This window comes from Hakea prostrata, chromosome 1 (genome assembly GCF_041222555.1).
Source record: "Hakea prostrata isolate BN-2017 chromosome 1, UWA_Hpros_2, whole genome shotgun sequence".
NCBI lineage: Eukaryota > Viridiplantae > Streptophyta > Magnoliopsida > Proteales > Proteaceae > Hakea > Hakea prostrata.
The window spans coordinates 42,344,732-42,416,820 of NC_142600.1; the positions used below are offsets into that span (position 1 = coordinate 42,344,732).

General features: G+C 39.8%; 1 protein-coding gene, 1 non-coding gene and 1 pseudogene across 2 annotated transcripts; 2 read left to right on the forward strand and 1 right to left on the reverse strand.

The window, feature by feature from the left end:
• The first annotated feature begins 3,689 nt into the window (after window positions 1–3,689).
• LOC149028988 (Tetratricopeptide repeat (TPR)-like superfamily protein) lies at window positions 3,690–5,491 on the forward strand. The gene has a single exon (XM_089149621.1). The coding sequence runs from the start codon at window positions 3,696–3,698 to the stop codon at window positions 4,980–4,982; it is 1,287 nt and encodes a 428-aa protein (XP_089005747.1). The 5' UTR covers window positions 3,690–3,695; the 3' UTR covers window positions 4,983–5,491.
• A 23,784-nt stretch (window positions 5,492–29,275) lies between these two features.
• On the reverse strand, window positions 29,276–47,559 carry LOC149028989 (uncharacterized; annotated as a pseudogene).
• Window positions 47,560–66,258: 18,699 nt separating this feature from the next.
• On the forward strand, window positions 66,259–66,365 carry LOC149028990 (small nucleolar RNA R71). The gene has a single exon (XR_016171341.1). It is a non-coding gene; the product is annotated as a small nucleolar RNA R71 (small nucleolar RNA).
• The last annotated feature ends 5,724 nt before the right edge of the window (window positions 66,366–72,089 follow it).

A 72,089-nucleotide genomic window follows, 5' to 3' on the forward strand; every position in this document is an offset into this window, starting at 1 on the left:
TCGCATCACCATTGGTCTAAGTACTGGTGCATGTCAGGGTCAAAGCCTAGCCAAATGCAAGTCTCCTACTTAGTTACATCAAATCAGATCCAGATACGTCCATTCCTCGCCCCTAGCGATCCTTTCCGGTATCCTTCACACTAGAGTCCTCATAGTCCCTGACTACGGACTCATCAACCCTATAGGTCATCCACATATGGTAAACAGGAAGCTCTGATGTCCCCTCACGGGTTGGTTACCGGTCTTGAGCGCCCGTGAGCCCAAGTCTATCCATATGCAACCCTACCAATAAATGGCCCCCACAATGTGATTCTTGTCCTCTCACGGGTTGGTTACCGATCTTGAGCGCCCATGAATCCCCATTGCTACCACGGGTCATTCGGTCTCAATACCCCTCCGATTAGGGTCTGACATAACAGAACATCCTAGCCAAACACTACTAGACAGCCCTAAATATGTCATCCAACAGTTTAGGAAGGTGTCTAAAGGGCATCTCCGGAAACATCCCATAATATTCCCGTAGTTGTCCAAGGACAGAAGTGTCAAAAGGACACCTCTCCTTTCCAAACTATACTTAATCATTCACAAACATAAATCAATCATATCACATATATGGTAACTTCTTATATGGAAAGAAATCAATAACAACATCCAACTTGTATATAATTGGTAAGTAAATCATACATGAATCAATTAATATGATCAAGTAATGCTACTGTAATTCAAAGTAATTGCATCAGTAGTATATCAGTGTAAGAATCTAATTAAGGAAATAAATCAAAGATTTAAATATAGAAACTAGAACATGCAATCTATGTAGTTAAGGAAATAACCATCCTTACCTTATATAATCGCAAAAGAATCTTAGAGAATCAAGTAAGACCTTGACTAAACTTGGGAAGAAAGTCCTAAACAAGTGTATTTAACATATTAGGAAAGATACTAAAAAGGAAAGATATCAAAACATCCAAAACAGACCAAATATGAAGTTGCTGTCTTCATTGGTCGATTGATTGGTCTACTGCTTCAGTCGACCAATGGAGATAGTGCCTTCAAAATCAGAAATTTTAGAATATGAAACCGAATTTGGTGGTTCAAAAGGGTAATAAACAAGGGGGAAACTACTATGCCAGTATACTAGTATATAGAGGACTTCAAAACTCTAATCATATCAAGTCTTCAAGTCACAGATTAGGAAACAAAAAGTTACCAAAATTAGATCAATCATGGTTCTTGAAGAATTCATAGTAAAAATCATGGACAAGAACAATAGGATAATGATTCACTAATTGTGATAAAGAAATCATGAATAGCATGCATAGATCTTCGAGAAAAATAGATCTAAGACTGATGAACATCAATCTAAATAAGGAAAGTGAATAGATGCATGTTTTCCTTCAAAAGCGAGTGATGATCTTGATGAAGATCATTCATCAAGCTTTAGATCCTTAAGAAAAGAGAGGGAAAGAGTATAGTGATAGTTGCAACAGAGATGCAACAGAGATACAACATCACTTCTACTGTCCTCAATTAGAAAAGGAAAGAAAAGTAATGAAGAATCAAAGATGAAACATAGAAAATGATGATCACATACCTTTTTGTGAAAATGCACGAGATTTGACGAAGATCCGTCAAGAAAATCACCAAGGATGCAAGGGAGATGACTTGCAGAGGGCTTTGGTAAGTTCCAAATAGTTTGAGGGCAGAAAATACGATGTAGACTCGAGATTGGACTTAAATAGAGCAAGCAAAGACCTAATCAGCAAAATCAGATCTCATTGGTCAATTGATTGGTTGATTGGCCCAGTCGACCAATGAGTTGACCAATCAGGACAGCAAGTCCAAAATAGGGAAATGAAGGCTCAGATCAAATCTAAACATAAAGGGGTTTTGCACACACATTAAGTGACTTACCAAGTAGGTAGAAATGCCTTCGAACCAAGCCAGAGAGTATTCTAAGTCTATCAACTAATTCCATCTTCATCAGGGTGCAGTTTCCATAAATGGAACACTGACATCAACTCTCATGGATTTTAAGCCAGCCACCAAGTCTTCCACTGGAATAGCCCATAGTTGACTTATTGCTTTACTTCGGGTTGTCGGACCTACAAACAACAGGGTTTCTAGGTCAAGATTAGAGCTGGGTTTCACAGGACTCCTCCGTTGTGTAGCTAAGGTAATCTTTTAGGCTTATAAATACTTAGACCTTGGGGAGAAGAAAGTAAGTATTCTTGAGTTATCCTCTCTAGCATTAAGGACTGCATTGGCTTCTTGATCTCAAGACTTTGCTTCTTGTTGACTTGCTTGTTGGAGGTGTTACTCAACTAACCTGGTCGAGCATGTTTTTGCAGGTATACTTGTCGTTTGGTCGAGCAGGATTTAGCAGCATAGGCCCAATTCAGGAGGATTTTTATTTGCAGCAGCCGTTGCTGGCTGCTGCTAAGGGTCTCGATTGTGCCACGTTAACACAATAGAATCCAATGGTTTAAAATCAAAAGATATTTTTTACTTTTTACATTCAAGATTTAATATTTTATAAATTTACAAAATAAATCCCTGGATCTTCCCGATTCCAAAACCCCCATTTCTCAATGATCATAAGCATGAAGGTTGTCAACAACGACAATACCACCGTGTCCAGAAGAAATCGAAGAGGAACAGGAAGAAAAGGAAGACAAGTCGAGGGTTCGCTCTAGTTAAGTAAGGTGACTGACAAAGGAGAGAGAAGAGCGAGCAAAGAGAGGGCTGGATTCAAGGAAAGGGTCTTCGTCATCATCGTTTGTGTCGCCAACGACAGCGAGAGATGGGAGAGAAGCGAGGTTAGAAGTGACAAGGCAGAGAGGAGAATCGTGGGCTTACAGAAGGAAGAGATTGTGGGATTCGTGGGGCTGTGTCTGTCGCTCCCCTACCACTCGGCCACAAGAGCAGTACTCCGTCACCTACCGCCTTGATGCAAAGGTCGTGCAAGTCCTCAAGATTTTGATCTGAAAATTGTGAATGAAGAAAGAAAAAGTAGTCCTGAGTCTTTGAGTGGAGAGGAAGCTCTTTTGGTATGCTAAAAAACTATTTTAAAAGTGCCCCTTTTGAGATTTGATGCCTGAAGCTGATTGTGAAGTTTAGAGATTTGTGGTGCCCATTTTCCTGTTACTTCTAGTCATAGATTTTCTGCTATTTGTTTTGATGCTTACAGTTGTTAGGCACTTGGTGAGCAATGGAATTGGACTTCGTAGAACTTCCAAAGCATTTAAACAGAAACAACCTTCCAACATCAGACTCTTCTTGGTACATTAAGGAAATCACAAGCAGACATTTGTTACCCAGGGGTTTCCAGTTTCACTAACAAAACACCATTTCAAACACCATTTATAAAAGGAAATGGGGGCTTTTGGGATCGGGTAGATCTAGGGACTTATCTTGTAAATTTATAAAATATTAAATCTTGAATGTAAAAAGTAAAAAATATTTTTTGATTTTGAACCATTGGATTCTATTGTGTTGATGTGGCACAATCGAGACCCTTAGCAGCAGCCAGCAACGGCTGCTGCAAATAAAAATCCTTCAGGATCATCCAAATCTGTATTAGTCAAATCAACAATATCCTGATCCGATTCCAGACCCGTATACCAACCCGATCGAAGAAACTATAAGATGCTTCAGAACAAAGGACAAAAAGGACCGTAGGAGACCAATTGAATATGGCTTCCCACGGCGCCAACCATCAACGCCTGCTCTATTACACCAAGCTCCTGACGTCTCATGTAAACCAAGGCCGCCACGGGCAAGCTCTCATATTGTTCCGTCAAATGAATGGTTCACCTGCGCTTTCGCTCGACCCTTTCGTCTTCCCACTTGCTCTCAAGTCCTGTGCAGCCCTCAACTATCCTCATCTCGGCACAACCATCCACGCCCACACAACTAAATCTTCTCTCCTCTCCAACCCTTTTGTAGCTTGTGCTCTCGTTGATATGTATGGGAAATGCGTCTCCGTTTCCTCAGCCCGCCGATTGTTCGATGAAATCCCTCAACGAAATGTTATTGTGTGGAATGCGATGATTTCTTTGTTCTCTCACTCCAAAGATGTCTCAAATGCACTGCACTTGTTTGAAATCATGGACGTTTCGCCCGACGCATCTTCTTTCAATTCTATCATTGCCGCTCTGTCTGAATCGGATGATGGGTCTTCTGAAGCCCTTGCCTTCTATAGACGAATGCAAACGTTACATCTGAAACCAACTTTATTTACTGTTCTGGCTCTGTTGCCTGCTTGTGTAGGCTTAGGGGCTTTGAACCTGATAAAAGAAATTCACAGCTATTCTGTCAGGAATGGTATTGACCCACATGCTCATTTAAGCAGTGGCCTCGTAGAAGCTTATGGACGATGTGGGTGTCTTATATATGCACGCCACGTATTCGAACGAATGTCTACAAGAGATGTTGTCGCCTGGAGTGCCATGATATCAGCCTACGCATTGCACGGCAAGGCTGAAACTGCACTTGCTATCTTCAGACAAATGGAATTAGCAAAAGTAAGGCCGGACGGGATCACATTTCTTGGGGTGTTCAAGGCTTGTAGTCATGCTGGGTTAACCAGGGAGGCTCTGGAGTATTTCGAGCGAATGCGTACGATTTATGGTGTAGAAGCGAGCAGTGACCACTACTCCTGCTTAGTTGACGTTCTCAGTAGGGCGGGGAGATTACATGAAGCATATGAGATCATAAAGGAGATGCCAATGAAAGCAACTGCCAAAGCTTGGGGAGCTATTCTTGGGGCATGCAGGACATATGGAGAAGTGGAGCTTGCAAAGATTGCTGGAAGAAACTTGTTTGAAATAGAGCCTGACAATCCTGCAAATTATGTACTATTGGCAACCATTTATTGTAATGCAGGGAGATTAGACGAAGCAGAGAGATTAAGGAGGGAGATGCAAGAGAGGGGAGTGAAGAAGACACCTGGCAGTAGCTGGGTTCTGTGCCATGTCTGATTCGAATATGTGATGCTCCATGGTGCAAATCTTGTTATGTTCTGATCATGGCTCGGCAGTAACGTTTCACCCAACGCATCCGTTGCAGCTAGGGAATGGAAGAGACTGGGTTATCTTAACAGCTGAGGCTATTGCAACGATTGGCAGGAATGGCTTCTTGAACTACACGCCACAAGGTTTTACATTGACGGTAATGAGAGCTTCACTTCAGTGCTGCAGCACTATGCTGAGAACGGCCGAGATCAAGATCTTAACTGGGATTTTGATTTTGACCGTCCGTTTCTCAAAAAGTGTAAAAATCACTTTTTGGAAATATACGGTCGAGATCAAAATCTCGTCGTTGCAGCACAACACCTAAGCAATTTTACGTTAATGATTAGTGAAATGTTGGCAAAAAGCTAAGGGGTTATTATGTAAGGGTATTTTTTTCGGATTTTCTAATTAATATTTATGGATTGAGGGCCATAAAACAAACAAAATACGAGTTTTTTCATGTTGCCCCACTTAAGTTGGACCAAAATTATTGACTGGTTTTGATTGCCCAGTAAAGTGGTAAAAATTACATGCTGCCCACAATAGTCCTAAAAATTAGAAATTATTCATTGTTATTTTATCGTTAACTTTAAATTTGAAATGATTTCCCCTCACTCTGGTTGATGGACAAAAATACCAAATGTCTGAAATTTTCAGCAATATATCGCTATGTTTCAGCTAGATTTTGACCCCCCCCCCCCATTTCGTAGGGTATTTTAATGGAATAATTATTATTTCCCTCCCGATACTATTGCTTAATTAGTACTTTATCCTCTACACTTTTTTAAATTATTGATCCAACCATAGACTTTTCCTATAATTATTGATGCCCCCCTTTCTGTTAAGTCCCGTTAGTTAAGTGATGATGCCCCCTTTCCGTTAAGTTTCGTTAGTTAAGTGATGATGCCCCCATTTCCATTAGGTTTCGTTAGTTAAGTGATGATGCTCCCATTTCCGTCAGGTTCTGTTAGTTAAGTGATGATGCCCCCCTTTCCGTCAGGTTCTGTTAGTTAAGTGATGATGCCCCCCTTTCCATTAGGTTCCGTTAGTTCTTTGATTTATCTAAAAATTCGAAAGTAACCTTAAGATTTTACTTACACTTTATATTAAATTATATTACTACTCTCAGTAATTAGGAAAAAATTACCATAATTAAACAATCTTATTCTCTAATCAAAATAACGAGAGCAAAGGGGAAGAAAATAAATCTCATTTTCAAAATATAAGGAAATAAAAAAATGGCAATTCCTTATATTTACTTTTTAATTTGAGGTTATAGAATCTTAGAAAGTTCTTACTTCCAATAGTTTTTATTTATTTACTTTCTAATTTGACATTATTAAATTTAGGAAGTTCTTATTATTGATAGAACTTTTTTTTTTTTTGGTGTGTGTGTGAATCCAAAATGATAAGAATACAAGTGTAAAATTGGTATTTCATATAGTTTTTTTTTTTAGATGAGAAAAATGATTCCTTTTGGTTTCTTAATTCTAGAAGGGAAAAATATATATTAAGCATTCAACTATAGCTGTTCCTTAAAACTGTTAGAACTGAGGGGGGCAATATTAATTTCATAAAAAAATAGGGTTCTTTTAATTATTAAGTAGTAGTATGGGAGCAATAGTAATTATCCCTATTTTAAACAATTAAACAAAAAAAAAATGCACAAGGACAATAAACATCATTATAAAATACTAAGGGTGTCAAAACCTAACCCGAACCGTTAAAACCGGACCTAACCGGCCCGTTATAGCCCGGACCGACCCGAACCGAAGCTTAATGGGCTTTGTTTGGGCTGAACAACTTCAGCCCGCAATTGTTCGAGCTGGGCCGGGCTAGCTCGTGTGTGGCCCGCTAGCCCGAACCGTTTGGCCCGAAACTAGCCTGAACCCAAACCAACTCGTAAAACCCGTTATAAATAAATTAAATAAATTAAATTTAAATGTAAAAGACAAGAAAACCCCCAAGTGTTCATTTGTTTTCCTTAATTGTTTTGCTTTGGAACATGCAAACAAGAAGTCAGTCAAAGCCTTTGCCATTTGAAAAATGGGTTTAATGAATATTTAGCAATTGTAGTATCATTTGAAAATCTTTAAATGCTTTATTTTGATCAATTTTTACAAGTATTGAGAAGAGGGAGTAGAATAAGCAGAGACAATCCACTAAAATTCATCAAGATGCCAACTTTCATTTGTATATATTAGTTCTATAATTTTTACTTCTTTGTAGAAAAAAGTTTTTGGTTTGAACACCGAACACAAGAGACTTGGAGAGAACTTAATGTTTATATGTGTTTATATGCTCTTGATAAATTCCACACATCAACAAAGTACTCAAAACATACCGCTAGTAAGCCCGAACCCAAACCGTTAGTAAACCCAATTTTAAACCGTTAGCCCAAACCGTTAGTCAATCCGAACCCAAACCGCACCAGCCCGAAACCGGCCCGAAACCGGCCCGAAACCGTTATTTTCTTAATGGGCCGTGTTTGGGCTGAGTGTTTTTCAGCCTGAAACTGTTAGGCCCGGCCCGAAACCGGCCCAACCCGAACCATTGACACCCCTATTAAATACTACTATACAAATACAACTAAGTATTTACATGTGCTGGACACCACCGTATCATGTCAATACCAAATACTATGCCTCGGTGTATCCATTCGCTATAAGTCCTATGATCTCATGCTACAAGGCCCAAAGGCTATAGTTATGAGCTTCTTCTCCATTATTTTTTTAAAGTCATTCCATGACATTTCATATTGATGGTTATTGAGGTACAGAGAAACTAGAGCTCTATAATTAACATAATCTATGAATGCAAAACTACTCCCATCATGAGGGTAATGTGAATAGAGATATGGAAGAGAGTCAAGAGACCCTATTGGGTGTGGTGTTGCTGTTGCTGGTTCATATGATGGTGGGTTTGGTTTCACACCATATTGGTATACTGCCTCCAACATACGAGTTGCCCCTAAGCCACTGGGAGGGATAATTGGGACACTCTAATGATGATGCCCCAACCATCATAACTCTCATAAGTAGATGTGGTCCATGTGGAGCCTCTAGAGTCATCCAAGCTCATGTTTGATCCATCATTGTATCCATAATAGTGTGAACTCTTAAAAAATGAGTACGTGTCACATCCTCCCAGCCGGTACCCTAACTAGCATACCCGAGAGTGTGATCCACAGCCCCGAAGATCAAGTATCGAGGAAATCATCCTCCCACATATTCAATAACATAATCATAAACAGGAAATAATCAAGGTTTAATATTATAAACAAGGTTCAAAACAAGAAATGAATAAACAATATAGTCAGAGTGCGGAAAATTATACCAGATATCTGTAGATATCAAAAGAAGTAAAGTGAGGCGGAAACACACTCCACAAATATAGCGGAACGTAGTATGTAAGTCTAAAAGGAATTACAAATAAAACAAATGAAATAAGAAAAACAACTAAACTAAGAGTCTTCTATCCTATAGATGACATCTTCAGAATAGTGGACTTCATCAATCTAGCTGAGATGTTCCAGCTCCACGTTGCCTTTAATCGTATTACAAAACTTGATCAACTGAGGGATCATCAGAGTAATCTTGATTGTTGCCAAAACCTTGTGTGTAGTACGCTTCATCGGCTTGCGCTTCATCGTAATGCCCTTCATAGTAATTAGTACCTGTAGAATATTCTAACAAGAGATTGTACAAAAAGGAATGAGTTTCGAAGAAACTCAGTAAGGTAGTTAATCCATAACAACATAAATAACATGTGGCAAAACATAGCAAGATGCAATGCAGTATGAAACAGATAATGTATGTATGCATCTGAACTCTATGTATGCTGGTCTCTATTGGCAGACATGCTTTAAGTCATAACACCGTACTTTTTTAGGTAGGTCTCCCATACGGCTCCTGTTGGTAGTGGGTCCGGCATCCCTCGGGACAAACCATGGCTGGGGGTTAAGTCAACACTTTCTCACATAACCATTTGGTATAAGTACCAGTGCATGTCAAGGTAAAGCCTAGCCCAATGCAAGTCATCTACTCAATTAAATCAACTTAGGTCCAGATACTTCCATTCCTCCCCTCTCGGGATCCTTTCCGGTATCCTTTCCACTAGAGTCCTAATAGTCCCGAACTACGGACTCATCAACCCTATTGGTTATCCACATATGGTAAACGGGAAGCTCTCATGTCCTCTCACGGATATAACTCATCGGTCTCGAGCGCCCATGAGCCCAAGTCTAGCCATATGCAACCCTCCAATAAATGGCCCCCACAATATGATTCCCGTCCTCTCACGGGTTGGTTACCAGTCTTAAGCGCCTGTGAATCACATTGCTACCACGAGTCGTTCGGTCTCAATACCCTTCCGATTTGGGTCTGATATAATGGGGACATCCTAGCCAAACACTGCTAGACAATCCTAGGTATGACAATCAATAATTCGGGAAAGTGTCGATGGGCAACCTTGGAAACATCTCATACTATTTCCGATAATGTCCAAGGACAGAAGTGTCAAAAGGACACCTCTCAATCCCAAATCATACCTTATCAGACACAATCTCAGATCAGACATGACATACACAATCAATAGTTCATCATATACAAGAGAGTATAAAGTCATGATCTAATCGTTAAACAATATAGTAATAAGCAATTCACATAAGCTTAAATACTAAAAAGAAAACATAAGCAAGTGCTACTGTTCTCACAGTAGTAAATCAGAAATATAAAGTATAACAACAGTAGGTAAACTCATAGTTTCATAAGGTTGAAACCAGAGAGTATGCGATCTATGTAATTAAAGAATAACTGTCCTTACCTTCTAACTCGTAAAGGAACTTAGGGAATCAAGTAAGATCTTGACTAAACCTGAGAAGAAAGTCTTAAACAAGTGTATACAACATGTTAGGAAAGATACATAGAAGGAAAGATATCAAATCAATCAAAACAGACATAGAATGAGGTTGCTATACTCATTAGTCGATTGATTGGTCTACTGCCCTAGTCGACCAATGAGTCGACCAACAGAGACAGTGGCCTTCAAAAATCCAAATTTTTAGAATAAGAAACCGAATTTGGTGGTTCAAAAGGGTACAAAATAAGGGGGAAACTACAATGGTAGCATCCTAGTATATAGAGGACATCAAACCACCACCCAAATCAAGTTTCCAAGTTACAACTCAGGGATCAAAAGTTAACCAAATTAGGTTAAATCATGGATCATGAAGAAAACATAGTATGATCAAGGATAAAGAATTAGAGGATGATAGGTTACAATTCTTGTAAGGAAAACACATTAATTGGCTATTAACAGGGTCAATAACATATATCCAAGAAGTTAGGGTTTCAACCTTTTTGGCGCTCATGAAAAGGTTAAGATCACAGGATGAATGGGAAGTAAATTGTTGGCCAATTACAACAAGAAGAATTATAGAATATCAATTTTAGATTAACATAAATATTACCCATGAGGTTTCCCTCACATGGGAGGTTACCAAAAGGTTTTCAGAAAGATCATTCCAGGGTTAGGGTTACAAGAACTTAATTGGCTAGGGTTTCAAGAGTTCAACTGGTTAGGGTTAAGATCATGACGATGATCATAGATCTTAAAGAATCGAATGAGATCATGGAATAGATGGTTGAAAGAATGCAGCATCATCTTCTTGATCTCAACCAAGAACAGATCAAAGAAAAGAAAATCAGAGATGGAAGAAAAAGAGAACATAGACATACCTTTGTTGTAGGAGGAAGGAGATCACTTGAGTTCTTGCGAGATATCAATCAAGGATGCAAGGGAATTGATTAGAATGGAGTTCTAACTCGTTCCAGAGGCTTAGGAGGCAGATGAGGCGGAGTATTCCCAAGATTAGACTTAAAAGAGTAGCCATGACCTAATTTACAAAAACAGAATCAATTGGTCGATTGATTGGTCGACTGGTCCAGTCGACCAATCAGAACAGCAAGACCAAAACAGGGAATTAAAGGCTCAGATCAAGTCCAAACATCAAGGGGTTTTGCACACACCTAAAGTGACATACCTAGTAGGTAGAAATGCCTTCGAACCAATACAGAGAGCACTCCAAGTCCATCAACTAATCCGATCTTTAACAGGGTGCAGTTTCCATAAATGGAACACTGACATCAACACTCAAGGATTTCAATCCAGCCACCAAGTCTTCTACTGAAATGGCCCAAAGCTGACTTCTTGTGTCACATCCCGTTCTAAATCCACCCAGGGGGTACCCTATCTGGGTTACTCAGGAGTGATCCACAGCCTAACAGATCCAGTTTAGGAACGATCATATCCACTTATCACAATAATATAATCAAAAGCAAGAACAATTCTTTGTATTCAAATAATTTAATAATAAAATCAAGAAAGGATCTTAGAAGGTTCACAAAGAACATCAGAGTGCAGAATAACAAGTACCAAATCAAAAGACAACCATAGAGTATGGGGAAAATATACTCTACAAACGTGTGCAGAAGGTAGATCGAAATAAGGTAAAGATTACAACCAGATATCCAAAGAAGGGAAATAAAAAAAATAAGCAACTAAGTTACAGTTTCTTCTAACTTATACAATGTCTCCTCAATAACATAATCATAAGAAACTAAGCCAGGCCAGATCTACTCTTGACAAAAATGAGTCTTGAACTGATAGCCTTCACCGATGTAGTCACCGTAGCCAAAGTGGTATGAGTCACCAACTTAGTCCTCATAGTGTTGACCGTCATAATCAACAGTAGTAGTACCTGTAGAAAAGTCTAACACAATATGTTACAAAAAGGAGTGAGTTCAAAAGAACTCAGCAAGGAAAGTTATTCCATAATAACACAAATCATATGATGCACAACATAGCATGATGCAACATGATATGAGACAATGATGATATATGATTCTAACTCTAAGTATGCTAGTCTCTATGGTAGACATGCTTTAAGTCATAGCACCATACTTCTTTAGGTAGTCTCAGTCACTCATCACCAAGGGGAATTGGGTCCTGCATCCCTCTCGGACAAAACCATGGTTGGGGGTTTCGGTCACCACTCTCTCACATCACCATTTGGTCTAAGTATTGGCACATGTCAAGGTAAAGCCTAGCCCAATGCAAGTCATCTACTTAGTCATATCATGTCAGTTCCAGATACGTCCATTCCTCCCCTCTCGGGATCCTTTCCGGTATCCTTCATACTAGAGTCACGGATATTACTCACCGGACTCATCAACCCTATTGGTCATCCACAAATAGTAGACGGGAAGCTCTCACGTCCCCTCACGGATCATTTCACCGGTCTTGAGCGCCCGTGAGCCCAAGTCTAGCCATTTGCAACCCTACCAATAGATGGTCCCTTTCGGGTATCCGCAATGCAATTCATGTCCTCTCACGGAGTGGTTACCGGTCTTGAGTGCCCACAAATCCACACTATTACCACGGGTCGTTCGGTCTCAATGCCCTTCCGATTCGGGTCTGATATGACAGGGGCATCCTAGCCATACATCTAGACAAGTCCTATGTATGTCATCCAATGATCCAGGAAAGCGTCGATGGGCATCTTTAGAGAACATCCCATTATATTCCCTCCGATGTCCAAGGACAGAAGTACCAGTAGGGCACTCCCCAATCCCAAATCATAACTAAGCAATCACATGCTTATTTCCATCCATTACATATCAACAATACATTATCATATCGAAAACATGTCATAACATCTCATAATACAGTGTATAAATAAATGACAAGAATAAGTAAACATGATAAACCAAGTAATTAAGCATGGTGCTACTGTCATAAGGTAACTACAGTAGTCATATGATGTCTAAAATCAAATAATAAGTTAAATCTACTAAGTTACCAACAACAGTGTAAAAGTCATATAGTCTATGTTATATGGCAATAACCGTCCTTACCTCAAATTGTGAAGAAGATGATCCGATGTAAAACCCAGCCCTAACCTTGACCCGGAAACCTTGTTATTTGTAGGTCCGATGACCCGAAGTAAAGTAAGAAGTCAGCTTTGGGCCATCCCAGTAGAGGACTTGGTGTCTGGCTTTGAATCCATGAAAGTTGATGATGAGGTTCTATTTATGGAAACTGAATCCTGATGAAGATCTAATTAGTTGATGGACTTGGAGTGCTCTCTATCTTGGTTTGAAGGCATTTCTACCTATTAGGTAAGTCACTTGACTTGTGTGCAAAACCCCTTTAGGATTGGATTTGATCTGGACCTTCAATTCCCTGTTTTGGCCTTGCTGTCAGCATTGGTCGACTGATTGGTCGACTGGGCCAGTCGACCAATCCACTCGACCAATGAGTGCTGTCTTTGGCAATTAGGTTGTTCTTGCTCTATTTAAGTCCAATCTCGAGTCCACTTCGTATTTGCTGCCTCCAAACCCTCTGGAACGAACCAAAGACCTCTGCAAGTCATCTCTCTTGCATCCTTGGTGTTTTCTTGACGGATCTTCGTCGAAACTCTTCTTTTTGCATCAAAAGGTATGTCTACTCTCTCTTCTTCTCCTCCATCTTTGTTTTTCTTTCCTTTTTGAGTTGAGACAGTAGAAGAGATGCTGCATTCTCTGTTGCAAACATCTCTGAACATGTTCTCATGATCATCCTAAGGATTTAAGGCTAGAACAATGATCTTAACCATGATCATTGCAAGCTTTTGAAGGATTCATGATCAAACCATGATCTAATCTTTGTTAAACTTCTGATTTGAATTCTGATCTCTTTGGATCTTCTTTTGTTGATCATGTTAGTAGTAATTACTGTGTTTTCTTTCCATGATCCATAATCTATAGATTTCTAGATGTTCTCTTCTACCATACTATGTGTTCTTCATGATGCATGATAGTTACATATATGGTAGGTTTTATTTCCTTATTTAGATTTATGCTTCTAAGCCTTATTCCATGAAGATCTATGTATGTTTTCATGTTTTCATTATCGAAAGCAATGATCCATCCTCCTATTGCTCTTGTCTTTGTTTTCTATTTCAAATTCATCAAGATCCATGTTTGAGTTAATTATGGTAACTTTTTGTTTCCTAATTTGGATCTTGATATCTTGATTTCATTGGTGTTTTGAGGTCCCCTATTTGTTAGAATACTACTGATGTAGTCTACCCCTTGATTAGTACCCTTTTGAACCACCAAATTCGGATTTCATATCTTAAAACTCTGATTTTATAGGCTACTGTCTGCATTGGTCGACTGATTGGTCGACTGGACCACTCGACCAATCCACTCGACCAATGAGTACAGCAACTCCAGATTTGGTCTGTTTCGGATGTTTTGATATCTTTGCTGTTAGGGATCTTTCCTAATATGTTGTATATACTTGTTTAGGACCTTCTTCTCAAGTTTGCCAAGATCTTACTTGATTTCTTAGGATTCCTTGCGAGTTATAAAAGGTAAGGATGGTTATTTCCTTAATTACATAGATAGCATGAATCTAGTTTCTATATTTGAATATCATTAATATGTTTCCTAAATTAGATTCTTACAATGATAGACTACTGTTGCATAACTTTGATTACAGTAGCATTACTTATTCATATTAAATTGATTCATGTATGATTTACTTACCAATGTTATACAAGTGATTGTAATTACTGATTTCTTTCCATATATGAAGTTACCATATATGTGATGATATGAATTGATGCATGTGTATGCTTACGTATGGTTTGGAAAGGAGAGGTGTCCTTTCGACACTTCTGTCCTTGGACTACTACGGAAATATTATGGGATGTTTCCGGAGATGCCCTCTGGACACCTTCCTAAACTGTTGGATGACATATCTAGGATTGTCTAGTAGTGTTTGGCTAGGATGTCCTGTTATGTCGAGACCCTAATCGGAGGGGTATTGAGACCGAACGACCCGTGGTAGCAATGGGGATTCATGGGCGCTCAAGACCGGTAACCAACCCGTGAGAGGACGGGAATCACATTGTGGGGGCCATTTATTGGTAGGGTTGCATATGGTTAGACTTGGGCTCACGGGCGCTTAAGACCGGTAACCAACCCGTGAGAGGACGTGAGAGCTTCCCGTTTACCATATGTGGATGATCAATAGGGTTGATGAGTCCGTAGTCCGAGTTGGTTGGTGCCATAGGATACGCCGACTCTAGTGTGAAGGATACCGGAAAGGATCGTCGGGGACGAGGAATGGAAGTATCTGGATCGACTTGATGTAACCAAGTAGAAGACTTGCATTTGGCTAGGTTTTACCCCGACATGCGCCAAGACTTATACCAAATGGTTGTGAGAGAGTGTGTTGACTTAACCCCCTGCCAAGGTTTGTCCGAGGGATGAAGGACCCATTACCAATCGGCTGCTCAAGACCGGTGAAATGATCCGTGAGAGAATCCAAGATATCTTAAATGGTTGAGGATGTGAGTGGACTTTCCTAAAGAAGTACGGTGCTATGACTTAAAGCATGTCTGCCAATAGAGACCAGCATACATAGAGTTAGATTCATTCATTCATTGTTTGTCTCATGTCATATTGCATTTATGTTTGTTCTGGAATTCTCGCCATTTATGTTATTATGGATTTTAATCGCCTTCTTGAGTTTCTTTGAAACTCATTCCTTTATTGTACAATGTTGTTAGACTATCCTGCAGGTACCGAGTACTATGACGGTCCCTATGAAGAAGCGCAAGGCGAAGAGGCATATCTCCGGGGAAGGTGATTGCGGTTACCACAATTACTCTGAAGATCCTGCGAGTGGTTATGCTCCGTACGATGCTTAGTCCGACCATTGAGTGGAAGCGTCCTTGTGCTATTTATGAGATTTACACTTACAAGGATGTTGTCTATAAAGTGGAGAACAATTTAATTACCCAATGTACTTGTTACTGGGATTAGATTTTGTCTAGTTTATTCCTTAGAGCTACTTTTCCGCTGGATGTAAAGTGGGATTTTTGCTTCGCTTTACTTATCTGTTTGATACTCTGATTATATCTATTATTCTGATTCATTTATGATTCATTCTTTCTTTATTGGATCTATGATTTATCTTCCGCACTCTTGTTATGATTGTTCATGATTATGTTATTGTTTATGTGGGAGGTTGATCACTCGATACCTGATCTTCGGGCTGTGGATCACACTCTTGGGTATGCCAGATAGGGTACCGGCTGGGAGGGCGTGACATCCGAAGTCACAAGAGAATGGTCCAATTATAGTCTTAAAGCCCTAAACAAACATACATGAAGGATTAGAGAAGAAATCAAAACAATCGGAGGTCGAACGGATCAAAACTGGGCAAAAGTTGCTGACAACAACCTTGTTGGTTGATACATTGGGTTGATGGTATCGACCAATAGTATCGACCAACAGAGTCTTGGACAGCAAAATGGGATTTTTGGGTTTTGGCTCAAAATTGGTCTTTCGGGTCTCGGATCGATACGAAACTTGGAGGGGATGCTAGGAACAGTAGCCGGAGACTACGTAGCAAGAATTAACATGATCCAATGGTCAAATTGAAAACCCCCAATTTGAGGTACTAGGTTCAAACATGCAAGAATCATGTTCTTCAATGAAATCAATTACAATTGCAAAAGAACTTAGGAATTTAAGCAATAGGATGATGAACAATAGAATATAGACAACTACTAATATATAATCAGACCTATTTGCTAAAGAAAATCAGATTAAGAAGATGAACTCATGTTTCCATGAAGAGGAAATCAAAATAAGAAAGCAAGAACATCAAGTATAAGAAACATAGCATGGAAAGAATGAAGAGAGGTTTAATCAATCCAAGAGAGCTTGTAGAAGAGGTGGTTGCAAGGTTGCAGCACCTTCTTCATGAACTTAGTAGCAAGAACAAGATGAGGTAGAAGTAGATTAGCGAGAGAGTGAGAGATTACATACCTTGGAGAAGAGGTTAGAGAAAAGAGATAATGATTCTTGAAGAAGATCAACACCCAAGCCAAGGAGGAGGCTTAGAGGAGCTTTCCCACGTTCTCAGATGTTGAAAAGAGTGAAATAATGATTTAGGTTCGAGGTTTCACTTAAAAGACAAAGGAATATCCAAAAAGCACATTTTTCACGATTCTGGGCTTGTTTTGGTCGATGCTCTTGGTTGATGGTATCGACCAATAGTATCGCCCTACAGAGTCTCAACAGAATTTTTAGGAATAGCTCAGCAACTTCGAACAGGGATTCGGAAGGCTATACAAGGTCAAATTGAGTGAGGTTTTCTCCTACAAGTCAATAAAGAAGTCTAGTTTCTAGAAATACATTTGGATCAAGCATGGAAGTTCATTAGGTCCACAAACTAACCTCACCTTCTTCTTATGCGCAAGCAGGATTTGCCAGACATAGTTCAGCAACTTCGGACAGGGATTTGGAGGGCTATATGGGGTCAAATTGAGTGGGGTTTTCTCCTACAAGTCCATAAAGAAGTCTAGTTTTGGGAAATATAATTGGATTGGGCACAGGATTTCATTAGGTATTTCAACTAATTCACCCCTCTTCAGTGCGCAGATTTAAAACTAACACTAACAATGCTCTCAAGTGAGGGGCATCATCGTCAATGTCCATGGGCTTGTCCGACACCAAATCATCAACCAAAAGGGTCCACAAGGACTTTTCCCACCACTTCGGGTCATTGGATCTACAAACAATACAATTTCCGGGCCGGGTCAGGGAAAGGATAAGGCCGGACATGGCCTCCTAAGGCTTTCAAGGATAACAACATTGAAATCAAGGTCCAACTTCAAGGTCTAACATAAAAAAAAATCTTTCTTTATCCCAAAACAAATAGGGTATCCCGGGCTAGGTTTGGGCCGGATTTCACATCTTGCCTTACTTCGGGTTGCTGGACCTACAAACAACACGGTTTCCGGGTCAAGGTTAGGGCTGGGTTTCATAGTATGTAACATCGTGTCCATGAGCAGAAAGGACACCATAACCATAAGCCCCATAGCCATAAGTAGATGTGGAGCCTACATACTCCTCCAAGCTTGTGGACCCCATCGCTTACGACAAGCTATCCATTCGATCGAAATGATTGTATAAGTCATACAATCGAGTATTGTCATTACAATCTTAGCCATGCAAGTGCTGTTGCTCCCCTCCCATGACCCTCCCCCCTCCCTGGCCGAATGTAGCTCATAGGACAACCATGATGAAGCTCACCACCATGATCATCATCTTGGATGGTACGCATGTACTAAGTGTCACATCCACCCAGCCGGTACCCTATCTGGCATACCCGGGATGTGATCCACAACCCTGAAGATCTATAGTCCAGGGACCACAACATCCACATCGATGATAACACAATTATGAACAATCAATATTAAACTAACAATTGATAATAATAGAATTCGGAAATGAGATACCAAAGATAATCAGAGTGCTGAAGTAAATATCTTATCAGATAAGTTAAGAAGGCAGTGGGCGGAATCCACTCCTTCTCTCAAGTGGAAAGTGAGGTCAAAACTGGTAAATTACAAATCCCAAGTTATGAAAATAAATTTAAAGTTATTACAATTCCTCCAAGTTTAACTGTCACAAAAGAAGGGGATGGGCAGCTACGCATAAGTCTCCTCCACAATAAATAAATTTTCTTCAAAAGTGAAGACCATAGAGATCCAACATGGCTACTCCCAAACTATCCAAGGGCTAACCCTGATACGCCGAAGGATCTGCTTTGGTACCGTCACCGAAGTCTTCATTGTAGCTAGCCTCCGGATAGTAGTATGAGGTATCCGGGTCCGCCTCAGGGAACACACCATCAGAGTAATCACCTGTAGAGTAGTCTAGCAAATATTGCAACAGAAAAGGAATGAGTTTAAAAGAACTCAACAAGGTAGTTATTCCACAACACATAAGCCACAAGACAATCATAAAATGATGCAGATGATATGAGGCATATGATGTGATATGACTCTAACTCTAAGTATGCTGGTCATCTATGGTAGACATGCTTTAAGCCGTAGCACCATACTTCTTTAGGTAGTCTCAGTCACTCATCCAGGGGGGAATTGGGTTTTGCATCCCTCTCGGACAAATCCATGGTTGGGGTTTTGGTCACCACTCTCTCACATCACCATTTGGTCCAAGTATTGGCGCATGTCAAGGTAAAGCCTAGCCCAATGCAAGTCATCTACTTAATCATATCTTGTCAGTTCCAGATATGTCCATTCCTCCCATCTCGGGATCCTTTCCGGTATCCTTCACACTAGAGTCACGGATATTACTCACCGGACTCATCAACCCTATTGGTCATCCACAAATAGTAGATGGGAAGCTCTCACGTCCCTCTCACGGATCATCTCACCGATCTTGAGTGCCCGTGAGCCCAAGTCTAGCCATTTGCAACCCTACCAATAAATGGCCCCTTTCGGGTAACCGCAATGCAATTTATGTCCTCTCACGGGGTGGTTACCGGTCTTGAGCACCCACAAATCCACACTACTACCACGGGTTGTTCGGTCTCAATGCCCTTCTGATTCGGGTATGATATGATAGGGACATCCTAGCCAAACACCACTAGACAAGTCCTATGTATGTCATCCAATAACCCGGGAAAGCGTCGATGGACATCTTCGGAGAACATCCTATACTATTCCCTTCGATGTCCAAGGATAGAAGCACCAGTAGGGTACTCCTCAATCCCAAGTTATACTTAAGCAATCACATGCCCAAGTTCATCATATCAATTCACAAGATACAACATCATAGTAAACATTTGATTCATGACATTGACATAATTCATCATATATTGAAATTGATAAATATAATAAGACATTGAATTAAAACTAATGTAAACACAAAGCTACTGTTGAAAGACATATGTAACAAGTTTAACAAGATAAGAATATGAGATAGAGACTATGTTCATTAAGTTAAGAACACCAAGTCAAAATTTCACATCCTATATAATTATGTCGATAACTATCCTTACCTTGAATTGGAGAAGAGGATGGTCCAAGATCACAAGCAAGTGGCCCAAATAGTCTTAAAACCCTAAACAAGCATATATGAAGGATTAGAGAAGAAATCAGAACAATCGGAGATCGAAAGAATCAAAACTAGGCAAAAGTTGCTGACAGCAACTCTATTGGTGGATACATTGGGTCGATAGTATCGACCAACAAGCATCGACCAAAAGAATTTCAGACAGCAAGCTGGCTTCTTGGGTTTTGGCCCAAATTTGGTCTTCCGGGTCTCGGATCGATACGAAACTTGGGGAACAGTCTAAGCATAATATAGAGACACTAATTATCAAGGAATTAACATAATCCAAAGGTCCATTGAGAAATCCCCAAATTGGCATATCAAGGTCAAGAGTTGTTAATCATGGCATTGGCTATATCTTAATGTAAATTGGGGGAAAACATAGTGGATTAGGTAGGGAATCACTTAAGAGCAATATTGAAATCATATGCTAGGTATAGATTAGGTTAATCATAGGCTTCATCTTAGTTTTGGTGAATAAAGCAAGTTGGTGAGCAATAAATCATGGAAATGCATGGTTAATGATCAAGAGGTAAGTAGATCATAGCAATATCGGGGAAAACATCGATGTATAAGGTATAGAAGACTCATGGCAAGGTGTTGCAAGGTTGCTGCACCTTGGCCATGGTCCCAACAGTAAAATAAGAGAAAAGATGAGTGAGAAAGTGACTAGGAGAGAGAGTCATACCTTGAGAGTGGAGCAAGAGAGTGGAAGTGAGTGGTTGGCAATGATTAATGGAGAAGATGCTTCACCATTACCAAGGAGGAGTTCTTGAGAGGCTTTTCCACGTTCTCAGATGTTGCAATCGTTGGAATAGGGCTCCAATCTCGAGGAATAAATAAATAGAATGAAGAATATTCCAGAGAATCTTTAACCTGGGTTCAGCAACACTGTTGGTCGATACATTGGGTCGATAGTATCAACCAATTCATGTTTCTGCAGAATTTTTCAGAATAGTTCAGAAACTTTAGGTGTGCTTGGAGGGCTATACAAGGTCAAATTGCATGGGGTTTTCTCCTACAGTTCACTCAAGAGGTCTAGTTTAAGGGAGTACCTTCAGATTGTGCACAGGAGTCCGTTTGATATCTCAACTGTCTCACTCTTCATCAGTGCGCAGATTCTAACTTAACACTGATAATGTGCTCAAGGAAGGAGCAGCATCATCAATGTCCATAGACTGGAGTTCCGACACCACGTAATCAACTAGTAGGGCCCATAAGTCCCTTCTACCACCACTTTGGGTCTTCGGACCTACAAACACAACAAAGTCCGGGTCGGGTCAAGGTTAGGTAAAAGCTAGATTTTACACTAAGTCTCTTCAGTGTATCTCTCTGGGGGATGCTATTTCTCGGATAATGGAACATGCAATCCCTTCTGTACTCCTCCACCACCACCAAGACCATCGTTGTAATCATCATCCCTTCGAGTCTGATTGGGATAGGAGCAAGGGTGTGATCTAGATAGTCCTTGTGCGTGCTAGGCTCCACCATCCAATCCTCATCCGCAATGGTAGCAGCCACCTGTGCATGTGCCTGCCCCTCTTGAGATGCCATGTACTCATCTACATCAACTCTTGCAGCTTAAGCAATGATTGGGTTTGGCCTACCTCTAGGCTAGTCTAACACTGCCTCACTCCTGTCCAACAACCAATCAGTGAGGGGATGCTGCTCATCTGCAGTGACCTTAAAGATATCGTGAAGCTGGATGTCCCTATCCTTGTCCTTTCACGATTAGCATGTATCTTGGCATGCTTTATCTTCAACCTCATGTTGTAGTGGCAATACACAAGGTCTTTCAGGTGTTGACTTCCAAACAGGTTCCACCTCTTGGAGTGAATCATGCCAAGTGTATTCCAATTGTCACATCCACCCAGCCGGTACTGTAAAACCCAGCCCTAACCTTGACCCGGAAACCTTGTTATTTGTAGGTCCAGTGACCCGAAGTAAAGTAAGAAGTCAGCTTTGGGCCATCCCAGTGGAGGACTTGGTGTCTGGCTTTGAATCCATGAGAGTTGATGATGAGGTTCTATTTATGGAAACTGAATCTTGATGAAGATCGGATTAGTTGATGGACTTGGAGTGCTCTCTATCATGGTTTGAAGGCATTTCTACCTATTAGGTAAGTCACTTGATATGTGTGCAAAACCCCTTTAGGATTGGATTTGATCTAGATCTTCAATTCCCTGTTTAGGAGTTGCTGAATTGATTGGTCGACTGGACCAGTCGACCAATCCACTCGACCAATGGGTGCTGTCTTTGGCAATTAGGTCTTGCTTGCTCTATTTAAGTCCAATCTCGAGTCTACTTCGTATTTTCTGCCTCCAAACTCTTTGGAACGAACCAAAGACCTCTGCAAGTCATCTCCCTTGCATCCTTGGTGTTTTTCTTGACGGATCTTCGTCAAAACTCTTCCTTTTGCATCAAAGGTATGTCTACACTCTCTTCTTCTTCTCCATCTCAGTTTTTCTTTCCTTTTTGAGTTGAGACAGTAGAGGAGATGCTGCATTCTCTGTTGCAAACATCTCTAGACTTGTCTCTCATGATCTTCCTAAGGATTAATAGCTAATGCAATGATCTTAACCATGATCATTGCAAGCTTTTGAAGGAATCATGATCAAACCATGATCTAGTCTTTGTTTATCTTTTGATTTGAATTATGATCTCCTTAGATCTACTATATTGATCATGTTAGTAGTCAATTGCTGTGTTTTCTTTTCATGATCCATGATTTATCAATCTCTAGTTGTTTCTCTTCTACCATACCATGTTTTCTTCATGAATCATGATAGTTACATATATGGTAGGTTTTGTTTCCTTATTTAGATTTATGCTCTTAGGTCTATTTTCTTGAAGATCTAAGTATGCTTTTCATGATACCTTTACCTGAATCAATGATTCATTCTCCTATTGATCTCGTCCCTGGTGCCGCTCCGGTATCTAAAGCTCCGTATAGGATGGCTCCTACTGAGTTGAAAGAGTTGCAAAACCAGTTGAATGAGCTCATTGATAGAGGTTTCGTGCAACCTAGTGTATCACCTTGGGGAGCTCCGGTCTTGTTTGTCAAGAAGAAAGACGGTAGTATGCGCTTGTGCATCGACTACCGTGAGTTGAATAAGCTGACTATCAAGAATAGATACCCACTGCCCAGAATAGATGATCTCTTCGATCAGTTAAAGGGTGCAGTTGTGTTCTCAAAGATTGACTTAAGATCCGGATATCACCAATTGAAAGTGAAGTCTAGTGATATCTTCAAGACAGCTTTCCGAACACGGTATGGTCACTACGAGTTTAGGGTCATGCCCTTCGGATTGACCAATGCTCCTGCGGTGTTCATGGACCTCATGAACCGAGTATTTCACGATGTGCTTGATAAGTTTGTGATTGTTTTCATCGACGACATCTTGATCTATTCGAAGAGCGAAGAAGAGCATGCGAGCCATCTAAGTTTCACTTTGCAAAGGTTGCGAGAAAAGAAGTTGTACACCAAATTTAGCAAGTGTGATTTCTGGCTTAAGAGAGTAGTATTCCTTGGCCATGTGGTTTCAGCCGAAGGTATTCGTGTGGATCCTGAAAAAGTCCAAGCTGTGGCTGATTGGGAAAGACCGAAGTCGGTAACGGAAATAAGAAGTTTTCTTGGATTGGCGGGTTACTACAGAAGGTTTATTGAGAACTTTTCTTGGTTGGCTGCTCCTATGACTAAGTTGACCAGGAAAGAAGAAAAGTTTGTTTGGTCTGACGCCTGTGAGAAGAATTTCCAAGAGTTGAAAGATAGATTGACAAGTGCCCCGGTTTTGACTATACCTGATGGTTCCGGTGGTATGACAGTTTATACCGATGCGTCAAAGATTGGATTGGGTTGCGTACTGATGCAACATGGCAAGGTCGTAGCCTATGCTTCTCGGCAATTGAAAGATTATGAGCGGAATTACCCCACTCACGATCTAGAACTTGCCGCTGTTGTCTTTGCTTTGAAGATTTGGAGACATTACCTCTACGGTGAGAAGATTGCCATTTTCACGGATCATAAGAGTTTGAAATACTTCTTTACCCAAAAGGAGTTGAACATGAGACAAAGGAGATGGTTGGAACTAGTCTCTGATTATGATTGTGATATTCAGTATCACCCTGGAAAGGCAAATGTTCTTGCTGATGCTCTTAGTAGGAAGAACCAGAAGAAGACTTTGGATTTGAATGCTTTGAGTTTACCATTGTGGTCTTCTATTGAGAGTTTTGATTTGGAAATTGTCCCTGAGAATTCAGATTTTATTCTTTCTGCCATGACGGCAAGATCTGGCCTTAGAGATAAGATTGTTGCTCTGCAGAGTTCTGACCAAGAACTTTTGATCAAAGTTGAGAAGATTTCTTCGAATGCTGAGTCGGACCCCGACTTTGGTATATCCATGGATGGTGCTTTATTGTTTAGAGGAAGACTGTGCGTGCCTGCAAACGAAGAAATTAAGAAGGAAATATTGAAGGAAGCACACTAGTCAATCTTTACTATACACCCGGGAAGCACCAAGATGTACAAGGACTTGAAGGAACATTTTTGGTGGATTGGTTTGAAGGCTGATGTTGATGATTTTGTTGCCAAGTGTGAGACTTGCCAACGTGTGAAAGCCGTTCGACAACCCCCATCTGGATTACTTCAACCTCTTCCTATTCCTAGTTGGAAGTGGGAGGATATCTCTATGGACTTTGTGACTAGCTTGCCTCGGACAAGTAAAGGCAATGACACTGTGTGGGTGATTGTTGATAGGTTGACCAAATCAGCCCACTTCATTCCTATGAAGATCACTCATACTCTGGATAAGCTAGCAAGGCTTTACATGGATAATGTGGTTCGCCTGCATGGTGTGCCATTGAGTATTGTTTCTGATCGTGATCCTAGGTTCACCTCAAGGTTTCGGAATAGTTTGCAGAAAGCCTTGGGAACCCAATTGAACTTGAGTACAGCTCATCATCCACAGTCTGATGGACAATCTGAGCGGACAATTCAGACATTGGAAGACATGCTCAGATCTTGTGTGGTGGATATGGGTGGTAATTGGGATGAACACCTAGCTTTGGTTGAGTTTGCCTATAACAACAGTTATCAAGCAACAATAGGCATGGCTCCATTCAAGGCTTTGTATGGCAGTACTTGTAGGACACCTTTGTCTTGGGTCGAGACAGGTGAAAGAAAAGTCTTAGGTCCTGAGATGATTGAAGCTACGAGTGCTATGGTAGATATGATAAGAGAAAGGATTAAGTCTGCCCAGTCAAGACAGAAATCTTATGCTGATAAGAGAAGGACAGATTTGGAATTTCAAGTTGGAGAGAAAGTTTTTCTGAAGGTTTCACCAATGAAGGGTGTGATGAGATTCAATGTTAAAGGAAAGCTTAGCCCTCGTTTCATTGGACCTTTCGAGATTTTGGAAAAGGTTGGACCTGTTGCGTATCGATTAGCATTACCTCCGCCTCTTGCTGGTGTTCACAATGTGTTTCATATTTCGATGCTCCGGAAATACATAGAGAATCCGGAACACATTTTGCAGCAAGCACCTGAAGGACTTAGTGCTGATTTGACCTACGATGAAGAGCCGGCCGAAATCTTTGATAAGAAGGACAAGCAGCTGCGGAATCGTACCATTCCTTTGGTGAAGATTCGGTGGAAGAACCATACCCCTGAAGAAGCTTCTTGGGAGAAGGAAGAAGATATGAAGGAGAAGTTTCCTTACCTCTTTGGAAGCACAGGTACGCTTTCAATTTCGAGGACGAAATTTCTTTAAGGGGGGGAGAATGTAAAACCCAGCCCTAACCTTGACCCGGAAACCTTGTTATTTGTAGGTCCAGTGACTCGAAGTAAAGTAAGAAGTCAGCTTTGGGCCATCCCAGTGGAGGACTTGGTGTCTGGCTTTGAATCCATGAGAGTTGATGATGAGGTTCTATTTATGGAAACTGAATCTTGATGAAGATCGGATTAGTTGATGGACTTGGAGTGCTCTCTATCATGGTTTGAAGGCATTTCTACCTATTAGGTAAGTCACTTGATATGTGTGCAAAACCCCTTTAGGATTGGATTTGATCCGGGTCTTCAATTCCCTGTTTAGGAGTTCTTGAACCGATTGGTCGTTGGACCAGTCGACCAATCCACTCGACCAATGGGTGCTGTCTTTGGCAATTAGGTCTTGCTTGCTCTATTTAAGTCCAATCTCGAGTCTACTTCGTATTTTCTGCCTCCAAACTCTTTGGAACGAACCAAAGACCTCTGCAAGTCATCTCCCTTGCATCCTTGGTGTTTTTCTTGACGGATCTTCGTCAAAACTCTTCCTTTTGCATCAAAGGTATGTCTACACTCTCTTCTTCTTCTCCATCTCAGTTTTTCTTTCCTTTTTGAGTTGAGACAGTAGAGGAGATGCTGCATTCTCTGTTGCAAACATCTCTGGACTTGTCTCTCATGATCTTCCTAAGGATTAATGGCTAATGCAATGATCTTAACCATGATCATTGCAAGCTTTTGAAGGAATCATGATCAAACCATGATCTAGTCTTTGTTTATCTTTTGATTTGAATTCTGATCTCCTTAGATCTACTATATTGATCATGTTAGTAGTCAATTGCTGTGTTTTCTTTTCATGATCCATGATCTATCAATCTCTAGTTGTTTCTCTTCTACCATACCATGTTTTCTTCATGAATCATGATAGTTACATATATGGTAGGTTTTGTTTCCTTATTTAGATTTATGCTCTTAGGTCTATTTTCTTGAAGATCTAAGTATGCTTTTCATGATACCTTTACCTGAATCAATGATTCATTCTCCTATTGTTCTTGTCTTTGATTTCTATCTTGAATTCTTCAAGAACCATGATTGATCTAATTATGGTAACTTTTTGTTTCCTAATTTGTATCTTGATGACTTGATTTGATTAGTGTTTTGAGATCCCCTATATGTTAGGATACTACTAATGTAGTTACCCCTTGATTTGTACCCTTTTGAACCACCAAATTCGAATTTTATATCTTAAAACTCTGATTTTATATGCTACTGTCTGCATTGGTCGACTGATTGGTCGACTGGACCAGTCGACCAATCCACTCGACCAATGAGTACAGCAACTCCAGAATTGGTCTGTTTTGGATGTTTTGGTATCTTTTCTTTTAGGGATCTTTCCTAATATGTTGTATACACTTGTTTAGGACCTTCTTCTCAAGTTTGTCAAGATCTTACTTGATTTCTTAGGATTCCTTTGCAAGTTATAAAAGGTAAGGATGGTTACTTCTTTAACAACATAAATTGCATATCTTAGTTTCTATATTTGAATCTTGTTAAGTTATTTCTTTAATTAGATTCTTATAATGTTATACTACTGTGGTACTGTCTTGATATCAATAGCATTACTTATTTATATTGAATTGACTCATGTATGATTTACTTACCAGTTATATACAAATTGATTGTAATTATTGATTTCTTTCCATATATGAAGTTATCATATATGTGATGTTATGAATTGATGCTTGTGTATGCTTAAGTATGGTTTGGAAAGGAGAGGTGTCCTTTTGACACTTCTGTCCTTGGACTACTACGGGAATATTATGGGATGTTTCCAGAGATGCCCTCTGGACACCTTCCTAAACTGTTGGATGGCATATCTAGGATTGTCTAGTAGTGTTTGGCTTGGATGTCCCGTTATGTCAGACCCTAATCGGAGGGGTATTGAGACCGAACGACCCGTGGTAGCAATGGGGATTCATGGGCGCTCAAGACCGGTAACCAACCCGTGAGAGGACAGGAATCACATTGTGGGGGTCATTTATTGGTAGGGTTGCATATGGATAGACTTGGGCTCACGGGCGCTTAAGACCGGTAACCAACCCGTGAGAGGACGTGAGAGCTTCCCGTTTACCATATGTGGATGACCAATAGGGTTGATGAGTCCGTAGTCAGGGACTATGAGGACTCTAGTGTGAAGGATACCGGAAAGGATCGTCAGGGACGAGGAATGGACGTATCTGGATCTGACTTGATGTAACTAAGTAGAAGACTTGCATTTGGCTAGGCTTTACCCTGACATGCGCCGGTACTTAGACCAATGGTGATGTGAGAGAGTGGTGACCTATACCCCCAGCCATGGAATGTCCCGAGGGATGCTGGACCCATTACCAACTGATGATGAGAGACTGAGACCTTCCTAAAGAAGTACGGTGCTATGACTTAAAGCATGTCTGCCAATAGAGACCAGCATATGTAGAGTTAGATTCATACATTCATTGTTTGTTTCATACCATATTGCATTTATGTTTGTTCGAAATCCGCCATTTATGTTATTATGGATTTAACTGCCTTACTGAGTTTCTTTGAAACTCATTCCTTTATTGTACAATGTTTGTTAGACTATTCTACAGGTTCTGAATATCATGACGGCCCGTATGAAGAAGCGCAAGGAGAAGAGGCATATCTCCAGGAAGGTGATTGCGGTTACAACAATTACACTGAAGATCCCGCGAGTGGTTATGCTCCGTACGATGCTTAGTCCGACCATAGAGTGGAAGCGCCCTTGTGCTGTTTATGAGATTTATACTTATAGGGATGTTGTCTATAAGATTGAGAACAATTTAGTTACCTATTGTACCTGCTATTGGGATTAGATTCTATCTTGCTTATTCTCTTTTAGAACTACTTTTCCGCTGGTTGTAGAGTGGGATTTCGCCTCACTTTACTTATCTGATTTAGACACTCTGATTATATCTAGTACTCTGAGTTATATATGATTCATCTTTTTCTTATTTGGATTTATGGTTTATCTTCCGCACTTTTATTATTTATTGTTCATGATTATGTTATTGTTTATGTGGGAGGTTGATTACTCGATACCTGATCTTAAGGCTGTGGATCACACTCTCGGGTATGCCAGATAGGGTACCGGCTGGGAGGATGTGACAGGTACCCTATCTATCATACCCGAGTGTGTGATCTACAGCCCCAAAGATCAGTTCGAGGAAATCAACCTCCCACATTTAGAATAATATAATAAAAAAAAGATAAAATCAATGTTTAACTATTATAAAAGAATAATCAAAATAAGACTTAAAGAGAATTTACAATATAATTAGAGTGCAAAAAATGAAACCGCTAGAATAAAATCAATGTAGAGTGTAGTGGATAATCACTCTACAACAGCAGTGGAAAAGTAGCTTCACTAAAAAGAAGATTACAACCGATTCCCAAAAATGGAAAGAAAGAAGTAATCTAAATCTAAACTAATGTCTCTTCAAACTTAAAAAGAACACTTACTAAAAATAAAGGTCTCTATATCCAAGTATCGCTGTATTAGCACATGAGTATGAATAATCCTGATACGCTCCTCCATCACCTCGATAGTTTTCACAGTCGTAGTCACAGTAGTCATCACCTTGGGTACCGTATGAGTCATCTGGGGCAATCTCATATGCTTGTTTGTCATAGTCATCAACACTTGTAAATAGATCTAACAAAGTTGTTGCAAAAAGGAGTGAATTCAAAAGAACTCAGCAATACAGTTTATTCCACAATAACACATATAGCATGATAGCAAAACATAAAGGATGCAACATGATATGAAACAAACATGCAAGTATGATTCTAACTCTATGTATGTTGGTCTCTAATAGAAGACATGCTTTAAGTCATAGCACCATACTCCTCTGGGTAGGTCTCAAATCACTGTCCCTCAACCATCTCGGTATCTTGGGTTCTCCGGTGATATTTGGGTCCTGCATCTCTGTCGGACATTCCATGGCTAGGGTTTAGGTCACCACTCTCTCACATCACCATTGGTCTAAGTATTGGCGCATGTCAAGGTTAAACTTAGCCCAATGCAAGTTTTCTACTTAGTTAAAAGTCAGGGTTGGATACTTCTATACCTCGCCTCTCGCAATCCTTTCCAATATCTTTCCCACTAAAGTCAGCGTATCTTATGGCTACAACCAACTCGGACTACGGACTCATCAACCCTATTGGTCATCCACAAATAGTAAATGGGAAGCTCTCATGTCCTCTCATGGGTTGGTTACCGGTCTTAAGCGCCCACAATCCCCATTGTTGCCACGGGTTACTTAGTCTCAATACCCTTCTGAATCAGGTCTGATATAAAAGGGTAATCCTAGCCAAACACTGCTAGACAAGACCTAGGTATGTCAACCAATAATCAGGGAAAGAGTCAAGGGGCACCATAGAAAATGTCCCATACCACTTCCACTGATGTCCAAAGACTGAAATGTCAAAAGGACATTCCCCAATTATACTTAAGTAATGACATTCCAAATCAGTCATTCGTAAGCACAACCAACGAATCAATACATAGGGAAATAACCATTCATATATGATCAAAATAATAATTGAATTACATGAGCAAGACCTACTGTAGTTACAGTAATTACAGCAGCAATATAATTATAAGAAAATTTCAAGAACAATAGTATGATCATGCAATCCAAATCAAGTACAAGTAAACATGCAATTTAGGTTATTAGGGAACAACCGTCCTTACCTTAATTAACTTTGAAGAATTCCGGAGAAAAGAATGAGGATATATCCAATGTTAGAAAATAAACCCTAAGCAAACATAGTTCAAGCATTAGAAACAAATCCTTGAAGATCAGAAGTGAAACGGATCAAAACAGACCAAACTTGGAGCTACTAACACTGTGGGCAGCTCAGCTGGGTTGCTCAGGCTGATTGACCCTAGTGTATTGTACGAACATAAACTCCAAATTTTGATTCGAAACCCAACTTCCGGGATTTGAAACACTCCAAAATTTTAAGGGAAACTCTAGAATAGTAGTCTAAGACTATCTAGCATAGATTAGACATCAAAAATGATCAAAAGAGTAGAATTCTAAATTAATCAAAAACTAGGTTTTTACCGAAATCAATCCGTGAATTCTATGGAGAGGCTAGAGAGAATGAGAATTCACTCTAGAAAGAAAAGAACAGTAGATCTTATATAGAAATAAACATAGGAATGAATCTAGCATGCTTTAGAAATCAAAATTTAGTATGATCACACAGTCATGAAGATCTCACAAGATCTCATTCTAAAATCAAGTTGTGTAGATCATAGAAGCATTGGAGTGAATGGAGATTCACTCACAACTATAGAGATTGAGGAAGAGGTCTTTGCAATGATACAAAACCTTCTTCATAATCACAGGGATAAGAAGAATCAATAAGAGAATAGATTAATTGAAAAAGTATAAGTGATCACCAACCTTAAGAAAAAGATTCACCGAAAAAAGTTTGAGGATTTGAAGAGGATCTTCCAAAATTCCAATGTGAAGGCTTGAGAGAGGCTTCCCACGTTCTCTAGAGGCTTTAGAACAATGTGGGGCTGATTACCACGAAGTTCTATTAATTAGAGCATCAAAAACCTAAAATTAGAGATTTTACTTATATGCCCCTATCATTGTGGGTCACTCAGCCTGATCGACCCACCTGATCGACCCAGGCTGACAGCAAGCCCAGATACAGGGAAATGAAGCTCCAAACCTCAAAATTTTCAATGGGGCTTTTCCCAACTCAACAAGACCTAGCATTGAGGGACCTTCCAAAACATGTCCAACTAGGCCTCTAGTCCATCAACCAAGCCCTTCAACACCAAGGTGCAGTTTCTTCTCCAATTCAGACAAGGTTTCCAAGTATGGAACTGTGAAATCCAGCCCAAACCTAGCCAGGACACCCTATTTTTTTGGGATAAAGAAAGGCTTGTTCAATGTTAGACCTTGAAGTTGGACCTTGATTTCAGTATAACTATCTTTGAAAGCCTTCGGAAGTCATGTCCGACCTTTCCCTTAGTGTAGATCCATGTTCCAAAGTGATGGAAATTGTTCTTGTGGACCCTCTTTATGGAAGACATGGTGTTTGACCCGAAACCCATGGACATTGACGATGATGCCCTTTACTTGAGTACATTGTCAGTGTTTAGTGAAAATCTGCGCACCGAAGAGGGGTGAATTAGTTGAGGTACCTAATGAACTCCTGTGCACAATCCAAAGGTAGTTTTTGAAACTATACTTCTTGATTGACTTGTAGAAGAAAAACCCACTCAATTTGACCCCGTATAGCCCTCCAAATCCCTGTCCGAAGTTGCTGAACTATGTCTGGCCAATCCTGCTTGCGCATCGAAGAGGGGTGAATTATTTGAAGTACCTAATGAACTCCCGTGCTCAATAAAAAAGTATTTCTGGAAACTAGACTTCTTTATGGACTTGAAGGAGAAAATCCCACTCAATTTGACCCCGTATAGCCCTCCGAATTTCTGTCCGAAGTTGCTGAACTATTGCTGAGTTTTCTGCTGTACTGTCTTTGGTCGATCCCATCACCAAGGAGCATCGACCAAGGCAGCCCATATTCGAGAAAAAAGATGTTTTTTGGATATTCTTTCCTCTTTTTAAGTGAAACCTAGAACCCTATTTTACTCATTTCAACTCCTAAGAACGAGAGAAGGCTCCTCTTAGCCTCCTCCTTGGCTTTGGTAAAGGTTTCTTCAAGAAATCTTGGTCTCTCTTCTCAAAATTCATCTACAAGGTATGTGTTCTCTCACTTTCTCTCTATTCTACTCCTATCTACTACTGTTCTTGCTACTGAGTTCGTGAAGAAGGTGCTGCAACCTTGCAACCACCTCTTCTACAAGCTCTTTTGCTTTGATTAAACCTGTCTTCATCCTTTCCATGCTATAATTCGCATACATGGTGTTCTTGCTTTCTTATTTTGATTTTCCTCTTCTTTACAACATGAATTCATCTCTTAATCTGATTTTCTCTTTCAATTAGGTCTGATTATATGTTAGTAATTGTCTATATTCCGTTGTTCATCATTCTATTGGTTAAATTCCTTAGTCCTCTTGAAGTTGCAATGATTTTCATTGAAGACTATGGTTCTAGCATATAGAACATAGGATTTCAAATTAGGGGTTTTCAATTTGACAATTGGATCATGTTAATTCTTGCTATGTAGTCTCCTACTACCTGTTCTGTTGGAATTTATTAATATATTTAATAAATTAGATGCCCAAGGGAAAATCTGGAAACTCACAATTAGGGAGGTTACAAAATATAGGTTATATATTTGTAACCACAGCATCACTTGAGTAGAGTGATTTCATTCGTATGAGAGTTTTTCCAGAAAAAGAGGCAGCTCCATCTCTCTCTCCCTTTCTCCAAGAAACGCAGGAAGGAGAAACTCATTGGAGGTTTCCTTCCTTTGCTTTAGATCACTCGGCCATCCTTTCCACACGGCATTTGGGTTGTGGAAATTATTCCCTTTCCTAGTGATTGTGGAATCACCCCGGTAGAGCTTTGGTGGAGGAACGAGAACATGGATCCAGATTTACTTCTACTGCGTATACTTCATATTTAGGAAAGAGAATCCAGGTAAGGATCTTTCCCTTGTCAATTAAATTGAATTGATATATATGGAGTATTACCAACAGTTCTTAGCATCCCCTCCAAGTTTCTGATCGATCCGAGCCTGGGAAAACCGATTTCAGACAAAAAACCCCAAAATCCACTATGCAGCCCCGAGACTGTCACATCCACCCAGGTACCCTATCTGGCATACCCAGGATGTGATCCACATCCCTGAAGATCAATAGTTCAGGGACCACATCATCCACATCGACGAAAACACAATCATGAACAATCAATATTAAACTAACAATTGATAATCATAGAATTCAGAAATGGAATACCAAGGATAATCAGAGTACAAAAGTAAATATCATATCAGACAAATAAAGAAGGCAGTGGGCGGAATCCACTCCTTCAAATAAGCGGAAGTGAGGTCAAAATTAAATAAGTACAAGTCTCGAGTTATGAGATTTAATTTAAGGTTATTACAATTCCTCTGAGTTTAACTGTCACAAAAAGGGGGGTGGGTAGCTACACATAAGTCTCCTCCACAATAAATATGTTCCCTTCGATAGTGAAGACCTCAAAGACCCAATATGGCTGCTCCTATACTATCTCAGGGCTAACCCTAATACGCCGGAGGATCTGCTTCGGTACCGTCACCGAAGTCTTCATTGTAGCTAGCCTCCGGATAGTAGTATGACGCATCCGGGTCCGCCTTAGGGAACGTACCATCAGAGTAATCACCTGTAGAGTAGCCTAGCAAAATATTGCAACAGAAAAGGAATGAGTTCAAAAGAACTTAGCAAGGAAGTTATTCCACAATACATAAGCCACAAGATAATCATAAAATAATGCAGATGATATGAGACATATAATGCAATATGATTCTACTCTAAGTATGCTGGTCATCTATGGTAGACATGCTTTAAGTCATAGCACCATACTTCTTTAGGTAGTCTCAGTCACTCATCACCAGGGGGAATTGGGTCCTGCATCCCTCTCGGACAAATCCATGGTTGGGGGTTTCAGTCACCACTCTCTCACATCACCATTTGGTAAAAGTATTGGTGGATGTCAAGGTAAATCCTAGCCCAATGCAAGTCATCTACTTAATCATTTCATGTCAGTTTCAGATACGTCCATTCCACCCATCTCGGGATCCTTTCTGGTATCCTTCACACTAGAATCACGGATATTACTCAACGGACTCATCAACCCTATTGCTCATCCACAAATGGTAGACGGGAAGCTCTCACATCCCCCTCAAGGATCATTTCACCGGTCTTGAGTGCTCGTGAGCCCAAGTCTAGCCATTTGCAACCCTACCAATAAATGGCCCCTTACGGGTAACCGCAATACAATTTATGTCCTTTCACGGGGTGGTTACCGGTCTTGAGCACCCACAAATCCACACTACTACCATGGGTCGTTCAGTTTCAATGCCCTTCCAAATCGGGTCTGATATGATAGGGACATCCTAGCCAAACATCTAGACAAGTCCTATGTATGTCATCCAATATCCCGGGAAAGCGTCGATGGACACCTTCGGAGAACATCCCATACTATTCCCTCCGATGTCCAAGGACAGAAGCACCAGTAGGGTACTTCCCAATCCCAAGTTATACTTAAGCAATCACATGCCCAAGTTCATCATATTAATTCACAAAATACAACATCATAATAAACATTCGATTCATGACATTGACATAAGTCATCATATATTAAAATTGATAAACATGATAAGACATTGAAATAAAATAATGTAAATACAAAGCTACTGTTGAAAGACATATGTAGCAAGTCTAACTTGATAGGAATATGAAATAGAAACTATCCTCACTAGGTTAGGAACACCGAGTCAAAATTCCATGTCCTATGTAATTTTATCGATAACTATCATTACCTTGAATTGGAGAAGAGAATGGTCCAAGATCACAAGCAAGTGGCCCAAATAGTCTTAAAACCCTAAACAAGCATATATGAAAGGTTAGAGAAGAAATCCGAACAATCGGAGATCGAACGAATCAAAACTAGGCAAAAGTTGCTGACAACAACTCTGTTGGTCGATACATTTGGTCGATAGTATCGACCAACAAGCATCGACCAAGAAGATTTCGGACAGCAAGCTGGCTTTTTGGGTTTTGGCCCAGATTTTGTCTTCCGGGTCTCGGATCAATACGAAACTTGGGGATAGTCTAAGCACAACATAGGGACATTAATTATCAAGAATTTAACATAATCCAATGGTCCATTTAGAAATCCCCAAATTAGTTTATCAAGGTCAAGAGTTGTTAAACATGGCATAAGCTATATCTTAATGCAAATTGGGGGAAAACATAGGGGATTGGATAGGGAATCACTTAGAAGCAACATTGAACTCATATGCAAGGTGTAGATTAGGTTAATCATAGGCTTCATCTCAGTTTTGGTAAATAAAGCAAGTTGGTGAGCAATAAATCATGGAAATGTGTACTTAATGATCATGAGGTGAATAAATCATAGTCATATCGGTGAAAACATCAATATATGAGGTATAGAAGGCTCATGGCAAGGTGTTTGCAAGCTTGCAGCACCTTGGCCACGGTCCAAACAGTAAAATAGAGAAAAGATGAGTGAGAAAGTGATTAGGAGAGAGTCATACCTTGAGAGTGGAACAAGAAAGTGGAAATGAGTGGTTGGCAATGATTAATGGAGTAGATGCTTCACCATTACCAAGAAGAAGTTCTTGAGAGGCTCTCCCACGTTCTCAGATGTTGAAAACACTAGAATAGGGCTCTAGTCTCGAGGAATAAATAAATAGAAAAGAATATTCCAGAGAATCTTTAAACCTGGGTTCAGCAAACCTGTTGGTTGATACATTTGGTCGATAGTATCGACCAAAACATGTTTCTGCAGAATTGAATAGAAATGTTTCGCAACTTTAGGTGTGGACTGGGAGGGCTATACAAGGTCAAATTGCATGGGGTTTTCTCCTACAGTTCACTTAAGAGGTCTAGTTTTAGGGAGTACCTTTAGATTATGCACAGGAGTCCGTTTGATATCTCAACTATCTCACCGTTCATCAGTGCACAGATTCTAACTTAACACTGACAATGTGCTCAAGGAAGGAGCAGCATCATCAATGTCCATATACTGGAGTTCCGACACCACGTCATCAACCAGCAGGGCCCATAAGTCCCTTCTACCACCACTTTGGGTCTTCTGACTTGCAAACACAACAATGACTGGGTCGGGTCAAGGTTAGGTAAAAGCTGGATTTTAAATTCTTCCCCTCTTAAATAAATTTCGTCCTCGAAATTGAAAGCGTACCTATGCTTCCAAAAAGATGTGGAAACTTCTCCTTCATTTCGTCTTCCTTCTCCCATGAAGCTTCTTCCAGGGTATGGTTCTTCCACCGAATCTTCACCGAAGGGATGGTGCGATTCCGCAGCTGCTTGTCCTTTTTATCTAGGATTTCGGCTGGTCCTTCATCGTAAGAAAGATCGGCACTAAGTCCTTAGGGTGCTTACTGTAGTATGTGTTCCGGGTTCTCTATGTACTTCCGAAGCATCGAAACATGGAACACATTGTGAACTCCAGCAAGAGATGGGGGCAAGGCCAAGCGATAAGCAACAGATCCAACCCTTTCCAAGATCTCAAAAGGTCCAATGAAGCGAGGGCGAAGCTTTCCTCTCACATTGAATCTCATCACCTCTTTCATAGGTGATACTTTAAGGAAAACTTTCTCTCCAATTGGAAACTCCAGATCGGTCCTTCTCTTGTCGGCATAAGATTTCTCTGATCATGTCGACCATTGCACTTGTAGCTTCAATCATTTCCGGGCCTAAGACTTTTCTTTCACCCGTCTCAGTCCAATACAAAGGTGTCCTACAAGTATTACCACAAAGCATTAAATGGAGCCATGCCTATCGTTGATTGATAACTGTTGTTATAGGCAAACTCAACTAAAGCTAAGTGTTCATCCCAATTTCCACCCATATCCACTACACAAAATCTAAGCATATCTTCCAAAATTTGAATTGTCCGCTCAGATTGTCCATCAAACTGTGGATGATGAGCTGTACTCAGGTTCAATTGGGTTCCCAAGGCTTTCTGCAATCCATTCCAAAACCTTGAGGTGAACCTAGGATCACAATCAGAAAAAATACTCACAGGCACTCCGTGCAGACGAACCACATTGTCTACATAAAGTCTAGCTAGCTTGTCCAAAGTGTAAGTGATTTTCATAGGAATGAAATGGGATGATTTAGTCAACCTATCAACAATCACCCACACAGTGTCATTTCCTTTACTTGTCCGCGGCAAGCTAGTCACGAAGTCCATGGAGATATCTTCCCACTTCCAGCTAGGAATAGGAAGGGGCTGAAGCAATCCGGACGGAGGTTGACAAATGGCTTTAACATGCTGACAAGTCTCGCACTTGGCAATAAAGTCTTCAACATCCGCCTTCAAACTATTCCACCAAAAATGTTCCCTTAAGTCTTTATACATTTTGGTACTTCCAGGGTGTATTGTAAAGATCGACTGGTGTGCTTCTTTCAATATTTCCTTCTTGATTTCATCAATAGTAGGCACACAGAGTCTACCTCTAAACAATAAGGTACCATCTAAAGATGTACTAAAAGCAGGGTCCATTTCTGAATTTGTGGCGACTTTCTCAATCTTCTCTTTCAACTCGGGGTCGGAACTTTGCAAAGCAACAATCCGGTCTCTAAGGGTGGATCTTGCCGTCATGGCATAAAGGATACAATCTGAACCCTCAGGAACCACTTCTAAGCCAAACCTTTCCATCGACAACAACAACGGTCGACTCAAAGCACACAAGTTCAAATCCTTCCTCTGACCTTTCCTACTAAGAGCATCTGCAACCACATTTTCTTTGCCTGAGTGATACTAGATATCGCAATCATAGTCAGAAACCAACTCCAACCATCTTCTTTGTCTCATATTCAACTCTTTTTGGGTGAAGAAGTATTTCAGACTCTTATGATCTGTGAAGATAGCGATCTTCTCACCGTATAGGTAATGCCTCCAAATCTTTAAGGCAAAAACAACGGCGGCAAGCTCTAAGTTGTGAGTGGGATAATTCCGCTCATAGTCTTTCAATTGCCGAGAGGCATAAGCCACAACCTTGCCGTGTTGCATCAACACATAACCCAAACCAATCTTGGAAGCATCGGTGTAGACTGTCAACCCACCGAAACTATCAGGTATAGTTAAAACCGGGGCGCTTGTCAATCTAACCTTCAGCTCTTCAAAATTCTTCTCGCAAGATTCAGTCCAGACAAACTTCTCTTCCTTTCTAGTTAGCTTAGTCATAGGGGCAGCCAACCTAGACAAGTTCTCGATAAATCTCCGATAGTATCCTGCAAATCCAAGGAAACTCCTTATTTTAGTCACAGTCTTCGGTCTTTCCCAATCGGTAACCGTTTGCACTTTTTCCGGGTCAACTCGAATACCCTCGGCTGAAACAACATGGCCAAGAAATACTACCCTTGAGAGCCAAAAGTCACACTTTCTAAACTTAGCATAGAGTTTCTTTTCTCTCAACCTTTGCAATGTGAAATTCATATGTTCCACATGCTCTTCTTCATTTTTCGAGTAAATCAAGATGTCATTAATGAACACGATCACAAACTTATCGAGCACATCATGAAATACCCGATTCATGAGGTCCATGAACACGGCAGGAGCATTTGTTAAACCAAAAGGCATAACTTTGAATTCATAATGTCCATACTTTGTTCGGAACGCCGTCTTAAAGATATAACTTGACTTCACTTTCAAAGGTATCTATTCTTGATTGTTAACTTGTTCAACTCTCAGTAGTCAATGCATAGGCGCATACTACCGTCTTTCTTCTTAACGAACAAGACCGGAGCTCCCCAGGGTGACACACTGGCTACACAAAACCTCTATCCAGGAGTTCGTTCAACTGAGTTTGCAACTCAACTCCTCTAGCTCGGTAGGCGCCATCCTGTAAGGAGCCTTAGACACCGGAGACGCTCTAGGAGTCAAGTCTATAGAGAACTCAACCTCTCTATCAGGGGGTAGACCTGATAGATCGCTTGGAAACACATCAGCAAAGTTACAAACAACACTGACATCTTCAAGTCTCTTCTTTTCCTTGACCTTGCTTCCAGATGAAGCATCTTCCACCAGGAAGTGGACTTGCATTAAAGCGGTCAAAGTCTTCTTGCTCACTCTTCCCTTCTTCCCTTGGAACTCCAAAACTGAATTCCCCTCCAATCGAAATTGGATCTTCTTTGAAGAGCACAAGATCACAGCGTTGTAGGATGTCAACCAATCAATTCCCAAGATCACGTCGAAATCTCTCATATCAAACAACACCAAATTTGCCTTCAAGTTCAATCCACAAACACAAACTGGACATTCCTCTAACACTTTATCTAGTTTAACAGCAGACCCAATAGGGGTACAAATTAACAAATAACTAGACAAACATTTGGGTGTTAGGTTAGTCTTTAAAGCAAAAGTAGATGAAATGAATGAATGAGACGCACCCGTATCAAACAATACAAATGCTAGTAAAGAAGCAACTAACAATGTACCTGTGACAACATCATGACAAGCTTCTTGATCAACACCGGATATACTGAAGACTCTGCAGGCAGGAGGAGCAGGGACACTCTTCTGAATAGGAGCATCGGGCTGAACAGACTTCTTGGGGCAGAGGCGGGAAAAATGACCAGGCTATTTGCAAAAGAAACAAACATTATCCTACGGTCCAACAGAGGTAGCTGCCACTGGAGGTCTCTGAAATGCAGGCCTGGGGTGCACCATTCCAGGTTGAGGAGGCTGAACAATTCCTGCAGGTCAGGTCCCACTAGTCTGGCCATACTAGCCTACATGAACAGCACTTGGACTCGGCCCAACACTCCGGGGCTGATAGGTGGGAGTGGGGTATGGTGCCAGCCTTGCAAAGCGACGGTCAGTACGATCGACAAATTCAGAAGGCCTGGATTGCCAAGGTCTCTGTGTTCGCGTATTCTCCTTCTTAGTTTCCTCAATTTTCTTCGCATTCTCAACAGCCTGAGCATAGTCCCCAAGAGGTAAGGCAGTGAGGTGAACTTTGATCAAAGGTCGCAGCCCTTTGAATAATTTCTTCGCTTTGGCAACATCGGAGCTCAAGGAATCAAGAGCGAAGAAAAAGAGTTCTTCAAACTTCTACTGGTATTCCAGCACACAAAGGGTACCTTGCACCAATGCCATAAATTCTGCCTCCTTGGCATCTTTCACTGACTAAGGGAAATAGTTTCTACAAAAAGCTTCCTTAAACAACTCCCAAGAAACCACACCGACATGAAGGTTCTCGAGAATAGGCTTGGTTGAGGTCCACCATGCATCATCTTCATGTTGAAGCTCTTGTTCTGCAAATAACACCTTCTGATTATCTGAACACTGCAGGTGTCTGAATGCCTTCTCCAGTTCTCTCAACCATCTATTAGGAAAGAGGGTGTCCTTGGTCATTCCGGTAAAAGATGGTACTTGAAGCTTAAGAAAACTTTCCATCAGCTTGGTATGCGGGATCTCGGTGGACCTCTCCACATACAGAGTTGCATGGCCGGGGTTTCTTGAACCACTTGCTCGGTTCTTTTCTCACAAAGCCATAAATCCAGTCATCATTTGATTGAACTGTGCTGCCTGTTGCTGCATCATGTTGGTCATAACGCTAGCAATGTTTCTGAAGCTTCCGATTTCAGGAGCATCGGGAATTCCATTAGGGGTGGGGTTCTCCCCTTGTCTTTGCTGGTCCGGGACCCCAGCAGGCACATCATCAACTCCGGAATTATCAGAACCAATGAGACGATTTCTTAGAAGCACCATTCTGCAAGAGAGCCAAGGATTACAACATCGAAAATTAAACTTGTCAAAAGATTAGAATGCCCAAATCATGCTTAAAATCATCAACATAGCAAGATTATAGTCCAACATTGGTAAAAAGAACAAATCACAAATCAGATTTCCACAAAAAGCCCAAAAGCAGAAATTTTCCCTTATTGGTCGATACATTTGGTCTATGGCATCGACCAATTCATATTCTGTGCGAAAATAGAATATATGGCCCACTCGATTCATTTCAAATCACTTCCATTTCATTCTTGGCTCTGGGGAAAAGTTCTTCTTAAGGTCTCTAAGGGTTTTAGGGGTGATTTGAGGCTTCCAACACTCTTGCAAGCTTGCATTGATTATTAATACAAGTAAGTCTCATTCTCTTCTTCTCTTTCCTTGCATTATCATTTACCATGACATGGTTTTCCTTCAAAACTGCAAAATGTTTGTTGCTAATGGTTAGAATCATGTCTAGGGATATTTAGAAACATGCTTCCACTAGCCTACAAACAAAACCAAGCATAAAACATAAGATTTCACACACTTAGGTTCCAAAATCACTATTCATTTCAAAATTTTCCAACTTTGCAAACACTTGCCACATTTTTAAACAGAATTGAATTTTGATATGAAACCAAGTCCCACATGACTACTTTACCATGGGGAAGGTGTTCCCACACTCGGTTTGCCGAAATTCCAATTTTTGAAAAATCACAAACATAGCCCAAAGGGGGATTTTCCTTCTCACATTTTGCTGATTTTTCACTTCCACAAGGTCAAAATGTTAGATTTTCACCAAACAAAGCATCCCAACATGTTTATCCAAGTCTTATGCACATGCTAGTACATTCAAAACGCATTTTCGCAAAAATTTTAATTTTTTGAAAATTTACGAAAATGCCCTTCATCTAACAAATGTACACGGGGGACTAATCAAAATGAAATTTCTTCCTTGGCTCCATAGATTTATCATGCCCAGAGGAGGACGGAGGGCTGACAGAGGTCTAGGGCACGCTCCACGATAGGAGGTTATCGAGGAGGACCTCTTTATCACACCTGTCACATCCTCCCAGCCGGTACCCTAACTGGCATACCCGAGAGTGTGATCCACAGCCCAAAAGATCAAGTTTAGGAACGATCATATCCATTTAGCACAATAACAAATCAAAAGCAAGAACAAATCATTGTATTCTAATAAGTTAATAATAAAATTCAAGAAAAGATCTCAAAAGAATCACTAAGAATATTAGAGTGCGAAAACATGATACCAAATCAAAAGACAACTGTAGAGTATAGCGGAAATATACTCCACAAACATATGCGGAAGGTAGATCGAAATCTAAGTAAAGCTCTAAGCTAATACAAGTAAAGTAAAAGATAAGTCTAGAAGAAACAAGAGAAATCTAATCCACATCTTCAGTCGGCTCTTCTTCATCTTCAGTCTTCATCTTCTTCACCTTGCCTTTCCTTATATGGACTGTCATCATATTTCAAACCTGTAGAGAAGTCTAACAAAAGATATGGTACAAAAGGAGTGAGTTTCGAAAGAAACCCAGTAAGGCAGTTAAATCCATAATAACATAAATGACAAGATTTCAGAACAAACATAAATGCAATATGGTATGAAACAAACAATGAATGTATGAATCTAACTCTACATATGCTGGTCTCTATTGGCAGACATGCTTTAAGTCATAGCACCATACTTCTTTGGGAAGGTCTCATCACACAACGCCTTTTGGTAGTGGGTCCGGCATCCCTCGGGACTTTCCATGGCTGGGGGTTAAGTCACCTCTCTCTCACATCACCATTGGTCTAAGTACTGGCGCATGTCAGGGTTTAAAGCCTAGCCAAATGCAAGTCTTCTACTCAGTTACATCAAGTCAGATCCAGATATGTCCATTCCTCGCCCCTGGCGATCCTTTCCGGTATCCTTCACACTAGAGTCCTCATAGTCCCTGACTACGGACTCATCAACCCTATTGGTCATCCACATATGGTAAACGGGAAGCTCTCAAGTCCTCTCACGGGTTGGTTACCGGTCTTGAGCGCCCGTGAGCCCAAGTCTAACCATATGCAACCCTACCAATAAATGGTCCCCACAATGTGATTCCTGTCCTCTCACGGGTTGATTACCGGTCTTGAGCGCCCACGAATCCCCATTGCTACCACGGGTCGTTCGGTCTCAATACCCCTCCGATTAGGGTCTGACATAACTAGACATCCTAGCCAAACACTACTAGACAGTCCTAAATATATCATCCAACAGTTTAGGAAGGTGTCCAGAGGGCATCTCCGGAAACATCCCATAATATTCCCGTAGTTGTCCAAGGACAGAAGTGTCAAAAGGACACCTCTCCTTCCCGAACCATACTTAATCAATCACAATCACAAATCAATCATATCATACACATTTACAGTATATAGAAAATATACATAATAAGATTCATCTCATATACAGTTGACAAATAAAGACTTTCATAAACTAAAGAAAGCAAGTAAATAATGCTACTGTAATTGAAGAAAATACAGCAGTAATATATTCATAAAAGAATCTAACTATGGTAACAAATCCGAAAGATTCTAATATAGAAACTAAAATCACACAATCTATGCTATTATAGAAGTAACCATCCTTACCTTATATAACTTGCAAAGGAATCTTAAGAATTCAAGTAAATTTTGACAAACTTGAGAAGAAGGTCCTAAACAAGTGTATACAACATATTAGGAAAGATCCCTAAAAGAAAAGATATCAAGACATCCAAAACAGACCAAATCTGGAGTTGTTGTACTCATTGGTCGATTGGATTGGTCTACTGTCTCAGTCGACCAATCAGTCGACCAACAGAGACAGTGGCCTACAAAATCAGAGTTTTTAGAATATAGAACCGAATTTGGTGGTTCAAAATGGTACCAAAAAAGGGGGAAACTACTATGAAAGTATCCTAGTATATAGAGGACTTCAAAACACTAATCAAATTAAGTCTTCAACTTACAAATTAGGAAACAAAAGTTACCATAATTAGATCAATCATGGATCTTGAATAATTCATAGTAACAATCATGGACAAGAACGATAGGATGATGGATCATTGATTGTGATAAAGAAATCATGAAAAGCATGCATAGATCTTCAAGATAAATAGATATAAGATTGAAGAACATGAATCTAAATAAGGAAACAAAACTTACCATAAATGTATTAGTCATGATTCTTGGAGAAAGCATGGTATGATCAAGAAGAAAGAACTAGAGATTGATAGTTACAACTCTTGTAAAGAAAACACAACAATTGACTACTAATATGATCAATAAAACATATCTAAGAAGATCAGAATTTAAATCAAAAGATGAACAAAGACAAGATTATGATTCCTTCAAAAGCTTGCAATAATCATGATTAAGAACATTGCATTAGCCATTAATCCTTAGGAAGATCATGAGGGATGAGTAGAGAGATGTTTGCAACAGAGAATGCAGCATCTTCTCTACTGTCTCAGCCCAAAAAGGAAAGAAAAACATAGATGGAGAAGAAGAAGAGAGTGTAGACATACATTTGATGCAAGAGGAAGAAGATTACTTGAGTTCTTGCGAGGGATCAACCAAGGATGCAAGGAAATTGATTAGAATGGAGTTCTAACTCGTTCTAGAGGCTTAGGAGGCAGAGGAGACGAACTAATCCCGAGATTGGACTTAAATAGAGCAAAAAAGACCTAAATCTAGAAAACAGATCTCATTGGTCGATTGGATTGGTCTACTGGCCCAGTCGACCAATCAGTCGACCAATGGAGACAGCAAGGCACAGATTGCACTATTTTGGTCATAACTTCTTCGTTTGAAGTCCGATTGATCCAAAATTCGAAAGGGAACTTCACACAAACATAATAAGACTATATAGCATGAATTGGGCATCATCCATGGTCCAAAAATCAGTACTTTATTACTTGGGAACATGAGTTTCTAAATTGGAAACAGCATGGTTCTCATAGCAAACTCACCATGGATTCAAGGGAAGAATTAGAGAGAACAAGGCTTCTCTCTAATGAAATATCAAGAACATATCAGAGGCAAGAATAACTAGATAGAAAATCAAAAGAATACTAATCCTAGAATGAGAGGAATCAAAAATAGAAACTTACTAGAATGCTTATATCAATGGTCAACATAGAAGGCTAAAATGGCTAGAAAGAAAGGGGAATTGATTCAAGGAGATGAAACACATTGGAACAACAATAAAGGCTAAGATAAAACATGTTAAACATTAATGAGAAAAGAAGCTACAGTAGAATGATCATGCTGTCCAAAATTCAATCAAAATCAGTGAAGAATTGAGGAGATTCACCATGTGGTTTCAAGGAATGGATAGAGTGATTGGGGGCTCACTCTAAGACATAAGGAGATTAGAGAATAGGTAGTTATAGTAGTGTAACACCTTCTCCACAATCAAAACATCAAGATAAAACAGTAAGAAGAAGAAAAGAGAGAAGAAGGAGATAGAACACTGGAATCAAGGTCCAACTTCAAGATGTAACATTAAACTAACCTTTCTTCACCCAAAATAGATAGGGTGTCCTGGCTAGGTTTGGGCTGGATTTCACATTCTCCCCCCCTTAAAATAATTTCGTCCTCGAAATTGGGAGAGTTCCTGGATTCCGAAAGACAGGGGTACTTTCCTATTATCTTGGCTTCCTTCTCTCAAAGTCCACGGAAAACAAATAACAATAAGTCTTATGTAAGGAAACAAGGAATATATCTGACATGCTTTGAAATCAAATCGAAAGTATGATGATGGCTTCATGAAGATTTCACAAGGATCATGGCGAAGATTAATATGAAGATCATAAAACATTAAGAATGAAAGGAGTTTGTAGAAGAGATGGTTGCAAGGATCGATATGTTGCAAGGATGCGGCATCTTCTTCATAATCTCAATCTCAAAGAATAAATCATAGCAAGAGTATATCAATACAACACAAGAGAGATTACACATCTTTGATTGAAGAATAGGAGATGAAAAGCTTGAAGTCTTGAAACAATTAGAAGGAATAACAAATCATGAAGATCACACTTGATTTCTCTTCGAAATCATCATGTGGAGAATTCACAAGGTTATAGAGTGTATGGAGATCCACTCTAGAATAGAAGGGATAGAAGGATCAGTCATGGGAATGATTTAAGATCATCCTCCTATCAAAGGGAATGTAAGGCACGAGAAGAAATCATGGAGAGAATAGATTAGCTTTGGGATAAACTTCTACCAAACGAAACTAGGCAATTCATACGGCAGAGAATAAATTGAACAATGCATATGGTATGTATACATTTGGTACAACAACAAGGTTAGGGTTAGGTGGAATCTCACAATCTCCCCCCCTTAAAATAATTTCGTCCTTGAAATTGAAAGCATACTTGGGCTTCCACTAAGATGAGGAAACTTCTTCAAGGGTGTGATTCTTCCACCGAAACTTTACCAGGGGATGGAAGGTACAATGAACAATAGATCTAATAGGTAAAGAATATTGGACTCTTGGCTGACTTCTTAAATAGCTAAGAGGAATTCAAAACAATACTGACAAGAATTTCATACAGACTAGGCAAACTCACATGGTAAGAATAAATCAAAACAATGCATATGGCCTATATGCAATGCATCAGTAAGGATTAAATCAAGCAACACATATGATATGTATGTAATGTATAAGTAAAGAATAAATCAGGGCAATGCATGTGGTATTCATACAATGCACAAGCAAAGATAAATCAAAGCAGTGCATATGGTATGTATGCATTGCATAAGTAAAGAATAGATCAATAGCAGAAGTTAGAGGATAAGAGCAACGTATCGATTACGAGATCTTGGTTTGGTTCTATCTCACTTCCAACTACGCTACACACTTTACCAGCAGGAGGGGCTTGAACTAACTTTGCAGCTAAAGCAGCTAGACGACTTGGTTTATGAGGGCAACAACGGGCGAAATGTCCTATCTGACAGCAGTAAAAACAAACAAGTTCTCTCTGTCCTACAGGTCGCACTGGCTCTAGAGGTCTTCGATTCACTGGTCTCAGGTCTGCAGAAATTTGATTGAGGTTTGCATTCCCAACACTTTGTCCCACAAGTCGGGGCTGATAAGTCAAGGTGGAATACGGTGCAGGCCTAGTGAACTTTCTGCTGGGTTGGGACTTCTTGTGACAAAACTTCTTTCTTCCAACATCAGGCACAGTAGCGGGATTAGGGTTTGTCTGTGCAGCAGCACGGGTCTCATTGTGCATGGCCAAAATCCCAGTCAAGATTCGATTGAACTGTGCACTCTGCTGTTGCAACATATCCCCCATAAGATTAATGATTTCTTGGTAGTTAACCACTGGAGGAGCACCGGATGGGTTACCAGTAGCTTGACCTATCGGAGGGTTCTGGGCTTCAACACTGCCAGAGGACACTCCAGCTCTAGGAACAACTCTCTTTCCATTCCCACTTGAGGAAGCACCACAGTTCCTTCTTCCGGTCATTTTGACAAACCAATCGAAAGTCAAAAATCTACGAGAATATGTCCAAATTCAAAATCACACTCCCAACATGTCAAACATACTTGATTTCAACTGCACATGCCACTAAAATCCAAACAATGCATCACAATCAATATTTTCCCAAAACTGCCAAAACAGTAAAATCTATCCTGCTTGAAAAACAACCTTAAAGGGACCACTTTCTCTATTTCAATCCCATTTCAAACACTTCCAACTTCAAGTTTGGCTCAGGGAAAAGGTTATCTAGGGCTCCTAAGGTTCCAAGATTCTCAAGAGGCTTCAATGACAACTTACAACCCTCATTGATCAACAACACAAGTGAGACCTTCTCTTTCTTCTCTTTTCTTTCAAACTTCATTTACCATTGGTATGTTTTTCTTCAAAACTAAGAGATACATGAGACGGAAGGTTAGAATAGTGCCTAGGGATGTTTAGAAACATGTTCCTATTATTTTCCAATCAAAACCAAGCTTCAACCAAAAAGATTTCCCACACTTTGGTTCAAAAATACTATTCACTTTACCAAATTCCAACTTTACAAACGCTTGTCCCATTTTCAAACCAAATTGAATTTTAACACCAAACCAATTCCCACAAGACTGATTTACTATGGGGAAGATGCTCCCACTCTCCGTTCGTTCAAAATCCAACATTCCAAAAATCACAACACCTTGTCCATAAGAGGATTCCTTCTTCCAAAGTTGCTGAATTTTCATGTCCATAAAGCAAAATTGATGGGTTTTCTTCAAACAAATCATCCCAGCATGTTTATCCAAGTCTTATGAACACACTAGAATGTTCAAATCGAAATTTTGACAAAATCGAAATTTATCGAAAATTTACGAAAATGCCCTTCTGGTAGAATTTTTCCAAACTCCGGGGTTTCGATGGATCTTCTCCAAACAAACCTTCTTATAATGTTAAACCAACTCTTATACACATGCTAACATGTCCAAAGTTGCTGAATTTGATAGTTACAACTCTTGTAAAGAAAACACAACAATTGACTACTAATATGATCAATAAAACAGATCTAAGAAGATCAGAATTTAAATCAAAAGATGAACAAAGACAAGATTATGATTCCTTCGAAAGCTTGCAATAATCATGATTAAGAACATTGCATTAGCCATTAATCCTTAGGAAGATCATGAGGGATGAGTAGAGAGATGTTTGCAACAGAGAATGCAGCATCTTCTCTACTGTCTCAGCCCAAAAAGGAAAGAAAAACAGAGATGGAGAAGAAGAAGAGAGTGTAGACATACCTTTGATGCAAGAGGAAGAAGATTACTTGAGTTCTTGCGAGGGATCAACCAAGGATGCAAGGAAATTGATTAGAATGGAGTTCTAACTCGTTCCAGAGGCTTAGGAGGCAGAGGAGATGAACTAATCCCGAGATTGGACTTAAATAGAGCAAAAAAGACCTAAATCTAGAAAACAGATCTCATTGGTCGATTGGATTGGTCTATCGGCCTGATCGACCAATCGGTCGACCAATGGAGACAGCAAGGCACAGATTGCACTGTTTTGGTCATAACTTCTTCGTTTGAAGTTCGATTGATCCGAAATTCAAAAGGGAACTTCACACAAACATAATAAGACTATATAGCATGAATTGGGAATCATCCATGGTCCAAAAATCAGTACTTTATTACTTGGGAACATGAGTTTCTAAATTGGAAACAGCATGGTTCTCATAGCAAACTCACCATGGATTCAAGGGAAGAATTAGAGAGAACAAGGCTTCTCTCTAATGAAATATCAAGAACATATCAGAGGCAAGAATAACTAGATAGAAAATCAAAAGAATACTAATCCTAGAATGAGAGGAATCAAAAATAGAAACTTACTAGAATGCTTATATCAATGGTCAACATAGAAGGCTAAAATGGCTAGAAAGAAAGGGGAATTGATTCAAGGAGATGAAATACATTGGAACTGTAGTAAAGGCTAAGACCAAACATGTTAAACATTAATTAGAAAAGAAGCTACAGTAGAATGATCATGCTGTCCAAAATTCAATCAAAATCAGTGAAGAATTGAGGAGATTCACCATGTGGTTTCAAGGAATGAATAAAGTGATTGGGGGTTCACTCTGAGACATAAGGAGATTAGAGAATAGGTAGTTACAGTAGTTTAACACCTTCTCCACAATCAAAGCATCAAGATAAAACAGTAAGAAGAAGAAAAGAGAGAAGAAGGAGATAGTACACTGGAATCAAGGTCCAACTTCAAGATGTAACATTAAAATAACCTTTCTTCACCCAAAATAGATAGGGTGTCCTGGCTAGGTTTGGGCTGGATTTCACAACACCTCAGGCAGAGTTCCTGTTTGAGTGCTACTTCTACGACATACCGATCGAGTACGGGCGGTTGGTAGTCTTAGATGAGCTAGAGACTTTTCGCATTCGGGAAAGGTTAGAGGCGATGGGATGGCTACCTTTGTACACCACGCCATATCCAGTCTACCCAGAGCTTGTCATGTACTTCTATAGTAACCTGACCTACCGATTCGAGGATGACCCGCGAGATGGTTCTCAGATTGTCATCAGCTCCGTGGTCAGAGGCATCTAGATCACATTCACCACCAGTGAGTTGGCTGCGATCTTGGGGGTGCCGACCATACCGGATTTTCATTGGTGGATTCCTCCTCGCACTGATATCATGGAGGCTCTTCTTCCACACGAGACACACGAGATATGTATGACTCTGTGGGATGATGAGGACTGCTACATGCCCAGGAGTGGCACTTCTATGCTGCCATCTGCTCGAGTCATTGCTCGCTGCATCGGGTGAAACATTATTCCGAAGGCAGGGCATCACAGTAGGGTGATGATCATGGAGGCATTAGTCATCTATTGCATTTACACTGGAGTGCAGATAGACTTGGCTCACATCATGCAGCATATCATGATAGACTGAGTTGAGCTTCCTGGGGTCAGGAACTTAGCTTTTGGTCGGGTCTTGACACGCATCTTGCAGTACTTCCAGCTGGATTTAGAAGACGCACTGATGATTCCTGATATAGAGATAGGTGAGGACCTTTGTGCATGGTCGATCAGGAAGATGGGGCTTGGTAATGCAATTAGATCAGATGATGAGGCCGACATCAACCGGGATGCCGAGGATGACGATGCAGATGAGCATGGAGACGATGATGATCACGGTGATGCTCCAGCTCAAGTTGATGATCAGGGGCATGAGGAGATTCCTGCCCCACGATTTTCCGAGGATGGAGGTCCATCTCACCAGACTTCTGAGACTCCAGGTGTGGCTTCTCATCAGTCTTCGATTCATTCCATACTCGAGAGGATCGAGGCTAGACAAATGAGGATGGAGTCATACATGCACACTCTAGGTGAGAGGTTTACATGACTCGAGGATGAGTTCAGATCGAGGGATCAGACAGATCGTCGGAGTAGATCACCTAGATAGATAGTACTAGGAATTTCCTTTTATGTTCTCCCAAATGTACTTTCTTTCAAACTTGTAAAAATTTTTTTATGTAATTAATGAGATCAAGTTGTTTTGCTTATATTATTGTGTCTTATTCCATAATCAGTTAAGTTTCATTTATTTAGTTACTAATCTCAGTTATCTATTATTCAGCTCTATGAATAGTTGAGTTACCCTTTTGATCTTTAACTCGGAATGTTCCGTCATCGCTTCTGTGGTTAGGGTCTTACTGAACCTGGGGCTCTGATACCACTCTGTCACATCCACCGAGCTGGTACCCTATATGGCATACCCGTGATGTGATCCACAGCCCCGAAGATCAATAGTTCAGGGACCACATCATCCACATCGACGAAAACACAATCATGAACAATCAATATTATACTAACAATTGATAATCATAGAATTCAGAAATGGAATACCAAGGATAATTAGAGTACGGAAGTAAATATCATATCAGATAAATTAAGAAGGCAGTGGGTGGAATCCACTCCTTCAAATAAGCGGAAGTGAGGTCAAAATTAAATAAGTACAAGTCTCGAGTTATGAAATTTAATTTAAGGTTATTACAATTCTTCTGAGTTTAATTGTCACAAAAAGGGGGGTGGGTAGCTACACATAAGTCTCCTCCACAATAAATATGTTCTCTTCGATAGTGAAGACCTCAGAGACCCAATATGGCTACTCCCATACTATCCCAGGGCTAACCCTAATACGCCGGAGGATTTGCTTCGGTACCGTCATCGAAGTCTTCATTGTAGCTAGCCTCCAGATAGTAGTATGAGGCACCCGGGTCCTCCTCAGGGAACGTACCATCAGAGTAATCACCTGCAGAGTAGCCTAGCAAAATATTGCAACAGAAAAGGAATGAGTTCAAAAGAACTCACCAAGGAAGTTATTCCACAATACATGAGCCACAAGATAATCATAAAATAGTGCAGATGATATGAGACATATAATGCAATATGATTCTCCTCTAAGTATGCTGGTCATCTATGGTAAACATGCTTTAAGTCATTGCACCATACTTCTTTAGGTAGTCTTAGTCACTCATCATCGGGGGGAATTGGGTCCTGCATCCCTCTCGGACAAATCCATGGTTAGGGGTTTCGGTCACCACTCTCTCACATCACCATTTGGTACAAGTATTGGCTCATGTCAGGGTAAAGCCTAGCCCAATGCAAGTCATCTACTTAATCATATCATGTCAGTTCTAGATACGTCCATTCCTCCCATCTCAGGATCCTTTCCAGTATCCTTCACACTAGAGTCACGGATATTACTCACCGAACTCATCAACCCTATTGGTCATCCACAAATGGTATACGGGAAGCTCTCACGTCCCCCTCACGGATCATTTCACCGGTCTTGAGTGCCCGTGAGCCCAAGTCTAGCCATTTGCAACCCAACCAATAAATGGCTCCTTTCGGGTAACCACAATGCAATTTATGTCCTCTCACGGTGTAAAATCCAGCTTTTACCTAACCTTGACCCGACCCGGTCATTGTTATGTTTGTAGGTCCAAAGACCCAAAGTGGTGGTAGGAGGGACTTATGGGCCCTACTGGTTGATGACGTAATGTCGGGATTCCAGTTTATGGACATTGATGATGCTGCTCCTTCCTTGAGCACATTACCAGTGCTAAGTTAGAATCTGCGCACTGATGAAGAGCGAGACAGTTGAAATAGCAAACGGACTCCTGTGCATAATCCGAAGGTACTCCCTGAAACTAGACCTCTTGAGTGAACTGTAGGAGAAAACCCCATGCAATTTGACCTTGTATAGCCCTCCAAGTCCGCACCTAAAGTTGCTGAACTATTCTGTAAAATTTCTGCAGAGATTGTTTTGGTCGATACTATTGGTCGATACCATCGACCAAAGGTATCGACCAACAAGTCTGCTGAGCCCAGATTTAAAGATTCTTGGAATATTCTTTTCTATTTATTCATTCCTCGAGACTGGAGCCCTATTCTCGCGTTTTTAACATCTGGGAACGTGAGAGAGCCTCCCAAGAACTCCTCCTTGGTAGTGGTGAAGCATCTTCTTCATCAATCATTGCCAACCACTCATTCCTACTTTCTTGTTCCACTTTAAAGGTATGACTCTCTCTCCTAATCACTTTCTCACTCATCTTTTCTCTATTTTACTGTTGGGACCATGGCCAAGGTGCTGCAACCTTGCATACACCTTGCCATGAACCTTCTAAACCCCATACAATGATGTTTTCACCGATATGACTATGATTGATTCACCTCATGATCATTGACTACACATTTCCATGATTTATTGCTTACCAACTTGCTTTATTTACCAAAACTGAGATGAAGCTCATGATTAACCTAATCTATACCTTGCATATGTGCTCCATGTTACTTCTAAACGATTCCCTACCTAATCCCCCATGTTTTCCCCTAATTTGCATTGAGATATAGCCAATGCCATGATCTACAACTCTTAACCTTAATATGTCAATTTGGGGATTTCCAAATGGACCATTGGATTATGAAAGTTTCTTGATAATTAGTGTCCCCATGTTGTGCTTAGACTATCCTCCAAGTTTCATGTCAATCCGAGACCCGGAAGACCAAATCCGGGCAAGAATCCGAAAAGCCGCAGCTTGCTGTCCGGAATTGATTTGGTAGATACTATTGGTCGATACTATCGACCAAATGTATCGACCAATAGAGTTCTTGTCAAAGCAACTTTTGCCCGATTCGATTAGTTTGATCTCCGATTGTTCTGATTTCTTCTCTAACCTTTCATATATGCTTGTTTAGGACTTTAAGACTATTTGGGCCACTGCTTGTGATCTTGGACCATTCTCTTCTCCGATTCAAGGTAAGGATAGTTATCGATGTAATTACCTAGGATATGGAAATCTTGACTTGGTATTCCTAACCTAGTAAATATAGTTTCTATTTCATATTCTTATCGTGTTAGACTTGCTACATATGTCTTTTAACAGTAGCTTTGTGTTTACATTATATTACTTCAATGTTTTATCATGATTATCAATTTCAATATATGATGACTTATGTCAATGTCATGAATTGAATGTTTATTATGACGTTGTATCTTGTGAACTGATATGATGAACTTGGGCATGTGATTGCTTAAGTATAACTTGGGATTGAGGGGTACCCTACGGTGGTGCTTCGTCCTTGGACATCGGAGGGAATAGTATGGGATGTTCTCCGAAGGTGTCCATTGACGCTTTCCCGGGTTATTGAATGACATGCATAGGATTTGTCTAGATGTATGGCTAGGATGTCCCCATCATATCAGACCCGATTCGGAAGGGCATTGAGACCCAACAACCCGTGGTAGTAGTGTGGATTTGTGGGCGCTCAAGACCGGTATCCACTTCGTGAGAGGACATAAATTGCATTACGGTTACCCAAAAGGGGCCATTTATTGGTAGGGTTACAAATGGCTAGACTTGGGCTCACGGGCACTCAAGACCGGTGAAATGATCCGTGAGAGGGACGTGAGAGCTTCCCGTTTACCATTTGTGGATGACCAATGGGTTGATGAATCCGGTGAGTAATATCCGTGACTCTAGTGTGAAGGATACCGGAAAGGATCCTGAGAGGGGAGGAATGGAAGTATCTGGAACTGGCATGATATGATTAAGTAGATGACTTGCATTGGGCTAGGCTATACCCTGACATGCGCCAATACTTAGACCAAACGGTGATGTGAGAGAGCGGTGACCGAAACCCCAACCATGGATTTGTCCGAGAGGGATGCAGGACCCAATTTTCCCCCCCGGTGATGAGTGACTGAGACTACCTAAAGAAGTATGGTGCTATGACTTAAAGCATGTCTACCATAGATGACCAGCATACTTAGAATAAAGTCATATTGCATTATATGCCTCATATCATCTGCATCATTTTATGATTATCTTGTGGTTTATGTGTGGTGGGATAACTTCCTTGCTGAGTTCTTTTGAACTCATTCCTTTCCTGTTGCAATATTTTGTTAGGCTATTCTACAGGTGATTACTCTGATGGCACCCTCCCTGAGGCGGACCCAGATACCTCATACTACCATCCGGAGGCTGGCTACTTTGAAGACTTCGGTGACCATACCGAAGAAGATTACCAGGCGTACCAGGGTTAGCCCCGGAGTTGTATGGGAGCAGTCATGTTGGGTCTCCATGGTCCTCAACTTTGAAGAAGATATATTTATTATGGAGGAGACTTATGAGTAGTTACCCCTTCTTTTGTGGCAGTATACTTAGAAGAATTGTAATAACTTTAACTTACCTTTATAACTTGGGACTTGTACTTAACTAAATTTTGACCTCACTTCCGTTTGGTGAAGGAGTGGATTCCGCCCACTGCCTTCTTAATTTATCTGATTTGATATTTATTTCCGCACTCTGATTATGTCTGACACCTTATTCCTGAATTCCATGATCATTCATTGTTAGTTTATGATTATTATCTGTTCATGATTGTATTATCGTCGATGTGGATTATGTGGTCCCTGAACTATGGATCTTCGGGGCTGTGGATCACATCCCGGGTATGCCAGATAGGGTACCGGCTGGGTGGATGTGACACACGGGGTGGTTACCGGTCTTGAGCGCCCACAAATCCACACTACTACCACGGGTCGTTCGGTCTCAATGCCCTTCCGAATCGGGTCTAATATGATAGGGACATCCTAGCCATACATCTAGGCAAGTCCTATGTATGTCATCCAATATCCCGGGAAAGTTTCGATGGACACCTTCGGAGAACATCCCATACTATTCCCTCCGATGTCCAAGGACAGAAGCACCAGTAGGGTACTCCTCAATCCCAAGTTATACTTAAGCAATCACATGCCCAAGTTCATCATATCAATTCACAAAATACAACATCATAATAAACATTCGATTCATGACATTGACATAAGTCATCATATATTGAAATTGATAAACATGATAAGACATTCAAATAAAATAATGTAAACACAAAGCTACTGTTGAAAGACATATGCAGCAAGTCTAACATGATAGGAATATGAAATAGAAACTATGCTCACTAGGTTAGGAACACCAAGTCAAAATTCCATGTCCTATGTAATTTTATCGATAACTATCCTTACCTTGAACTGGAGAAGAGAATGGTCCAAGATCACAAGCAAGTGGCCCAAATAGTCTTAAAACCCTAAACAAGCATATATGAAAGGTTAGAGAAGAAATCCGAACAATCGGAGATCGAACGAATCAAAACTAGGCAAAAGTTGCTGACAGCAACTCTGTTGGTCGATACATTTGGTTGATAGTATCGACCAACAAGCATCGACCAAGAAGATTTCGGACAGCAAGCTGGCTTTTTGGGTTTTGGCCCAGATTTTGTCTTCCAGGTCTTGGATCAATACGAAACTTGGGGGATAGTCTAAGCACAACATAGGGACACTAATTATCAAGAATTTAACATAATCCAATGGTCCATTTAGAAATACCCAAATTGATCTATCAAGGTCAAGAGTTGTTAAACATGGCATAAGCTATATCTTAATGCAAATTTGGGGAAAACATAGGGGATTAGATAGGGAATCACTTAGAAGCAACATTGAACTCATATGCAAGGTGTAGATTAGGTTAATCATAGGCTTCATCTCAGTTTTGGTAAATAAAGCAAGTTGGTGAGCAATAAATCATGGAAATGTGTACTTAATGATCATGAGGTGAATAAATCATAGTCATATCGGTGAAAACATCAATATAAGAGGTATAGAAGGCTCATGGCAAGGTGTTTGCAAGGTTGCAGCACCTTGGCCATGGTCCAAACAGTAAAATAGAGAAAAGATGAGTGAGAAAGTGATTAGGAGAGAGAGTCATACCTTGAGAGTGGAACAAGAAAGTGGAAATGAGTGGTTGGCAATGATTAATGGAGTAGATGCTTCACCATTACCAAGAAGAAGTTCTTGAAAGGCTCTCCCACGTTCTCAGATGTTGAAAACGCTAGAATAGGGCTCCAGTCTTGAGGAATAAATAAATAGAAAAGAATATTCCAGAGAATCTTTAAACCGGGTTCAGGAAACCTGTTGGTCGATACATTTGGTCGATAGTATCGACCAAAACATGTTTCTGCAGAATTTAATAGAAAAGTTCAGCAACTTTAGGTGTGGACTTGGAGGGCTATACAAGGTCAAATTGCATGGGGTTTTCTCCTACAGTTCACTCAAGAGGTCTAGTTTTAGGGAGTACCTTTGGATTATGCACAGGAGTCCGTTTGATATTTCAACTGTCTCACTCTTCATTAGTGCGCAGATTCTAACTTAACATTGACAATGTGTTGAAGGAAGGAGCATCATCATCAATGTCCATATACTGGAGTTTCGACACCACGTCATCAACCAGCAGGGCCCATAAGTCCCTTCTACCACCACTTCGGGTCTTCTGACCTACAAACACAACAATGACCGGGTCGGGTCAAGGTTAGGTAAAAGCTGGATTTTACAGAGACTGTCTTGGTCGATCCTCTTGGTCAATGCCATCAACCAAGAGCATCAACCAAGACCCTTAACCAAAAGCATCAACCAAGACCATCAACCAAGATCATCAACCAAGACCATCAACCAAGACCATCAACTAAGACCATCAACCAAGAGAATCAACTAAGAGCATCAACCAAGAGCATCAACCAAGACCATCAACCAAGACCATCAACCAAGACCATCAACCAAGCAATGATGCTGAACTGTATACTTGTCCGATTTGACCCGTTCCACCTCCGATTAATCCGATTTCTTTTCTAATCTTTCATTTATGTTTGTCTAGGGTCTTAATACAATTCTTGGATCATTTTTTTGATACTGTTGGATTATCATCATCACGACTTAAGGTAAGGACGGTTATTACCATAATTACATGGATTATGTGAATTATGCCTCTATGACTGCTATATATACTTCAAGACAGTAGTACCATGTTATATATCACTTTGGTTATCATGATTATATATTTTTGTTAATTACATATGTGAATGATCATGCTATATTATATGTCGTTTCATATGATGAAATATCATTTATGTATGATGTGATGGAATTGAGAATGTGATTGACTAGGTATGATTTGGGATTGGGGAATGTCCTATTGACATTTCTGTCCTTGGACATCGGATGCTTTCTCTGATCATTGGATGACATACATAGGACTTGTGTCACACCCCGCCCGCCGGTCTCAGTTACCCGCTCGACAACCCGTGGGGGTGAACCGTCACAAGATCCACGGTCTTATCCATCAATAATGTTAAGCACAAGTATAGACAATCAAGAGCAAGAATAAGAGCAATAATTAATAAAAAGGTTACAAGAGTCCAAATACTCCAATAAAATCAAAGAACGAAATGAAAGAGAGAAAATCAAGAATCAAAAGTAAAATTGAGTTCAGCGGAAGCAAAACAAATAAACTAAATAATCTTCTCTCTGGTTTCCTTTTCTAAATCTAGTTTTCTAAATTAGCAAGTAAAGATGTCCTCCAATCTTTCTCCATACGAAGGGCAAACTGCCTGGAAACCTGTCTCCTCCGCCCATCAATGGGTGCTAAAAGTGCACACCAAGCATCTTCAGGAGGCTTCATGCTCTACAAGTTCATGTACCACTGTCTGTGCCACATTAGCTTCATATGAGAAGTCTCTTTCATACGAATCATCTCCAACTTCCGACGTTGTGCCATCATCTGTACAATTCATATAATATATACAATGAATGGAATGAGTTCTGACGAACTCAGTAAGGAACAGACAATTCTCATATATATGTCAATACAATCCATGAATGCATACATGAAATGATATGGATGATATGCAGAAATATGAATGCTACTAAGATCTAACTATGCAAGTCTCTAACAACTGACTTGCTTTAAGATATACACCAGCCCTCCTTTGGGTAGGTCTAGTCTCTCTGATCCGGCAAGGATTGGCTACCTCTGTAGGGATCCTGAGCAAAGGGGTAAGTCCACACCTGGCTCTCAAACCATGGCTGGGGGTTAAGTCAACACTTTCTCGCCACGACCATTGGCAATGAGTACTGGTGCATGTCGGGGTTTTTAATCCAATGCAAGTCATAATGGTAACATACTAAATGAAGTCTAGATACTTCCCCTATGGCACCAACCAACTCGGTTCAGTATCCTTCGCAACCTAGGAGTGAGAACCCTCACGGACTGGCTACCACTGTTGGACTCCACTCCTTAACCCTATGGTCATCCACATATTATTGGGGCGGATGCTCCCTTCCATCACAACTACACTGCATCACTCTTTATCATACCATGAACAATTGTGCAATATCATAAAAGATGAAGTACATCAAAGAACACCACTAACAACAAGTATACAATAAAATTCACATGCTTTATACAATTACAGAAAGTTACATGATCAAAGAATAGTAAATAGAACAGCTGAAACATCATGTATATGTAATTGCATATAAATAAGAATGCATGTCCTTACCTGTAATTTAGTAGAAGTTCTCTAACTTGCAATCCAAAAACTATTATAAGACTTTTATTTGAAACAAAGAACACCTAGGCATAGGGTTACAAGAATGTATAAGAGTCAAGAGTCAAAACAATTCAAAAATCAAACCTACACAGTTACTGGAAACCAGCCGGTTGCTTAAGTTAAGCGACCTCCACAAGCGACCGCCCCTGTTTTCAGCAGTTTCCAACTCCAAAAATCAGACTTTTTATCATCTGATTTCAATCCGTTTTGGGATGATCTTAGTCCAAATTTCAATCTTAATAGGTCTAGAACAAAAGGGTAACAAGAAACCCTAAAATTAACAAAGATCTATTACCCAAATCATTCCCCTTGATTAGATCAATCCATTAACAAATGCAGGGATTCGTTCCTGGACAGGATCTCATCAAGAACATTGAAAAGGGAGATACAACTAATCAATTGGGTAACCACTAACAAAATGGGGATGAGTTCATATCAATAGAGGTTAAAAAGAAGATTTGCAGATGGAGATTCATTACCTTAACCAGAATCGCCAAGAATAGAAGGGAAGAGATTCTAGATCATTAACAACACTTCGCCCACCTTCCAGCACGTTTCCACTGCCGCCTAATCGCCCAAAATAGCAATCTAGAACATAAAAATGCGTTAATAGGGCGAGGGTTGCTATTTATAACGAATAGGGGGCAAAATAGGGCATTTTCCCACAAGCAGAACCGGGCGGTCGCTTAAGGCGGTCGCTTGGTTTAATCAACCGCCACTAGCAACCACCCCCAAGTATATTGCTATACAAGGGTGCTTTGCTCAGGGGGTTGAAACCCAAACACAACCTAGTCCTAAACAACACATGGGAGTGGTCTTATGTTCATTCCAGACATCTCCAAACACCACTTGCCTTCCACCAGAGATCCAACTTCCCAGTAAGGCAGATTCTTCAACAAGAGAATCCAGATCCATGGGTTCTGAATATGGATCATGGACTTCTATGTGGACACTCCACAAAATTAATCCGACCAGACCTTCAGATTCTCGAACCTGCAATATAGATTCCGGGTTAGAAAAACAGGGGTTATTACAACTTGTCTAGATGTATGGCTAGGATGTCCCTGTCGTATCAGACCGGAATTGGAAGGGCATTGAGACCGAACGACCCGTGGTAGTAGCGTAGATTTTTGGGCGCTCAAGACTGGTAAATGTTTGTGAAATTTAAAAGTAACCGCAAGCGCACGGTATTGTGTAGCTAACGGGTCGATCTCAGGGAGATATGCCACTTAGAATTCAACTTCTTAATAGTAATGCAAGAGTGGAATGATTAAATTTTTGTTAACTAATTAACTAAACTAAACGATCCTAATCTATATGTCTAATGCAATTGAATTGAAACGAAAAATAAATTAAACACAATCAATGCATAAATAAAAGACAGGAAAAAAAATGCGAACAATAACAAAGCAATAAACAAAGCAATAAACAAAGAAATAAACAAAGCAATAAAAGGAAAATGAAATAGCTAAAATGCAGATGCAACACCACCCGTCACCGAAGCCAGAGGCACGACTGTAGGCTTGCTCCGGTTATGTGGTCCGAGATAATGAATGAATAGGCAGAAAATAAATAACAAAGCAATAAACAAAGCAATAAAAAGAAAAGGAAATAGCTAAAATGCAGATGCAACACCACCCGTCACCGAAGCCAGAGGCATGACTGTAGGCTTGCTCCGGTTATGTGGTCCGAGATGATGAATGAATAGGCAGAAAGTAAATGACAAAGCAATAAACAAAGCAATTAAAGGAAAAGGAAGCCTTAACCAAAGAGAGGCACGACTGTAGGCATCTCTGATCAAGGATCCAGGGAAAAGGAGAACAATAAATAATGCTGAAAGTAAATCCTAAATTAAGAATATGGAGGGGTAGATAGAAGCGGGAATGGAGGGAGGAGAGAAGATTAATAATAAAAATTACTTAGTTGCGAATTGAACAAATGATTCGAATCTCAACCAACCCTAACAACCAGATCTATATCTATAATGATCTAAATCTGCAATTGCTAGACCCAGAGAAAAACGAATCTAAAAACTTGAAACTTGAACTTGAATTGCATTACATAAAAATTAAATCTAAACATTGAATCTAGAAATTTTAAAATCTCACAACTGCAAGCAAAGAAAACTAGAGAAAACCTAAATAAACTGAAGAGAGAAGAAAGAATGCTTCTACTAAGCTCTAGAACATGTTCTCCTTTGATGGAATATGATCTCCTTTTATAAAGTTTACATGAGATATGAAGCACGGCTGAATTTGAATAAAACTCAGGGGTTTCTATCGACTCAACCAATTAAGGTTTTGACGTAGTAATCGCGCAGACTTAGAGAGATCAGATGCATAATTCCACCGTTGGATTTGAGTTTTAAGTAGTCTTGAAGCTCTTCTCCAAAAATCAGCACGATTGGACATTGGATGACCGTTCGATGAAGGGTTTGATCGAAACTGGACAGAGGCATTCAAAAACGGGATTTTTCTTCTTTTTCTTTCTGAATATAATTCTTTTTCCTCTTTTTCTTTCTTTAATTAAATCCAAGATAGGAAATAAGATATTGAGGTATGCAAGGACTCTTTTCCATTTGGACTCTCTCAATAATATCTTTGTAGATTTGATTTAAAATCTCAGCCGTAGATTAGATTTGCCTTCTTTGTCTCTTCAATATTTCGGAGTTGGCCCATAATCACACATCTCTAACCCATCATGCTCCAGATCAGGCCCATTTTCGCATTTGAGATTTGAATGAACTTCTTGACGTGTAAAATAGCATGATTCAAGCCCAAAACTCCAAATATTTGCTTAAATCTTGAAAAGTCCTAAAATCTGCAAAAACAATATAAAACCCAAGGTAACTCCACTCTAAGTGTATAAAATGCATGCTTTATGCCCTAAGATTTCACACATAAATGTGCTCATCAGATTCCCCCACACTTAGACTAAGCTTGTCCTCAAGCAAAAATTAAAGAAAATTCAAATGCAAGTAAGAAACTAGTGCAACAAAATAAATCTTAACTCACTTTCGTAGGAATCACGGTTACACTTAACATGTGCAACAGGCCTTTAAACCACTAGGTTACCCCTAGAGGACGAGTTTTGTCTCGTGGATGTTTGCAGTGAATGTACATCCAAAATTCCAATTTTTAGCTCAAAATAAAACATTGCAAATTCCAACTCTAACAATTGGTAAGTACTCATACAAGATCAATAGCTATGACAATTTTTCTCACCATTGATTTAAGATCCCCCACACTTGAACTTTATTACCCCACATTGATTCTTGAGACTTAGCATATATCTCAATCAAGGACTCACCTTATATCTTTCAAGTACACCTCTTCTTTAAGCAAAACCACTCATAAAATAAGGGGACCAAGGACTAAGGTTTGGAAGTATTTTTGACCAAACAATTTACCAAGGCATTGATGACACTTGTATTTATTTCTCTTTTTTTTTCTTTTGAGTAGTGAACTCTACATTACTCCACTACGATTGGCTTGAATGACATGGTGGAGCAGACACCAGAAACCCAAGTTACTTTGTAGCTTTGCTTTGCATATGCTCACATAGACAGTGATGCGAGAGTTTTTTTCAATAATCTCCTTCCTAAGAGTTTCGATCAAGTCACCTCGATTCCTGAGTCGGAGTGCCCTGTCTAGTTCCAAGGAATTCAACTTCTACTTTCTACTCTTTCTTTCTTTTTTTTTTTTTTTTTTTTTTTTCATGCCCTACACAAAATTGATCTCAACTTTTAGCCAAAGAAACAAGGACCCACAAAACTCATAGATGGTTCGACGCCTTAAGTTAAGGGCCTTTTATTTTTCTGAGGAAAGTCTCATTTCAACATATATACAAGTTACCTTCCTCTCAACAGGGTTTTTATGTGTTCATGATGGGTACCAAAATCACTCTCATTTCACACATCATAGCAATTGAAAGAATATGTATAATAACCAAAAGTCAAAGTTAAAATCTACAACGCAGCTATACCCCCCCCCCCCCAACACTTAAGTAATGCAATGTCCTCAATGCATGTATGCTAAACAAAGAAGACAAATGAGGGGTATACCTTTCAGTCAAGATGTACTTATTATGGGAAGCTTTAGTCTTATCTTCAATATCAATGTATGATGGGGAAGGCACTCCAAATAAGAAAAACCGTGAATCGAAAAATCATCTCTAAAGATCTCAAGAAAAATATTCACAATGTTAAAAAAAATTCTCATCATACGTTGAGGTTCTCTAGAAGGTTTTGCATCTTTCATAAGTTGAATATGATGTTGTTCAATGGAAGAGCTTAGACCTTTGACATTAGTGATAGACCAACTCAATGCTTCTCTATTATCATTCAGTAGTGTGATCAACTCTTCTGCTTTGTCAGAAGTTAAATCAGAGACAACAATGATAAGAAGATAATTATCTTGTCCCAAGAAAGCATATTGCACGTTAGAAGGCAACTCTTTCAATTCTAGCTTGGGGGGGGGGGGGGTTCAATTATTGAGGGCTTGGGAATGGAGATGGATAGAGATTTAATAGGCTCCAAAGGTGTGTGAAAATTTAAGACTTCAGAAAAGAAAGTTTCACTATCATCATCCAACATATCCATACATTCTTGGAATTCAGAATCAAAATCAATCTCAAAGTTGGTAATCACATAATTAGGAAAATCAAAAGATTCATCAAGCATATTGATCTCTTCTTTTATTTGTGTTTGTTTCCCTATCCTGAACATATTAAACTCTACAGTTTGATTTCCAAAAGATAATCGTAAGAGGCCATTTCGACAATTGATTAATGCATTACTGGTAGCCAAAAATGGTCTTCCTAGAATTATTGGGATTTCATCTTTGATTGAAAAAGGTTTAGTATCTAGCACAATGAAATCAACTGGAAATATAAATTCTCCCACTTTCAGTAAAACATCTTCAACCATCCCTTTAGGAATCTTATCTGACCTATCTGCCAACTGAAGAGTAGTTCTAGTTGCTTTCAATCCTCCCAATCCTAGTTGCTTATAAACATGGTAAGGCAACAGATTTACACTTGCACCAAGATCAAGTAAAGCATGTTCAATGTGTGTATTGCCTATGACACAAGCTATGGTGGGGCTCCCTGGATCCTTATATTTGGCTGCTATAGGTTGAGTAATTATGGAACTAATGTTACCTGCCAAGAACGCCTTTTTGGGAATGCTAGTGATTCTTTTATGAGTACATAAATCTTTTAACACTTTTGCATAGGCGGGGATCTGAGATATGACATCCAAAAGAGGGATATTCACTTCTACCTTTTTGAAGACATCAAAAATGTTCTCCATAGTTGCAGTCTTTTTCTTATTCACTAGACGACTAGGATAAGGAGCCTTAGGAACATAAGAACTCTCATTTGAAATTTGCTCTTTTCTCATAGTTTCTGATGGTGGTTCTCCAAACTTAGGTACTGCTAAAGCAACTGGCTCATCCTCAACTTCTATGGGTTTCTCAGACAAACCCTCATTAGGAGATACTTGAACATTCTCCTCATCACAATGGTCACTAATCTCGCTCTTTTCATTAATATGTGACTCACCTGGTAAATACCCTTTCCCACTTCTCAATGCAGACACATAATTAATTGAAGCTAAATAAGAATGGGAGGATTCAACTTGGTTGACTTGATTTGCTGGTCTTTGATGAATCTGAATCTTAGGATTTAACTCAGGTTGGCTAGGCATTTTACCTTTTTCTCGCTCAGACAAAGCACTTGCAAGAGTGGAAATTTGTTTTTCCATATTATGCATAGAAGTCATTAAGGTACTGGAAAGTACTTCCATATTCTTCTCTAAGGAAGAGAGACGAGAAAACTCTGGATTGTTACCTCTGTTGAAACCTGGTGATGATTGATCTTGTGCAATGTGAGACATATAAGGCACAATAGGTGGATTGACAGGCCTAGCTAAATTGGCATTCTGGAAATTTGGGGCCTGAGGGAATTGAATATTTGGATTATAAGAAAATTGGGCATTTTGCTTTTGAGGGGCACCAAAGTGATTTTGTGTGGAGTAATTGCTTAATCCATTTTGGTTTTGCCCTTGAGACCATGAAAAGTTAGGATGATTCTTCCATCCAGGATTGTACTTGTTACTGTATGGGTTTGAAAACATCGCACTGACATTTTCATGTTGGCCTCCAGAATAGCTAGGGCATTCCTCAATTACATGTGTAGGAGACTGACACCATGCATACATAGCAATAGATTTGTCAATAAAATGTACTTGACTTGGTGGTGCAGCTTTAACTACCAAAGTCTCTAACTTTTTCAAAAGGTTATCTATTGTACTTCCTTATGAACTTGGCTATCAACAAAATATCCCCTACTAGTCCTTTCAGACTCTTGGGTTGACTCCCATTCTCTAGTTCTATCTGCTAGGTCTAAAAGAAAATCCCAAGCTTCGGAATCATCAGTGAATGATGTAAATCCTGTGGAGCACATTGATTCCAAAAGTTGCTTTGTTTGGTAATCGATACCCTCATAAATTATTTGGCATAAATGCCATAATTCTATACCATGGTGAGGGCATTCTTGGAGAAGGCTTTGAAACCTCTCCATTACCTTAGCAAAAGACTCATTGGGTTTCTGACGAAATTGAAGAATATCATTTCTTATTTTGTTTGTCTTAGAGAAAGGAAAGAATTTCTTCAAGAATAGGACAGTAAATTGTTCCCATGTGATAATGCTATCCCTAGGTAAGCTATAAAGCCACTTTTTTGCTTCATCTTTTAATGCAAAGGTAATAAACCGTAGTCTTACGGCATCATCAGTAAGTTGTTGTACCTTCATAAGAACACAAACCTCCTCAAACTCCCTATAGAACAAATATGCATATTGATCAAGTAGCCCATGAAATTGGGGTAACATAGATAGATAATGAGATTTGAGCTCAAAATTATTACCCCTCACTTCAGGTAAACATATACAGGAAGGTTGTGCAGATCGGGTTGGATAAAATCTATCCCTAAGACTCTTAAGTGGAGGTGGAGGTAGACCTTCCATGGTCAAGTTAGACACTCGGACAATTCTATTTGTAGAATCACGAGTCCAGACACACATGCACTAACCACTTAATGCAATTAATGGCTCTTATGAAAGAATGAGATTTTTTTTTAAATAAAAAAATAAATAAAGTACTAAAGAATAAAAGAAAAGAAAATAACAAAAACGAAGGGAAAGTAATGAATTTCCCACCACAAAGATCGAAACAATGATTCCAAAGCTGTAAGGTTGCCGTATAGCTGAGCGCTTATAGGTTTGACAGCAAGGGAATCCGTATAATCTTCGGAGCCACCTATAATCGAATCCTGGGGATTTTGCAGTAGAGTGGGGACTACTATACGTTTTTGTTTCTACTCAAGTTAAGAGTAATATCTTTGAATTTTTAAATTTTTTTTTTAAATCACTTCGATTTACCTAAGAATGAGAAAAACAAAGTGGACTAATACCTCCCCGGCAACGGCACCAAAATCTTGTTTGTGAAATTTAAAAGTAACCGCAAGCGCACGGTATCGTGTAGCTAACGGGTCGATCTCAGGGAGATATGCCACTTAGAATTAAACTTCTTAATAGTAATGCGAGAGTGGAATGATTCAATTTTTGTTAACTAATTAACTAAACTAAACGATCCTAATCTATATGTCTAATGCAATTGAATTGAAACAAAAAATAAATTAAACACAATCAATGCATAAATAAAAGATAGGAAAAAAAATGCGAACAATAACAAAGCAATAAACAAAGCAATAAACAAAGAAATAAACAAAGCAATAAAAGGAAAAGGAAATAGCTAAAATGCAGATGCAACACCACCCGTCACCAGAAGCAGAGGCACGACTGTAGGCTTGCTCCGGTTATGTGGTCCGAGATAATGAATGAATAGGCAGAAAGTAAATAACAAAGCAATAAACAAAGCAATAAAAAAAAAAGGAAATAGCTAAAATGCAGATGCAACACCACCCGTCACCAGAAGCAGAGGCACGACTGTAGGTTTGCTCCGGTTATGTGGTCCGAGATGATGAATGAATAGGCAAAAAGTAAATAACAAAGTAATAAACAAAGCAATTAAAGGAAAAGGAAGCCTTAACCAAAGAGAGGCACAACTGTAGGCATCTCTGATCAAGGACCCAGGGGAAAGGGGAACAATAAATAATGCTGAAAGTAAGAACATTAAATAATGCTGAAAGGAGAACAATAAATAATGCTGAAAGTAAATCCTAAATTAAGAATATGGAGGTGTAGATAGAAGCGGGAATGGAGGGAGGAGAGAAGATTAATAAAAAAAATTACTTACTTGCGAATTGAACAAATGATTCGAATCTCAACCAACCCTAATAACCAGATCTAGATCTAGAATGATCTAAATCTGCAATATCTAGACCCAGAGAAAAACGAATCTAAAAACTTGAAACATGAACTTGAAACTTGAACTTGAATTGCATTACATAAAAATTAAATCTAAACATTGAATCTAGAAATTTAAAATCTCACAACTGCAAGCAGAAAAAACTAGAGAAAACCTAAATAAACTGAAGAGAGAAGAAAGAATGCTTCTACTAAGCTCTAGAACATGTTCTCCTTTGATGGAATATGATCTCCTTTTATAGAGTTTACATGAGATATGGAGCACGGCTGAATTTGAATAGAACTCAGGGTTTCTATCTGACTCAACCAATTAAGGTTTTGACGTAGTAATCGCGCAGACTTAGAGAGATCAGATGCATAATTCCACCGTTGGATTTGAGGTTTAAGTAGTCATGAAACTCTCCTCCAAAAATCAGCAAGATCGGACATTGGATGAGCGTTCGATGAAGGGTTTGATCGAAACTGGACAAAGGGATTCAAAAACGGGATTTTTCTTCTTTTTCTTTCTGAATATAATTCTTTTTCCTCTTTTTCTTTCTTTAATTAAATCCAAGATAGGAAATAAGATATTGAGGTATGCAAGGACTCTTTTCTATTTGGACTCTCTCAATAATATCTTTGTAGATTTGATTTGCCTTCTTTATCTCTTCAATATTTCGGAGTTGGCCCATAATCACACATCTCTAGCCCATCATGCTCCAAATCAGGCCCATTTTCGCATTTGAGAATTTGAATGAACTTCTAGACGTGTAAAATAGCATGATTCAAGCCCAAAACTCCAAATATTTGCTTAAATCTTGAAAAGTCCTAAAATCTGCAAAAACAACATAAAACCCAAGGTAACTCCACTCTAAGTGTATAAAATGCATGCTTTATGCCCTAAGATTTCACACATAAATATGCTCATCAGTAACCATCCCATGAGAGGACATAAATAGCGTTGCAGATACCCGAAATGGGTCATTTATTGGTAGAGTTGCAAATGGATAGACATGGGCTCACGAGCGCTCGAAGATTGGGGAGTCATATCCGTGAGAGGACATGAGAGCTTCCCGTCTACTATTTGTGGATGACCAATATGATTGATGAGTCCGATGGGTAATATCCGTGACTCTAGTGTGAAGGATACCGGAAAGGATCACCCGGGGCGAGGAATGGACGTATCTGGATCTGACATGATATGACTAAGTAGATGACTTGCATTGGGCTAGGCTTTACCGTGACATGCGCCAATACTTATACCAATGGTGATGTGAGAGAGTGGTGACCTAAACCCCAGCCATGGATTGTCCGAGAGGGATGCAGTACCCAAGTACCGCCGGAGAACCAAAGAAACCGAGATGGTTGAGGGAAGAGTGATTTGAGACCTACCCAAAGAAGTATGGTGCTATGACTTTGTCACGTCCTCCCAGCCGGTACCCTATCTGGCATACCCGAGAGTGTGATCCACAGCCCGAAGATCAGGTATCGAGTGATCAACCTCCCACATAAACAATAACGTAATCATGAACAATCATAATAAAAGTGCGGAAGATAAACCATAGATCCAATAAGGAAAGAATGAATCATAAATAAATCAGAAAGATAGTTATAATCAGAGTATCAAACAGATAAGTAAAGTGAGGCAAAAATCCCACTCTACAACCAGCGGAAAAGTAGCTCCAAAAAGAATAAACTAGACAAAATCTAATCCCAGTAGCAAGTACATTGGGTAACTAAATTGTTCTCCACTTTATAGACAACATCCTTATAAGTGTAAATCTCATAAATGGCACAAGGACGCTTCCACTCAATGGTCGGACTAAGCATCGTACAGAGCATAACCACTCGCGGGATCTTCAGTGTAATTGTGGTAACCGCAATCACCTTCCTGGAGATATGTCTCCTCGCCTTGCGCTTCTTCATAGGGACCGTCATAGTATTCAGTACCTGCAGGATAGTCTAACAAACATTGTACAATAAAGGAATGAGTTTCAAAGAAACTCACTAAGGTAGTTAAAATCCATAATAACATAAATGGTAGGATTCCAGAACAACATAATGCAATATGATATGAGACAAGCAATGAATGAATGAATCTAACTCTATGTATGCTGGTCTCTATTGGCAGACATGCTTTAAGTCATAGCACCGTACTTCTTTAGGAAGGTCCGCTCACATCCTCAACCATTTAAGATATCTTGGATTCTCTCACGGATCATTTCACCGGTCTTGAGCAGCCGATTGGTAATGGGTCCTTCATCCCTCAGGACAAACCATGGCAGGGGGTTAAGTCAACACACTCTCTCACAACCATTTGGCATAAGTACTGGCGCATGTCGGGTAAAACCTAGCCAAATGCAAGTCTTCTACTTAGTTACATCAAGTCGGATCCAGATACGTCCATTCCTCGTCCCTGACGATCCTTTCCGGTATCCTTCACACTAGAGTCCTCATAGTCCCTGACTACGGACTCATCAACCCTATTGATCATCCACATATGGTAAACGGGAAGCTCTCACGTCCTCTCACGGGTTGGTTACCGGTCTTAAGCGCCCGTGAGCCCAAGTCTAACCATATGCAACCCTACCAATAAATGGCCCCCACAATGTGATTTCTGTCCTCTCACGGGTTGGTTACCGGTCTTGAGCGCCCATGAATCCCCATTGCTACCACGGGTCGTTCGGTCTCAATACCCCTCCGATTAGGGTCTGACATAACAGGACATCCTAGCCAAACACTACTAGACGATCCTAGATATGTCATCCAACAGTTTAGGAAGGTGTCCAGAGGGCATCTCCGGAAACATCCCATAATATTCCCGTAGTAGTCCAAGGACAGAAGTGTCAAAAGGACACCTCTCCTTTCCAAACCCTACTTAAGCATACACATGCATCAATTCATATCATCACATATATGGTAACTTCATATATGGAAAGAAATCAATAAGTACAATCAACTTGTATATAATTGGTAAATAAATCATTCATGAATCAATTAACCATAAACAAGTAATGCTACTGTAATCAAAGTTATACAACAGTAGTATATCATTGTAAGAATCTAATTTAGGAAACATATCAATGATATTCAAATATAGAAACTAGATTCATGCTATCTATGTAATTAAGGAAATAACCATCCTTACCTTTTATAACTTGCAAAGGGATCCTAAGAAATCAAGTAAGATCTTGGCAAACTTGAGAAGAAGGTCCTAAACAAGTATATACAACATATTAGGAAAGATCCCTAACAGAAAAGATACCAAAACATCCAACACAGACCAATTCTGGAGTTGCTTTGTACTCATTGGTCGAGTGGATTGGTCGATCTGCCCGATCGACCAATCAGTCGACCAATGCAGACAGTAGCCTAAAAAAATAGAGTTTTAAGATATGAAATCCGAATTTGGTGGTTCCAAAGGGTACTAATCAAGGGGTAAACTACATCAGTAGTATTCTAACATATAGGGGACCTCAAAACACCAATCAAATCAAGATATCAAGATCCAAATTAGGAAACAAAAAGTTACCATAATTAGATCAACCATGGAGCTTGATGAATTCGAAATAGAAATCAAAGACAAGAACAATAGGAGGATGGATCATTGCTTCAGGTAAAGGTATCATGAAAACATACTTAGATCTTCAAGGAAAAAGGCTTAGAAGCATAAATCTAAATAAGGAAATAAAGCCTACCATATATGTAACTACCATGCTTCATGAAGAACACATAGTATGGTAGAAGAGAACAACTAGAGATTGATAGATCATGGATCATGGAAAGAAAACACAGTAATTAACTACTAACATGATCAATATAGAAGATCCAAAGAGATTAGAATTCAAATCAGAAGTTTAACAGGATTAGATCATGGTTTGATCATGATTCCTTCAAAAGCTTGCAATGATCATGGTTAAGATCATTGTTCTAGCCTCAAATCCTTAGGATGATCATGAGAACATGTTCAGAGATGTTTGCAACAGAGAATGCAGCATC

Excerpts from the sequence above, each read along its gene's own strand:
- LOC149028988 (XM_089149621.1), top strand. The coding sequence starts at position 3,696 with ATGGCTTCCCACGGCGCCAACCATCAACGCCTGCTCTATTACACCAAG.